A 72,089-nucleotide genomic window follows, 5' to 3' on the forward strand; every position below is an offset into this window, starting at 1 on the left:
AAGTAAAAATATATAACACACATATGCCAAAAGTCATGGGACAGGAACTAGTATCATGGAGGATCCCCTCTAGCCTGGCAAAGTGCGGCAACTTGATGGACACAAGATGTCTGGAGGGATTTTGAGCCATGTCTGCATAGCAACCCACAGCTCAGTGGCATTTGTAGGTGCAGGATCTCTGGTGTGAAGGGACCTCTCTACCACATCCCACAAATACTCGACTGGGGCAAATGTGCAGGCCACATCATTTGCCAGAACTCTCTAGAATGCTCCTCAAACCAATGCTAGACAACTTGGGCCTGATGGCCTGGAACATTATGCTGCTGGAATATCCCATCATTATTGGGGGGGCCTGAAGTACTTAAAAGGTTGCAAATGGTCATCAAGCAGTGAAATGTAGCAGTCACTGGTCAATGACGTGTTAGGGTGGACCAGTGGACCCAACCCATGCCATGAGAACACACCCTGCACCAGCCTGCACAGTGGCTCGTTGACAACTGGGGTCCATGACTTCATGGGGTCTGCACCACACACACACCCTACCATCAGCCTGAAACAATTGGTACCGTGACTCATCGGACCACGGCACATGTTGCCAGTCCTCTAGGGTCCAGTTAGCAACCTCACAAGCCCAGGGGAGGCACTGTGTTCGGTGTTGTGGTGTTAACAGAGGCACTCTGGTGGGTCTTCTTCCACCACATCCCATGGAAGCTAAAGAACGCTGCACTGACCTGCAGGATATGTGTGTGGGGCCTCCTGCTTTGAATGTGGATGTGATTTCTGCCAGTTGCCTGTTCGCACGGACAATTCGAGCCAGATTCCACTGGTCACCGTCATTAAGCACCCGTCCATTATTTTAGTTTAAGGACCCTAATGTCAGTACAATGTCATTTATATGTTATCTTGTGATTATTGGGATAAGCTCAAGTACTGCTTTATCCTGCTTTTGTGTTATTCAATGTGTGTGTGTTTGTTATGTTATAGGCAACATTCAAATAAAGTGTTCCCTTTTACTTTAAGGCCTCTTATGTCAATGCAGTATTATTTACTTCATAAACATGTCATCTTGTTAATAATTACACATGTTGTTCAAAAATAATCAAGTATTGCTTTTAAAATATTCTATTTGGTGGTTTTACATGTCTTATAACATATCTATATAGGTAGCCTTCAAACATAGTGTTCCTGAAAATAGAATTTAAAAGCAAACTTTTTTGGTGACTATGGTTCCCTTTTAAAGGACTAGGAGAGCAGAAAGGCAATATGGATGTGACTAAATAAGCGTAGTTAAAGTACCAGTGACACCAACTTAGCTACTTGAACTTTAACTCTTCTGTCCACTCACATTACCCTGCAAATGCCTCATAGCCATAATAACAGGGAGGACGTAGAGGCCAAGAAGGCCAACCAGACAGAAATAAAACAACCACACTGCACCAAGATTAGTATTGCAGAAGTGGGAAAGAACAAGTGCATGCTGGGAATTGGCACATAGTGTCCTATAATAGCATCAAACTTAAAAGTCTGATGACGAAAGCATGCTTCATCCATGTTACAGACATTTCTTCAGAACAGAGTAGAATGTATAGAGTGCCAGAACTGATTTCCTCTGTTTTTGAATGTTTGTCACACTAAATAGTTGTAGATCCTCTTAAAAAATGTAAAATACGACAATAAGAACAGGAGGAAAAACAAAACACTGTTTTTAATGATGTAATAACTGTTTGTGCCACCTCCAGCAGCAACAACTGCAACCACATTCTTCCTGTAGCAAGAGATCAGTCTGTGATATGGTGTAATTTTGGCCCTCTCTTCTTTGCAGGATTGCTTTTACTCAGTAGCACTGAAGGGGTTTTTGAGCACAGAGTACCCATTTAAGGTTCTGCCACTTTTTCCACTCCCAAACCTTAACTTTGTTTCTTCTAAGCCATTCAGAGGTGTACTTGCTCTTGTGCCGCAGATTGTTGTCTTTTTATATTACCCAACTGCACTTCAGATCATTAACTGAAGACTGGAATCACAATTATGACAGTTATGTCTACAGCAAGTCGCCCAGGCTCTGAAGCAACAAAGAATCCCCACACAATCACACTACCACCACCATGTTTCACTGTTGGTATGATGTTCTTATTGTGGAATATAATGTAAGAATTATACCAGATGTAACAGGACCTCTGTGTTCCCTTTTAACTAATCTGTCTACAAAACATTATTCCAAAAGGCTTCTGGGTCATCAAAGTGTTTTTGTAAAATTTGAGACAAGCCTTTATGTTCCTTTTAGTTAGCGGTAGATTTTTTCTAGCGACTCTCATGGATACCATTTTTGCCCAGTCTCTTTCTGTTGGTGGAATCATAAATACATTTATCTGTGTATATAATGTATTATGTTTAAATATCTTAATAAATGATAATGAATAATAATTCACTTATCAGACAGAGGCACATGAAGTTCTTTGCTTCGTATGATAACAAAAACAAGCTGTAATACCACAACACCCACCCCCCACCAACATGTCTTATTGTGTCCAAGAAGAGGAAGCAAGTTACAAGACAAAGTTCAACAGAGGCCAAACAGGAAATATGTTTGTGTGCACACTTGCAAGCGACAGAGGTGCAGTCAGATACACCAACTACTCAGCAACAGAATAGTTCTTATCTTGTGTAAATCATGTGTGCGTGTTGTATGACCACAGTGGGCTGCCCAGAGCTTCCATCGAGACTTATCTTAGCTAAAGCTCCCATTAGTAGTGCAGAGAGTTGTTAATGGCAAGTCAACAGAAAGATAGCCTCCCCTTCAAACAATGACCTAAGCAAGACTGTGGCCCTTCAGGACTGGCAAGTACACTTTATTAGGTACATCTACCTTTTCTCTACACTCACTGGCTGTTTAATCAGGTGCATCTACCATGTAGGTGCATTGAGGTTCTACATTTACAAGCCAATGTCCAAAAAAGCCCAGAAACACTTGCACAAGCTATGATTTTAAATGTTTTAGAACATGTGGATATTATTTAGATGGATACTGATTCCTCTGTACTCCACTGCTTGGAATCTGTTCTCTGTGTTTCTTATCAATCTCATTGTCCCGCACACATCACTGTGTACTTCATGATCAGGTTTCCTGGCCTTCATTAAGCCTAACTTTTCATAAATCATTACAGAACTATGCAATAAACTGTAAATGGTTTAAATGAGCATAAAGTATATTATGTAATTTTATAAGTGCTCAATATGAACCTCCTCCAGCTGTACAGACAACATCAACACCATAGTCAAATTCATCCCATACTCCATTGAGCATGTCGGGTGTCTCTGTACTCACGGTTCTTTCAGTGCGATTTCAGAGATTATTCAGTGTTGTGGAACCAACGACGAACGCTTTGAGCTGTTGGAGGTTCACTGCCAACGGAAATCATGCTGCACAGTTATGACAGATTCAGTGGATGATGTAAAGCACTTTCTCCATCTCCTCTCAGACTGAAGGGAGCCATCTTCCAGTGACAGTCAGAAACTCTATGATTCCTTCTTTCAATTGATATGTGATTGGTTCCTAGGCAACTCACAGTTGTAAAAATATGGCACTTTTAAATTGATTGAACCTTTTTGAATCGCCCTGTATATTGCTGTTGTCAGAAAAAACACTGTTTTGTATTCTGAACATGTGCCAATGTCTTTATTGTTATGTTTCATTTCATTTCATTTTCATGAGATCAAAATTCATGCTAAACACTGCAAAACAAAACCATCCACAAAATCATGTAATGTGACTTGGGGATCTTTTGTACATGACTGTAAATCATTTTACCTTTTTGATTTTGAAATCGTTTACCTTTTTTCCGTAGTAAATTTAAAGTAATTTAAAGTAAAACAAAATGCAGTAACCTTTAGAAGCTAAATATGTAAATAGAAAAAATGAGGTCTCAAAAATATGTTTTCTGCAAATTTACAAAATTAGAACCAAAATATTGCAAAATGGAGACGTATGCAGTAATTTGGCTGACTACAACAACCATTAACACAGTAAATGTTCATTAAAATCAAATCTGTGTGTGGGGTTAGGTAGCTATGTGTGAATATGGGTATGTGTGTGTGTTGGGGCTATGTGTGTTTGTGTGTGTGTGCGTGTGTGTGTCTGTGCATGTGTGTGTGTGTGTGTGTGTCTGCCCACATGTGTGTATGGGGGGAGTAAATGTGTGTGTTTGAGGGGGTAAATGCATGCTTGTGTGTACATATATGTGTATGTGTACATGGTTGTTTGTATTTCTGTGTTTGTGTGTGATAATATGTGTGCACGTGTGTTCATATGTGTGTGTATGTGTGCATGTGTGTGGAGGTAAATGTGTGCATATATATGTGTGTATGTTTGTGTGTATGTTTGTTTGTATGTGTGTGTGTGTGTGTATGTTTGTGTGTGTATGTTTGTATGTGTGTGTGTGTGTGTGTGTGTGTGTGTGTGTGTGTGTGTGTGTGTTAATTCAGTTTGATGCTGGCGTATTCAGTAGTTTCTTCAGTGTCTAACAGTACAGTTGCTGGTGTTGATCTTTTGCTGTGGACTACAGTAGAATACGTCACATCATCCTGCAGAAATAACACATAAACACATCAGGTAACACTTCAGCAGCATAATACTATTTAACATTATTTAATGAGCTTAATAAGCCTTAACACGCCATTAGTTAGAAACTAACCAGCTGCTTATTACTACATTATTAAGCAATAATTAGGGTGAAATTAGTATCTTTCAAAGCCCTTTAATTTGTGTATATCGCTGTTGTCGGAACAAAACCCTTTTATCTCTAAAATGGTAAATTTACAGGAGAAGGAAAAAAAACACTTTCATTTTAATGTAAGTCAATGGAACCAGAGTTTTCTCCAAGTCTTTTTGGACAGTCTTTTTTGGATTTTTTTTCTTTTGGAAATTATGTTAAAAACTGAAAAACAACCAAATGGAGATATGAGGTTTTCTTCTGACAACAGCGATATACTATTGAAGTAATATGCATCATACATTAAAGGTCAGTCTTGTCTTGTTTTCAGACTCTGATTTTGCTTGTTTTCTTGAGACCAGTGGAGTACAAGATCTCCTTTATTTTAATTTTATTGTCATTGTATTTTTTTTTTTCTGTAAAATACTGAGTAAACTAGAGTGCATTTAAACTTTACACTATATAATATATGGATAAAAATGATCTGTTTAATTCAGTCTGGTTGCTACTGGATAATTAACAGCCATTTAGATATTGGCTTGATAAGTTGCTTAACAGTTGTTCTCTTCATAAGGCTTAATAAAGGCATAATGGACACCAAATATGCAAAAGTTTATGATGTACAACATACAAATAAAGGTGCTTTAAAAAACGTTTATTTCATGAGCAGCTTCTACTGGCTTGTTGGGCATTAGAATGTCCCCATATACTGAGGTGTTAGGTACATGTAGGAAAGAGTAAACATACAATTGCAATATTACTCACGTTTTCTTCAACTTTTTTGCAGTTGTCTTCTTTATTTATAGCATCGTACAGCACTTCACAATTATTCTGCAAGAACACAAATTCAGCAAATTGTACAGATTATGAGCTACAATGAATATAAAGAGATTACAGTAATACCTACCTTGTAACTACACTAAGGACTCCCAAAGTCAGTCCTTGGGACCCCATGCTTTGCAGATTATTGTGTTTTCCCACCTCTTACATGAGGAACCATATACAACAGGTTTTCCACCATTGAGAATAAGCATTTAACCATGCATAGAACCCTGCATGCATTGAAATATGTGATTCTATATGTAACCGTTCTTAACAGTATACCATACAGGTGCACTTTTAAGGTTTAAATTCACTGACTGTAGCTCACCTGTTTTCTGAAGACCAGTCAAGTGCAAGACCTCCTGTATTTTATTTCTAGGTATGTTTTTACATTAACATAAATGCTCTGCAAAAAATCCCAGGCTTATTACATACTAAGGCTTATTATTCAGTAACTACAGGGACTTCAGTGAAAACTGGCTGAGCTATTCTTAGGATACAGAAGTGTGTAATAAAACTTTGGGTCCTCCAGTGGGCCCTGGTGAACTGAGGGGTTAATAGTGGATAGCAAATGTTGCTAAGCAGTGATTGGAGGGCAGGGCTTGGAATCAGTCAATTATGCTTTGATAATATAAGAAGTAAAAGTGATTCACAGGGCCTGTTTGCATATGCATAGCCTGCATTCCCAGACACTACACCACTGGATATATGCCTTCTCACTGAAAAAAGGCTGTCTTACAAGAGAGACGACATATCAGCACTAAAAGAGAGGTTATTCTTCTGATCTTACCTGTGTCTCCCGATCTCTTTTCCATTCCATTTTCTTCTCACAGCTCTCCATCTGCTTTTGTCTCTGAGCTGCAGAGTCAAACCACAGACACTTACACACAGGAACTGCACAGAGCTCAAAACACTGAGAGTGTAAGAAAGGTAAATAGAGTGTTTGTACATGTGTGTGTACCTTTGTATCTCCAGTATATGACCCCAATGAGGACCAACAACAGCAGTAAGCCCCCCACAGCAGCATAAATGAAGAACTTAGAATCCATGGCTGATGGACTGGATACATCTGTATTTGCAAGAAGAAAGAGGGTAAACGTTAATGTATCCCTGTGGGGAACTGGTTAGTACTCTTGAAAATATGTTTGATTGAGTTCGTGAAATGAATGCATGATAACCATGTTGCAAAGACATTGTTGAAGAAGAGTTGGTTGAAGTGACTGGACTGGTTCTGTCATTGACCACTGGAGTAATTGTAGTTTTAGCTGGGTCCACTGCAAGAGACAGATATGATGAGCAGATAATGTTACTCTCCTAAACATATTATACACTTTATACATTGCTGGGGGTGGGCTTTATACATACGAGAATGTTTTCTATGAATGGCATTTAACTGAAGTGGAGGAAAAAGGATAAGACAGCCGGCACCTTACATCACTAAAGGAAAAGAAGCCATTGTGTTACGTGCAATTTGCATATTGAATGTCCAGTCTCTGTGCAATACAATTAAATTAAACCTACTTAAATGGATTAATAATGACTTCAGTCTGCCTTTTTTTCTGTGAAAAACAGCTTTCCTCGAATACCCCTGGCACAGCAGTGGACTTGCCAAAATATCAGCTGTTCAGAGCCAATGGTGACATGGAACAAAACAAGAGAACCAAACAAGTGGGTTTGTGTACTGGTGTAAAAACTGGTTTACTGGTTGTACAAAGGTCACAATGTCAGGAAAGCAGGGGTTTGTGGACAGAATTTCACCTGGCACATTGAAACAGCGTGCTAGCCAGCTAGCCCCTGTTTTCAAATGATTGTTCAACCACCCTTACGCTTCAAGCACCTTTGTGCTTTAAGATCTCCAGTATCAAGGCAATTATGAACCCTGTTCTCAATCCACTTCAGTTTACCTTCAGAGTAAACTGCTCAAAATATGACTTTTCACATGTATACAAAATAAATATCTTTTGAAAATAACATGTCCTAAATGTACCTATTTTAAGTGAGTGGAGCGCTACAATTTATTTTTAGGTTCAATGGTATTTTTCCAACATTCTGTAAGTAATGTTGGCAACCTAAATATTCTGTAACATAAATATTCAAATAAAAACATTGTCCCTTCAATAACAGTACCTTATATAGAACCTCTTAGTACAAAGCCAATTCCAAAACAGTTGGTACAGGTAAAATGCAAATAAAAACAGAAAGCAGTGAACTGTTAACTGTCTTTTATAGGTAAAGGAGAGAATTAATATTTTACCATATCAACTTTATTGATTTTTGTAAATATATGCTAATCCTATGCCTGAAACCCATTCTAGATTATTCTATCAAATAAAAACTGTAGAAGGCCCTGAGATGCATCTTCATAATGTGTCATAAATAGTGTTCAACCAACCACAGACGATTATGATTAAGGGGTTTGATGTGACAGGATGTAAGCATATTCATTTGGGCATTCCAAGAAAACAAAATCATTAACCCTTGCATGTGTCAAACAACAGGAACACAGGGTTGACAAAGGGGCATTCCATTTAGAAAAAACTAGAAAAAAGATCAAATAGATTTAAACCAGAAACTACATTCAACACAAGAAAAATCACAACACAACAAGTAAACATGACTTCACCAAACAACTAATAAACCAACAGCCATTTGTAAGAACACAAGACTAAAGGACTAACAAGAAACAGGTGAACATAATGATGGCAGGGCAGAACTAGGCACCCAAGGTTCCCAAATGGAATTCTATGATGGGGACTCTATGACAATGAAATTTACCCTAGTGTAAATGTTATAGAACTGTAAACCCCATTTCTGGAAAGTTGAGAAATTTTGTAATATGTAATAAAAACAAGAATATGTGACTTGTTAATTCTCTAACCTTTATTTAACTGACAAAAGTATATATATATATATATATATATATATATATATATATATATATAAAAAAAAAGATTTCCAATGTTTTTATTGACCAACATAAATTTATTTCGTAAACATAAACAAATATAAATTTCATGCCTGCAACACACTCAAAAATGGGACAGAGATATGTTCATCACTGTGTTACATCACCTTTCCTTTTAATTACACTTTTTAATCATTTGGGAACTGAGGATACTAATTATTGGAGTTGGAGCAAGTGTAATTCTTGCCCATTCTTGTTTGATACAAGACTTCAGCTTCTCAACACTAAGTGACCATCGTTGTCTGATTCTTCTTTTCATGATGTGCCATATATTTTCAATTGGACATAGATCTGGACTGCAGGCAGGCCAGTCAAGCGCATGTACTCTATTTCTATGAAGCCACTCTGTTGTAGCACATGCAGAATTAGGCCTAGCATTCTCTTGCGGAAATAGCAAAGGATTCTCAGGAAAAGTTGTCAACTTTATGGAGGCATATGTCTCTCTAAAATCCCAAAATACATCTCCACATCAATTGTACCATCACACATATGCAAGTCACCCATGCTGTGGGGGCTGATGCAGCTCCATACCATGACAGATGTTGCATCTTTCACTGGTAACAGTTTAGATGGTCCCTTTTGTCTTTGGCACAGAGAACTCATTGTTCGTTTTTCCCAAAACCAACATAAAATGTGGACTCATCTGAGTCTTTTTGAGATGAGCCTGGGCCCAAAGAACCGGCATTTCTTCATAGAATTGAGGTATGGCTTTCTCCTTATATACACAATAATATATATATAATAACTCACTTTCACAATAGTTTCAAATTGTATTTCTTGATGCAGCAACAGACTGTGTTAAATGACAACAGTTTTCCGAAGTACTCCTGAGCCCATGTGGCTATATTTCAAACAGCGGCATGACAATGTCTCACTAATTGTAGAATATTTCAAAATTGTGTAATTTGAACATACTGAATATACTGTACCTGTACCACTGTTATTTTGTCTCTGTCCCAACTTTTAAGTGTGTTGCACACATCAAATTTAAAGTTTGTTTATATTTACAAAATACAATCAAGTTGGTCAGCCAGAATATTGAAAGTTCTCTCTTTGTACTTTTGTCAGTCAAATAAATGTTCAAGGGAATTAACAGAATCACAAATTCTCATTTTTATTGCATTTTACAAATTGTCTCAACTTTTCTGAAAAAGAGGTTTGTGCATACAGTACCAGTCAAAACTTTGGACCTTCTCATTCAATGTTTTTTTCTTTATTTTTATTATTTTCTAATTTATAGATTAGTATTGAAGACATCAAAACTATGAAGGAACACAGTTTCTTATACAGTTCTTGTACAGAACTATAGAACTGTGTACCAACCCTACCTCCGCACAACACAACTGATAGTGTCAAACACATAAAGAAGACAAGCAATTTCACAAATTAACTCTTGACAAGGCACAGCTGTTAATTAAAAGAATTAACACTTGTTAATTAAAACCATTCCAGGTGACTTCCCCATTAAGTTGATTGAGAGAATGCCAAGAGTGTGCAAAGCTGTCATCAGAGCAAAAGGTGGCTACTTTGAAGAATCTAAAGCATAAAATATATTCTGTTTAATGCTTTTATTTACTATATAATTCCATATGTGTTTTTTGTTCCTTCACAGTTTTCGTGTCTTTAATATTAACCTACAATGTAGAAAATAATAAAAATAAAGAAAAAAAAATGAATGAGAGTGTCCAAACTTTTGACTGGTGCCGTATATACACAAATACAGCAACAATTTTAAGCACAGCCTTACCTGACATGAAGCCTAGGGGCCCCACATAATTTAGGGCCTCTTATTGGCCATTTTCTTTTAAAAGTGAGATTTATTTATCCCCCCTCCACTACCTGGGCCTACCCAGATTGATTACAGGCCTATCCAATCAAATAAGTAAAGAATATTAAGACGATTGTTTTTAAGATGATAAAATTTGATTTGTTTTCTGTGAGCACTGTGAATGTATTATGGCAAATCAAATTATAATGCTCTTCACCAAACTCTGCTGTCTTTTCTCAGCCCACCAATCACTGCACAGCAACTGTTGGTTTCCACCATTGCCTCAATCTTCCAGTTTGTTATAAGTATGCCACTTTGACTTTGAAGCTCCAGTTGTGGTGAAGATGTTAATGAGGATGTTTAAAAGTGATATTTCGTCCAGTAGAGTAATCCATTTTCTACTCATTCAAAGCCAAAAAAAAATCCCGTTTTCTATGAATTTTGTGATGCTCTTTTACTGCAAGGCTGAAATGGAGATGTCAAAGCAAACATCTGATGTCACTTCAATGCATCAAAGGTAAGACATGAATGAACCATAAACATATTTATGCCCACTGTATGCATGTTTTTGCATGCAATGATTAGTTTAAAGGGTTTTTTTTAATTGTGTGCTGTTTTTCCTCAACTATCTGATTTTATCTCAGTCATGTTGTTTTCTATGGGTCCACCAGCTGTGGCAATATGCTTTAGGTTTCTCCCAGTGTTGAAGCAAACAGGTTGATGTTAGTGGGTATTTGTAAAGCATCTGTGTGTCCAGAAAATCTGTTTGTCAGAATCACAGTCTCTCCAGTGCTAATAAAGCTAGTTAGCATGCTAGTGTTGGTCTGGTTACTAAAAACACCATCCAAACTTGCTCAAACTCGTTTGTCATGTTGTCAGACTTTCATCCCACAACTCTGCAACTAAATGTCCTTCTAGCCACTTGGCTTTGAAGTCATTTAGCCCTTTCAAGTACTACAAATAGTTTATGGTTTTTCCTCCTAAACCTTTTTCTTCTTAACCCTGTCTCTCTCTTTCTGAACCCGCGAACTCCTGAACCCAGGAACAGTTTCAAGAATATGGTCTCATATTTAAACTGAACATTCTCCCCTAAAATAAGTAAAATTCAAAATTCATATAATAGATTAATATGTTTACTTGGATATATTCCAACTTACTTTCCAACTTGTACGTGTATGGTTTTAATGGAATAAAACTTTTGGGCATCAGTTTTGTTGGCTGCAGCAGTTATGTGTGCATGTTTACTGAAAACAAAGGATTTGAGTTATTGAATGCTGTGTAACTAGATCCACAGGGTCCAAGTGCACCTGTAGGTTAAAGGCCGACAAGTAGGTTAAAGCACCTCTGCATATATACTCTACGTACACAAAACTACACACACACACACACACACACACACACACACACACACACACACACACACACTTTTTGGTGATGTAAGGCTAACAAAATCTTGTACAGTTGATTCACCACACGCATTGCGCTATGAATAAAAATCTGTGTTTTACCTTCAACAGTTAGTCCAATGTATATGGATCCACTTTTCATAGCATCACACCTGTAATCTCCTCCATCCTCTTCAGTCAGGTGTGATATGAGTAGAGAGAGATTTCCTGGAGAGTGACCATTAACCAGCTGAACTCTGTCTCTGTACTGACCACTCTCACTGGATATTTCTTGCCATGTACCTCTTTTGCTGTTCTTCTTCCAGGTGAATTTCTTAGGTCTTGTGTTTAGGTCAGTGCAGTAGCAGGGCAGCAGTACTGATCCTCTTGTATGTGCTTTGATAGTCAGCATTTCTGTTGTGGTTTCTAGAGTGCAGCCTGCAGAAACACATATAGGTATAAACACTTCACTGCAAACACTATGCATCTGAGAAACTGGCTTTTATTTTTATTTTTAATATGGTTTTGTGGTATGAATGTAACAAGTCATCCACAAGCATTAACTGTTGCCTTTTAAATAGGTCTAGTAAATAATGAATGAAAGACCAAATCAGTCAAATAAGTAATAAAAGGATGTTGAATTCGTTAGATACATTCTAAATTGCAATTACTAAAAATAAGCAGTTTGAAAAAGTTACAGAAGATTTAAAACAGCTGAATGAATTCACTGTTAAACATTTACTGCATAAATAAAGATGCACTAACATAAACTTAATACGTCTGCAATTTAAAACTGTATATTACTCTTGACCTCGCATGAAGTTTCAGCTTAAGTAACTAAGCAGCATAACTATTTCATCAGTATTTCATGTAATTATTTCATCAGTTTGTCATCATTCTAAATTATTCTTGAATCATTAGATTCATTTCAGTACCACTACAAAGGCAGAGAAATAATGCATTAATAATGTGTATCATCACTGTCCAAAAAAACTTGTTTTACAGCATAAGGCAAAGACATTCTTATGTTTTAATGCAAAATTATGTACTTTTCTTTTTAGACAGCAATAATATCTAAAAAGCTTTAAAGATTTACCTTTAACAGTGAGTATGATGTAGATATATCCCCTGTATCCACCACTACACTGATACGTTCTCTCATCCTCTTCAGTCAGGTGTGATATGAGTAGAGAGAGATTTCCTGGAGAGTGACCATTAACCAGCTGAACTCTGTTTCTGTACTGACCACTCTCACTGGATATCTCTTCCCATTTGTCTTTGTTTTTGTGCTTTTTCATCCAGGTCACTCTCTCAGGTGTGGTGTGTAGGTCAGTGCAGGAGCAGGGCAGCAGTACTGACCCTCCTGTGTATGCAATAATGTGTTTTGTCTTTCCATGGTCTTTCAATATGCAGCCTGCAGAAACAGACTAGTTAATGGCCTTCACTCTCAAAACCCTCTGAATATGTGGAAGTGTTTTACTCATATTGTTTTGTTTTCACTTGAATAACATATGCTCTAAAAGAAATAGGCTTTTACTTGAAATGCATTGTTAGAATAACTTATACTTGATCAGCATAAGCCCAGTTTCTAAAAATCATTTGACATTTACATCAGACATTCGAAATGACTGTCTCATGTCAGTTTGAGCAACAAAAAAGTTCTATGAGTGAAGATAATCAGTCGCCAGAATGATTACTTGCAATAGATTACATCAGTAAGAGATGTATTGGTTTACTCACCTTCTGCAACATGGAGCACAAGCAGCAGATAAAAACTGTTCTGCATTCTTCCTGAATCACAGAACTTCCTCACTACATACAGTAACAGCACTGCAGCAACCACTACAACAACCACTCTACTTACTGATCTGCCAGCTACACATATACTACACCACCACAATACTTCTGCAGAAATCTGTTCAAACCTACAGTCTCCCAGACACAAATAGCATAAAAAACTAATCCTCTGACTCTCTAAGCAGGACTTCGTCTGCATTCAAACACTTTCATGTTAAAGAGGAAGTGTGTTAACACTATGTCAGCTTTCTCTCTCTGTCACTCACCCACATCAACCATCGTGATGCAGCAGCAGCTGTGTCTTCTTCCTCTTTCTTCTCTTGCAACACACTATGCATAATCTCACATGTAGTTATTTGTTGCTAAAGACACACCCTTTTTCTCTTTCTCTCTACACTTTCACTCTCACTGTCCACTTTATTAGAAACTACTTCCTTTTTTAGCACCTCCTGATTTTGCCAAGTCGCAGCTGTCCTGAGGGCAACAACTGTGATGAAGCCCTCAGGCCAACAAAGCACATCAGCCAATCAAAATCTCTTAGCGTCTGTGACATCATCAGTGTGAGCCTGTTTTCTTTTCAAAAGAAATCTGAAAGAAGGAGCAGAGCTAAATCAGGAGCTGCAAGCAGAGCTAACCAACCTGCTGAAGTTTAGAATCTTAAGGTAGGTACACTTATATCAGACTCCTGCTTATTTTCTTCTACTAAATTGGTAGTTAGGCACAGATATGTGTAGGTTTTTTATTGTTTTTGGATAATTTTTACCACGAAAGATAGCAAATGTAAGCTAGCCAGCTAAGTGAGCAGTTAGCCTGTCTTACAATGAAAATTATCAAATGTTGTCTACTTAGAACAAAAGTTAACATGCTCCACAAACGCAGAGCAACGTAATACTATCTGTAAATTTCTAAATTATATGTAAATTTGTTAAGGTATCTATCTTAATGTAGCTAATCTATGTAATGTGTTTGGTATTGAGAGTTAAGTGTTTTCCATCACAAAAAAACAGAGATTATTTTCTCATTTGGGCCTTTGTGGTTCATTATTGCAAGAAATATTATTTCTATGATGTGAGAAAGCAAAACTGAAACAATTAGGCTATAATAGCATATTAATAGGTTGTTAATTAATATCTCCTGGCACATAGACTTTGTGATGCCATGTGTCTAAACAAAGTTTCCAGGGCGTTTGGATAAAAATCAGCCCCAAAATATAACAGATTTTTTTTCCGTACTTGGATGAATTTATTTTGTATTTGTCTGTGCATATTTTTATGTCCCTACCTTGGATGTTTTTTATGTCAAAAAGCTCTATTTTTCTCTCTTTTGAATTGAGAACCAAGTTGCATTCAAACTTCCAGTAGCATCCAGAAGTAGTCCAGGCACGTTTTTGTGGTTAGACTAAATAAATAAATAAATAAATAAATAAATAAATAAATAAATAAAAGACTTGCATATAGTTTGTTGGCCTTTGGTGTCATCTGATTGTAGTTTTGGTAACTTGTTGACCCCAAAATCCTACACTTAGAATCCTTTGAGAAACTGTCCTCCTCATTGTGTGTGCAAGTATACATGTCTGCACTGCCCCAGTGACAGTTTAGTTCTATTTCTCTGAGAGTGTATATTTACTCTTACAGGACAAAACTGATGCATATTTTTTACAAACTACAGTGTAAATTCAGTACAGGCCATCACAGCTATGACAACTGTGTACTGTACCTCGTGTTGAAGAGAGGCAGAGGCGTCATTTTCCTACCAGCATTTGGTTGGTGCTCCTCCCCTGATCATGGTCAGCTGGTGCTCATTCAGGGAGAAGCATGAAAACTGACTCTCTCTGGCATCATAGAAGAACAAGGACTCTGGCCTCCCAGCCACACTTACAGAGAAATTCAAAGTCAAGACAAGTCAAAGTTTATTTATATAGTGCTTTTTACAACAGGTGTTGTCACAAAGCAGCTTTACAGAAAAATCCAGTTCAAGTTCAAGCCCCCATGAGCATCGCCAGTGGCGACAGTGGCAAGGAAAAACTCCCTAAGAAGGAAGAAACCTTGAGAGGAGCCAAGACTCAAAAGGGAAACCCATCCTCCTCTGGTCGATACCAGATAGCAAAAAGCATTAGTATAAAATATTAGTGTCCAAAAGGGGGAAAAACAGGTAGAGCAATGGTTAATTAGATAGTTTGGGAAAGAAAGAGAGCAACAGAGCGAGAAACACTCTAAAAAGCACTGAAATGAATAGGAATTCAAATAGATGTATGTGTAAATAAGGCACTCTTGGTCACTCACGCTGGTGTTTGTGTCTTTGAGGCTTCTTTAGGTTACCCGTCAGTGTAGCTCAGCCCCCACCACCAACTCCACCCCCACCCCCCCCTCCCAATGACCACAGTGACACTTGCTTCTATCATAGCTAACACAAAATATTACTATATTATTGTAACTACAAATCAGTATAACACTGCTGAGAAATGGCTACATGTCCATATATAAAGTATTTTATACTGCATCATGGAGTGCCAGGCAGTATGGAGGACTGCAAGAAAAAAAAAGAGCTACTAGTGAAGCATATGTGCAATAGCTCTCCAGGAATACCAGCAGGACTGGAGACTGTTGAAGGATATAGTGGTAAATGATAGTTCAAGGTAAATAAAGAGAAAGCAAGTTAAGACATAAAATAAAAAGCTAAAGACAGACGGCTCTAAATTAAGAACACATCAGAAAGATGAAGTGTAGCTCTGAAGTGTATGACTTCTGTTTATTATGCTGCTTCTTGTGTCTACTTGAGTGTGCTGTGAAATGCTGCACCAAAAGAGGAAACAGTAAGGGTTCACATGACTCAGAGTCCACCATTTCACTGTGTGTGAAAGCTGCTGATAAAATCTCTAAAAGTCAGAAGAGTTCCGGTCTAGCTGATTTAAACACAGCTCCTGTGAGCTGCACGGACATTAGAGTGGGTTAGACTCCAGTGAAGAGCTGCTGAGAGAGCTGTGTACTCAGTGTGGTATACAGGGCTAGTGTAGTGCTGGGTGTGGAGCTGTCAGTGTGCTGTGTGTTGTTTTACTAGTGAGAATGTTGCTGACTTTCTATCTTCTCTTCATTGGGCTTCATGTCTCTGAAGGTGAGTGACTTTTTTTTATTTTGTTTCTGAGTTACAGACGTCATGCAAATCTACATTTATGTGCCGGTCAAAAATTACAATTACAATGAGTTGCATTTTTTGACAGTAGAAATGTAACACAGACAAACACAGGATTATATTGACATATCATACATACATGTAACATGTATGTTGCAGTGAGAAAAAGTACAAAATGGTAACTTTACGGGAGAAAGAAAAAAATAATCTTTATTTTTATTGTTAGTCAATGTAATGAGATTTTTTCCATATATTTCCATTCATTCAGAGATTTTTGCATTATGTAAAGGACGACAACAATACGCATATGTAACTGTTCTGTTTTTCTTTTCTTTAGTTATAAAAATAACTTTGTTTTTTGTTTTTCATTAAAAAGTGTATAAGAAATACAAGTGTAAAATAGAGTATATAATTAATCTGATCTTACTGATGTGTGTTTCTGCAGGCTGCATTCTGGAGAACAGAGAAGAACTACTGAGTATCACAGATCAAACAGGAGGGTCAGTACTGCTTCCCTGCTACTGCACTGACCTACACACCACACCTGAGACATTCAGCTGGAACAAAGGCAACAGAAAAACAAACGCATGGGAAAAAATATCCAGTGGGAGTGGTCAGTACAGAGACAGAGTTCAGCTGGTTAATGGTCACTCTCCAGGAAATCTCTCTCTACTCATATCACACCTGACTGAAGAGGATGAAGGAGTTTACTACTGTGCTGTTAATGATGCACATTTATACATCAGACTCACTTTAACAGGTAAAACACTATCTCAGTTTATATTTACTGCATTTATATTTATATTTATTATTATATATTTTTATATTTACTGCATTTCACATCTTAAAAATCAAGTTGATCCAACTCTATGTTTTTAAACATTCCACCCCCTCATCACTGTTCACCTACAGTCATAAGCAGAAGTTTGTGCACCCTGGTCAAATAATATGTTTTGTTTATTGTTGATTTTTTTAGTGAAAGTAAGTAACACATCCTCTACAGCGAGCACAACTCTGCACATTTTACTGCACAATTACTATTTATTTGCTAAAAGGAACATACTGTGGGGAAAATGGGCCTGTGCAAAACTTACGGCATGTTTTATATTTTATGTTAAATCTCAAACATGCAAAAGCTAAAATATATGTAATAAACAAAAACTAATTAGGTTAAATGCATTTATGATGCTGTTATAGAAATATTTGTAAACATAAAAAAAAACAACTCTCCCACAAACATATAATATACACAAATTCATTTGCAGTATTACTGAGTGCTTTATTTCTAGCAAATTATTAAAGATCATCATATTAATATTAATTATAACAGAAAATGATAAAATATTATTAAAAGGATTTTACCGCAGTCTTTAATGTACACACTAGTCTAACTACTTCAAACACACAATTGTCCCAAAAGCCTGATGGTAAGCAAAAAACATTGCAGCTGAACCTGAGATGTTACTGTAATTGTATTTTTTGAGAAGTTGACTGACAAAAGACCTGAATGACTTTGACAAGGGCCAAATCCTTTATTCTTCCAATATGTTGAACAAAAATATGCAGAGAATGCCATATTTAACCCTTGTGTGGTGTTGATGTTTTTGTTACTCATTGGTCTGGTGGCCCCACTGCATTATTGTTTTTTTTTTTGTTTAATCACAACCATAACAATTTTGGTAAAAATAACAGATGTTTAAAATATCACAATTGTCCAGCGTAGGGTTCTCAATTAGCAGCTGTAGCCAGTCAGCAGCCTGTCCATTTTGTCCATCCTCACACACACATACATACACACACACACACACACACACACAAACACACACACACTAACATAAAGGCCATGTAGGAGGAGAACAGAGTGAAGGACACAGCAACTCCACACTGTTACTCTCTGTGGGTTCAGCCCAACACTACATGTGTGATATAAATGTGTAGGGGGTGAACAGAGTGAAGACATTTAAAATGTGTTCTTTTATATGATCTTTACAGAAAATGAGCAAAGGCCAAGAAATCTGAGGTTAAAATAACAATAAATCGCAACATTTTTTCTTTTGGTAAACACTAAAAATGAGGCCCACAGACCTGAACACCACACAAGGGTTACGTTTATTCTGTGTAGAAAATGTGTTCTTTTATTACTTTTTATATAATTATTTATTTATTTGTATATTTATTTAATCACTGCTGTGATGAACAGTCTTACTCAAATTTTTTCAAATTTTTTGTGGTTTTGTGTGCTTGTGTGCACCTTCATGTGCTTTCAGCTAAAAGTCCAATTGTGTCCCTTTTCTCAAAATGTACAAACACACTGTGCAAAACGCCACTAAACATATATGAAGTACAGTGAGCCAAAACATTATGACCACTCAGGGATGAACTGAATAATGTTGATTATCTCATAGCCCACGTTGCATTTTAAGTCAAGGTCAGGGCCGTATTAGACTGTAAAGGAATAGTCAGATCTCATAGTCAATTTGTTGGATGTGGGAAAAAAGACAGACGTGAAAACCTGAGTGACTCTTACAAGGGTCAAATCATTATGGCCAGATCACAGGATTAGCAAGGCTTGTGTGGTTCTCCCAGTCAGTAGTGTTCAGTACCGTCCAACAGCAGTCCAAGGAGGGACAATCCATGAATCTGCAACAGGCTGGTGTGTGGCCAAGGTTTAGCAATGTGCAATGGGCAACAAAGACACCCTGCTGCATTTAGGGCTGCGTAACTTTAGACTAGTTAGAGACCCAATGCTAAGCGCTGTCCACCATTGAAACTACAATGAGAACTGAAGCTTGACTGGACTTTGAAGCAATAAAAGAATGTCACCTGTTCCAGTGAGTGTGATATTGTTTTACATCATGTGGATGGCTGGGTGTGTGTGTGTGAGGTTTACCTGGGGAAGCGATGGCACCAGGATGCACTGTAGGAAGAAAACAAGCTAGTGGAGGGAGTGTGATGCTCTGGGCAATGTTCTGCTGGGAAACCCATACATTCCATCCAAGTCCAGACATTCATGTGAACTTCAATTTGACACATGCCACCTACCTAAACAGTGTTGAGGTTCAGGTACACGTAATCATGACAATGGTATTTCCTCAAGGCCTCTTTCAGCAGGATAATGTGTCCTGCCACACTGAACACATTGTTTGGGAATGGTTTGAAGAGCATGACTAAGAGTTCAAGATGTTGTCCTGTCCTTCAAATTCCCCAGATCTCAATATTACCGAACATCTGATCTGCTGCTAACATCTTGGTGCTAGATATCACAGGATGTCTTGTAGTGTCCATGGCTTGGTGGGTTGGAACTGTTTGTTGCACACAGAGGACCAACAGCATATAAGGCAGTGGTCATAAAGTTTGGGCTCATTGGTGTATTTCACTCAGCTCATTGGGTTGATGACACTGATTAGAGAATATACAAGGGAAGAAAGTCATAATTAAGAAAAATGTCTGTCCCATAAAGATACATTTGATATGTACACACTTGATTTGTGGTTTAGTCAACAAAGCTGCTGTCAATATCATCAAACATATCTTTAATAAATTCAAAAAAAGTTAATTATTAAAATTTTGGGAGATAATTTGTGTATTGTCAACATGCCATTTGTAAATGTTTGAAATTAAAGGAATTTTCCAGACTTGAATATTTATTAGCTTGTTATTCTTTCAAAATTCATGAAACTTAATGGACTCTAAACCAGCTGGACACAGTTTTGTTAGGTATTTACTACACGTCTCTGCTGTTTAGCTTTTTTCTCCTTCTATAGTCACATTTAACTGATGTCTAAAACTGAACATTTATACATTTAATAAACACTGTTTTGGTCAATGAAAATTATTTGCAATAAAAGGTTCATGTTCTGTGTATCTACAGTGAGCTGTTTACTGACGTGCTGTTCCTGCATTGACTGTCAAACTCTTCTCTCTCTGCAGGGGGCCCATCTAAACCAATAAGGTCTACTACAGTGGTCAATGTACACAGCAGACCACACACTTCAACCACATATTCATCTCAACAGCCCAATAGTAAGTACAGCACACTGTCTGCAGCTGAATGCACAATGTTACAGCTTTGTCATGTTTTTGTGGTGATTATGTGCTCCGAAAGTTCTTCAAAATTGACCCTGTGAATGAACCCTTAAAGAACCATCTTTTTCAAGAGTGTTATATCAATGTTCAGCATTACATTTTCATAATTTCATCATCAATGCTGTTTAAGGATCACTCTTGAATGTCGAAAAACCTTAGCAAATGTCTCTATTGGTTCAACGTTGATTTTTCAACACTGACCATGAATCAAAGCTTTTGACCGTAATTCAACACTGAAACATTAAAACAAATAAATTTAACACTTTATTCTTATATTCTTACATTTTGACACTGAAAAGTAATAAATATAAATAATTTACCCTAAAAGTTTGACTTTCAGCCTACATAACTCAAGACACAGAATAACAAGAACAATTTGAATGTACACATATCTTTAACATTCTTCAAGGGTTTTGACATGGGTTGACCAGGGTTTTAACATTATTCAAGGGTTATGAACAGTGTGTAAGGCAGGGGAGTCCAGTCTTATCCTCAAAAAGCCTGTGTGACTGCAGGTTTTAACACCAAACAAGCAGGAGCTCACCTGATTCCACTACTTTAATCAATCGCTCTTATTCTTCAACAGTTGATCACGTGTACTACTGTTTTTGATGGAAAGGAAACCACAACTACACCAGCCCTTTGTGGATAATAATAGGTTAATCAAGTACATTTGTCTGTGAATTATTTGGCTGAAATGCCATTGCTGGTTCAGTGTTTGACTGCCTAGACATTATTAGCAAGTTCTATACATCAGTTCTTTTTGGCGCTGCCAAGATAAGAATCATGGCCTGATTAGTTTGAATGTGCAGTTAATTGAGAAATAGCACTGTTTCTGGATCAGTTTTACTTCCTTTTAACCTCCTAAAAGGCCAGGCCCTGCTAGTAGGCCTAATGTTTTATCACACACTTTTATAACCTAAGAATAGCTCAACCAGTTTGCATTACAGTCCCTGTAGTTACTGAATAACAAACATTAGCATGTAATAAGTCTGGGATTTTAAAGGGTTAAACCATGTTCATTTCAGAGTGGACAGGAGAATCTCCAATAGGGTCAGCACTATGATAGTAAAAGCTCATATAGAGCAACATATGGATGTTTAACATGAACAGTATCTGAGTTAAAGTGTTTTTAAAAGATGCATCACTACAGAAGAAGCAAATGTTCTCACAGCTTAAAATAACACATCTTCACACCATCATGTCAGCCGTGTGAGCGAGGATGTAAATTACAATGTGTGCATGAGCAAACTTTGTCTCTGCTGCATGAACATCAGGGCAGAGTCCATTGTAGTACTGCAGGTTCTGAAACTGGGACATGTGCATGATTTCTCCTGTTTCTCACACTCTCACTGTGGAGCAGCGTTCATAAGTGGTAGATGTGTATGCTGAAAAGTTGCTGCGTTATTGTGGAATTTTGTGAACTGTTGAAATGAGGCACCACAAAAAAATGGAGACATTCGGTTGGTCATTTTTTGTATGTTTTTGAGGGAGTTTTGGAGTTTTTCCACTACAGTCACCTATTCCACGTTTAATCAAAGTCCCTCCTGGAAAGACCCACACCACTGGACAGTTATTTTGAGTCCTATGAGACCAGACTCCTGTCTGTTTGAATGTGCATGATGTCAACCTGAAACTAAAAGCCACATTTCAAAAACATCTGGTCAAATTTGACTATAAATAACTGAAATAACTCAAAAAAGCTTGTTCTGGCTACTGTGCATTCATCTAAAGAGTGAGGGAGGGCTTTTCTCACTTGTGACTCTACCAAGCCACTTTTTATAAAAGGGCAGGACTTTCTGTGTGTGTGGAAACCCATTTCTTTTGAATACGTATGCTTTTTGCTGCATGTACACTGATGTGTGGATCAGTCACACTATATTGCCAAGTATTCACTCACCCATCCAAATAATTGAATTCAGGTGTTCCAATCACTTCCATGGCCACAGGTGTATAAAACCAAGCACCTAGGCATGCAGACTGCTTCTACAAACATTAGTGAAAGAATGGGTCACTCTCAGGAGCTCAGTGAATTCCAGCGTGGTACTGTGATAGGATGCCACCTGTGCAACAAGTCCAGTCGTGAAATTTCCTCACTACTAAATATTCCACAGTCAACTGTCAGTGGTATTATAACAAAGTGGAAGTGATTGGGAATGACAGCAACTCAGCCACTAAGTGGTAGGCCACGTAAAATGACAGAGCGGGGTCTGCGGATGCTGAGGCGCATCGTGCGCAGAGGTCGCCAACTTTCTGCAGTCAATCACTACAGACCTCCAAACTTCATGTGGCCTTCAGATTAGCTCAAGAACAGCATAGAGAGCTTCATGGAATGGGTTTCCATGGCTGAGCAGCTGCATCCAAGCCTTACATCACCAAGCGCAATGCAAAGCGTCGAATGCAGTGGTGTAAAGCGCCGCCACTGGACTTTAGAGCAGTGGTGACGTGTTCTCTGGAGTGACGAATCACGCTTCTCCGTCTGGAAATCCGATAGACAAGTCTGGGTTTGGCGGTTGCCAGGAGAACGGTACTTGTCTGACTGCATTGTGCCAAGCGTAAAGTTTGGTGGAGGGGAGATTATGGTGTGGTTGGTATAGTGTAGTGGGTAACACCTCTGCCTTCTACACTGTAGACTGGGGTTCAAACCCCACCTTGGAAAACACCCTACACTATACCAATAAGAGTCCTTGGGCAAGACTCCTAACACTACCTTCGCCTACCTGTGTAAAAATGATCAAATTGAAGTCGCTCTGGATAAGAGCGTCTGCCAAAAATGCCATAAATGTAAATGTAAATGTGTGGGGTTGTTTTTCAGGAGTTGGGCTCGGCCCCTTAGTTCCAGTGAAAGGAACTCTTAACGCTTCAGCAGATCAAGAGATTCTGGACAATTTCATGCTCCCAACTTTGTGGGAACAGTTTGGGGACGACCCCTTCCTGTTCCAACATGACTGCGCACCAGTGCACAAAGCAAGGTCCATAAAGACATGGATGAGCGAGTTTGGTGTGGAAGAACTTGACTGGCCTGCACAGAGTCCTGACCTCAACCCAATAGAACACGTATAGGATGAATTAGAGCAGAGACTGCGAGCCAGGCCTTCTCGTCCAACATCAGTGTCTGACCTCACAAATGCGCTTCTGGAAGAATGGTCAAAAATTCCCATAAACACACTCCTAAACCTTGTGGAAAGCCTTCCCAGAAGAGTTGAAGCTGTTATAGCTGCAAAGGGTGGGCCAACATCATATTAAACCCTATGGATTGAGAATGGGATCTCACTCAAGTTCATATGTGCGTGAAGGCAGACGAGCGAATACTTTTGGCAATATAGTGTATGTTATGTTGAAAGAGACCTGCAGTTTTCATCTCCATGTCAGTTAGTATGGCCACCAATTGCCTTTGACACATTTTGGAAAGACCACAACTGGTTGCCCTCTCTTAGAAATAAAGGTACTAAACTGTCTCTGGGGTGGTACCCTCAAAAGAACATCATCAGTACCCTCAGTTAGGCAATATAACTGAACCATATTTACATTGCACTTGTATATTTTAAGTTGTATTGACTCCAAACACCCTGTTTTGTCTGCAGCTTTTTTATTTTAGTGTTGTGTTTTTTAACATTAGGTTTTGGGAAGGTACAAATACATACTTTACCCTGAAATGGAACATGTGCATGATGTCTCCTGTTTCTCATACTCTCATTGTACAGCAGCATTCACAAGTGGTAGATGCACAAGCTGCAAGAAACTGTAGCTGCATCATTGTGGGTTTTTATGAACTGTTAAATGATGCACCACAAAAAAGGAAACAGCACATTTTCTCAAAGGCAAGAGCAAACAAACATACTGTAGCAGGCACTGTGTACTACGTAAGGTACACAGCTGTACTTTAAACCAATGTAGTACCTTTGAGGGGACATACAGTCATGGCTGAAATTGTTGGCACCCCTAAGATCTTTCCAGAAAATGAAGTACTTCTCTCAGAAAATTATTGCAATTACACATGTTTTGTTATACACATGTTTATTTCCTTTGTGTGTATTGGAACAACACAGAAAAACTGAGAAAAAAAGCCAAAAATGATATAATTTCACGCAAAACTCAAAAAATGGGCCGGACAAAATTATTGGCACACTCAACTTAATATTTTGCACATCCTTTGGAAAAAATAACTGAGATCAATCGCTTCCTATAACCATCAACAAGCTTCTTACACCTCTCAACTGGAATTTTGGACCACTCTTCTTTTGCAAACTGCTCCAGGTCTCTCATATTTGAAGGGTGCCTTCTCCCAACAGCAATTTTAAGATCTCTCCACAGGTGTTCAAGGGGATTTAGATCTGGACTCATTGCTGGCCACTTCAGAACTCTCCAGCACTTTGTTTCCATCCATTTTTGGGTGCTTTTTGAAGTATTTTTGGTGTCATTGTCCTGCTGGAAGACCCATGACCTAGGATGCAAACCCAGCTTTTTTTCTGGGCCCTACATTGTGACCCAAAATCCTTTGGTAATATTCAGATTTCATGATGCCATGCACACAGTCAAGGCCCCCAGTGCCAGAGGCAGCCAAACAACCCCAAAACATCTTTGAACCGCCACCATATTTGACCGTAGGTACTGTGTTCTTTTCTTTGTAGGCCTCATTCCGTTTTCGGTAAACAGTAGAATGATGTGCTTTACCAAAAAGCTCTGTCTTGGTCTCATCTGTCCACAAGATGTTTTCCCAGAAGGATTTTGGCTTAGTCATGTACATTTTGGCAAACTGCAGTCTAGCTTTCTTATGTCTCTGTGTCAGCAGTGGGGTCCTCCTGGGTCTCCTGCCATAGCATTTCATTTCATTCAAATATCGATGGGATAGTTCACGCTGACACTGATGCACCCTGAGCCTGCAGGACAGCTTGAATTTCTTTGGAACTTGATTGGGGCTGCTAATCCACCATCCGGACTATCCTGCGTTGCAACCTTTCATCAATTTTTCTCTTCCGTCCACCCGTCCAGGGAGATTAGCTACAGTGCCATGGGTTGTAAACTTCTTGATTATATTGCGCACCATGGACAAAGGAACATCAAGATCTCTGGAGATGGACTTGTAACCTTGAGATTGTTGATGTTTTTCCACAGTTTTGGTTCTCAAGTCCTCAGACAGTTCTCTTCTCTTTCTGTTCTCCATGCTTAGTGTGGCACACACAGACACACAATGCAAAGACTGAGTCAACTTCTCTCCTTTTTATCTGGTTTCAGGTGTGATTTTTATATTGCCCACACCTGTTACTTGCCTGAGCATCACATGCTTGAAACATGCTTGAAACAAAGTTATTTACCCACAATTTTGAATAGGTGCCAGTAATTATTCTCTGTTATTTTTATGTTGTTGCAATACACACAAAGGTAATAAACATGTGTATAACAAAACATGTGTAATTGCAATAATTTTCTGGGAGAAATACTTAATTTTCTGGAAACATTTCAGGGGTGCCAACAATTTTGGCCATGACTGTATACAATGTTTTTATCTTGGTGAACAAAAAAGGTACCTGCACAGAACCTTTATTTCTGACAGTCTGCATACCAGAAAGAAATCTTCTATGTTCATGGAAAACATCTTATAGAGATCTGTATTTCTATGGTGACTGTTTGATATCATACGAGAATACATAAGCACCCTACATTGAAAATGAAAAGAATAAGTGTGGCCTGAAAAGACCATTCAAAACTTCTTATCTTCAGCAGTGTTGGCCTCTACGAGGTGTGAAAATGATGCACCACAAACCAGGAAACAGCTACTTTTCTCATGGCCCAGGGGCCAAAAAGGCGCTGTGACATCAGCTGGGTTTTTGTAGTTCTGGTTTTGTCAGTTATTTTGAGCACAGAGCTTCTTCGCTGATTGGACGTGGGGTCAAGTAAAGAGATCTGCAGTATTTGTATGTCTGTAGTTTTGTTGTTGTTGTTGTTGTTGTTGTTGTTGTTGTGTTTTTTTTATTTATTTTTTTTTCAGACTACAGCCTGTGTCCCATGCAACTACTAAGACTTAAATATGTCAAGGCAAATATTGCATGAGGATTTTATGTGTAGTGTTTTCATGCGAGAACACGTGTCCTTAATTTAAAATAGCAAATGAAATGCCCTTTAGCAACAGCATGGGGGTCTTGAATTGTGAAATGCACCACATATGAGGAAACAGCTAGTTTTCTAATGGCCTAAGGATTAAGTAGGCACTGTCACACCAACCGGGTTTATGTGGTTGTGGATGAATCAGCAAATTTTCTCATAACCTAGGGGAAACAGTGTGATGACAGCTGGGTTTTTGGTGTGTAACTTTGGTGAAGTTGTTGTCACATTTGACTAAAGTTGAGGTTGAAATTTGTATGAAAATGTGGCTTTATACAAATTGACTGGGACCATTACAAGTGACTACAACACCATTAAGGAAAGTGCTTTTGGTCAGTTTGCATTGTCTTTCTGTGCATCACATAATTGGAATTCACTTCTGATGGTACCCAGTGCCAAGCGTCAGTTAGAGAGGTATAAATGCTCCCCTGCATTGTGCTGTGGAACACTGGAACTCCACTCTCTGGAGTGATGTAGCACCATCCAATACATTTGGGATGAGTATCTGACTGCACTAATGCTCTTTTGGCTGAATGCAATTAGATCCTTACAACAATGTTCCAACATCTAAGCCTTCCCAGAAGAGTGGACTGTTACTTCAGCAAAGAGGGGACAAAATCTGTTCCCGATTTAAACACTTGAAACCTGTTGTCAGATGACTCCAACCAGAGTTTAATAAAATCTTCATGATGGTTCTTTGTGCTCCTGGGATGCTGGGAGGGTTTCCAGGTGGTAAATAGCTGCTGATGTGTGTTATTCTATTGTATAAGTGTTATTTTATTGTACATCTGCCATCTGATGTTGGCATTTATTTGAGCAGACCTCGTGGGGAAAACAATAAATGGTGTTAGTGTTTAACAGTCCATTCTTTATGTAATTTTAACTCATAGGTTGTTCTCATCCCTTAATTGAGAGTGGCGTAGTCGGATATTTTGGGCTTATAAGGGGACTAGCGCCACCGCTTGCGCCCACATTTAGAACATGCTTTGTCTTGCTTGCAGTCCATTGTAGTACTACAGGTTCTGAAATGGGACAGGTGCATGTGCATGATTTCTCCTGTTTCACACACTCACATTGTAGAGCAGTGTTTTCACAACTGGTAGATGTAGTAGATGTGTATGTTGCAAAAAATGTTGCGGTTTATTTGAACTGTTAAATGGGACACCACAAAAAAGGAAACAGCAAGTTTTCTCATGGCCAAAAGGCACTGTGACAGTTTGGTCAATAGTCAAATTTGACAACAATTGACTCAAATTACTCAAAAAAGTTAGTTCTTGCTACTGTGCATGCATCTCCACAGTAAGAGAGAGAGAGCTTTTCCCACTTCTTGTTTTATCAACAACATGATTTGCTGTTTTTTATAAAGGGCAGGACTTTCCCTGTAAATAGATACCATTTTGAGCAATACAAGCTTTTCCATTCATTTTTCAAATAATGAATTTTCTCCTCCCTCTTTATAATGTATCTGCTCTTAGCCTTTAATGTTTATATTTATATATGTATGTCATTTGTCAGATGCTCTTATCCAGAGACACTTTTATCATTTCTTATCATAATTCTATCATTTTACACAGGCATAGTTATTGGTATAGTGTAGAGTTCTTACCCAGGCAGAGATTGGACCCCAATCAGGGGTGTTACTCACTACACTATACCAACCACACATTTGATGAGGAATATTCTACTTTCTTATGTAATACACAAATATGTGGGCTGTTTAAAACTATTGGCCCGAAAAACCTTAGCATTTAAGAAATGCTAAACATTGTCAGTGAGGGTAATGAGTCCCCACAAACCACAAAAACAGTACACAATGATGTCAAATTTTAAATGATGCTGTTGCTGTTAAACGATGCACCACAAAAAGGAAACAGCAAGTTTTCTCACAGCCAAGAGTATCAAAGTCACCATGTACTCATTTAATGTACACAGTTGAACCTTTAAACCACTATCATGTATGAAATATATGTACAACTTACATTGAAAATGAAAAGAACAGCAGTGGCCTGAAAAGGTCATTAAGAATTTTTCAGCTTCAGCAGTGTTGCTTTCTATGAGGTGTGAAATGGTGGGATTTGTGCGTCGTCCCCCACTCACTCGTGGCTCTCTCCCCGCCATCCTCGCCAGGGTTTGTCACCGCTCTGTGTTCAGGTACGGGTGCCTGCCACAGTTTCCCATTTCTTTAACATACAAAAGCCACTAAACACATAATAAAGAAAGAATATATTTCTCAGTTTGAGGCACTTGTGATGCTTTTGGAGAAACTCAGTAAAGTAAAAATCAAGAAAACTGTCTGTCCCACAAAGATATGATACAAATGCATTCACCCATGGTATTATTGAGTGCTATATTCACAGCTAATTATTCAAAATCACATTACACAAAATAATAATCAATTATATCATTAATATTACTGTTTTATGTTATAATATTAAAATTATTATAATAAACTTGAAAAAATAATGTACTCATGAGTCCTTAAAATAAGATTTTCCAGATGTGGATATTAATTAGCTTATTATTTCTTTAGTTGAGTAGTTAATTTACATTTGCAAATACTTGAGGATTATGGGAGAAAAGGGATTATCTTTGTATGTGCATATTAATATTAACAAATGCTGAAACTATTAACATTCTGTCTAAACAAACACAGAACAGTCATAACATTAAATCCACCTCCTTGTTTCTACACTCTTCCACTGTATCAGCTCCACTTACCATATAGCACAGGAGCACTTTTTAGTTCTAATTACAAACTGTAGTCCATCTGTTTCTCTGCATATTTTGTTAGCCCCCTTTTACCCTGTTCTTCAGTGGTCAGGACCCCCATGGACCCTCACAGAGCAGGTACTATTTGGGTGGTGGATCATTCTCAGCACTGCAGTAACACTGACATGGTGGTGGTGTGTTAGTGTGTGTTGTGCTGGTCTGAGTGGATCAGACACAGCAGTGCTGCTGGAGTTTTTAAACACCTCAGTGTCACTGCTGGACTGAGAATAGTCCACCAACCAAAAATATCCAGGCAACAACGTCCTGTGAGCAGCGTCGTGTGACCACTGATGAAGGACTAGAGGATGACCAGCACAAACTGTGCAGGAACAGATGAGCTACTTTCTCTGGCTTTACATTGACAAAGTGGACCAACAAGGTAGGAGAGTCTAATAGAGTGGACAGTGAGTGGGTGTTTAAAAACTTCAGCACTGCTGTGTCTGATCCATTCATACCAGCACAACACACACTAACACACCACCACCATGTCAGTGTTACCGCAGTGCTGAGAATGATCCACCACCCAAATAGTACCTGCTCTGTGAGGGTCCTATGGGGGTCCTGACCATTAATCAATGGGGTAAAGGTGGGATAATAAAGTATGCAGAGAAACAGATGGACTACAGTCTGTAACTGTAGAACTACAAAGTGCTCCTATCTGCTAAGTGGAGCTGATAAAATGGACAATAAGTGCAGAAACATGGTGCTTTTAATCTTTTGGCTGATCAGTGCATGTTTAGATCGAATGACTGGTAACTTTATATTAAAGGTTGCAAATTAATTAATATTAATCAAATTGATTGAATTATAAGTGCTGTTAATGTGCTTTGTTATTATGTACTTATTAAAAATACAGTGTTAAAGTTGCTGTTAATCTACAGCCAACTACCTACTGATGTTCTGTTCCTGCACTGACTATCAAACTCTTCTCTCTCTACAGAGGGTCCACCTAAAACTACAACACCTACTGCAGTGGACAATGTCCACACCAGTACAACCACTTCAACCACACAGTCTTTTAAAACGACTGATAGTAAGTACAGCCCACTGACTGCAGCTGAACTTAACATTTTACTGCTTTCTTATTTTTTGTGATTTTGTAGTTTTTCAGCTTCTGCACATTTTAATGCACAATTACTTTGTATTTGTGGAAATGTACATGTTGAGGAATTAAACATAAAATGTGACCTGCGCAAAAGTTATGGCAGATTTTGTATTTAAGATTTTATTTCCTTCCAATATATTGAATTAAAATGTGCAGAAAAGATTTTAGTGAGTAAAAGATGTGTTCACTTATTTTTACTTTACAAATCAAAAGAAAACGTCATTTGACCAGGGGTGTTTGAACTTTTGTGTATGACTTTATGTATTATTAGCACTGTTTATTATCTTCTTCTCTGCGTGAGCTGCACCCTACCATTCTTTTCACTTGTTCATTCTTAAACATTGAACAATGTTGTTTTTATGTATATATTTTATCTTTGCTGTTATGAACCATCTGTCCAAATTTCACACTTGTGCTTTTGTGCGCTTGTGTGCACATTCATGCTCTCTAATAAACATCCAGTGGTGATCCAATTGTGGTTTTTCTTCAGAATAATCAAATTCGTTGCTAATTCTAATTGTTCAGTTGTTGTATTCCGTAATAAATGCACCCTTTATTGCTTCAGTTCAGTTCAGTGGTGATGCTGGTTTGTAAATATCTGAGAAGAAAGTTAACATCACCAAATTGTTATCAACTCTCAGGAAGTTCTCACTGTTTACAGTTAAATCATGAAAATTACTTTCAATATTATAAATATTAGAAACTGATGCTCATACGAATGATGGACACAGGTCTCCTTGTACTAAAATGACAGATAATTCAGTTCAGAGTTCTGTCAACTTGTCATTTGTAAATATTAGAAACAAAAAATGTACAGACTAATTAGCTTATTATTTCTTTAAGTGTGTACTTAAATTTACATTTACAATTACCTGAGGTGTGTGTGAGAGGGGCTTATCTTTTTTTGTGCATATTAATATCAACAAAAGCTGAAACTATTAACATTCTGTCTAAACATACACAGATCAGTCATAACATTAAATCCACCTTGTTTTTATACTCTTTTCCACTGTATCAGCTCTTCTTATCATATAGGTGCACTTTTTAGCTCTAATTACAGACTGTAGTCCATCTGTTTCTCTGCATACTTTGTTAGCCCCCTTTTACCCTGTTCTTCAGTGGTCAGGACCCCCACAGAACAGGTACTATTTGGGTGGTGGATCATTCTCCGCACTGCAGTAACACTGACGTGGTGGTGGTGTGTTAGTGTGTGTTGTGCTGGTCCGAGTAGATCAGACACAGCAGTGCTGCTGGAGTTTTTAAACACTGTGTCCACTCACTGTCCACTCTATTAGACACAAGTACCTTGTTGGTCCACCCTGTAGATGTAAAGCCAGAGACAGTAGCTCATCTGTTCCTGCACAGTTTGTGTTGGTCTTTGTCTTGTCCTTCATCAGTGGTCACACGACGCTGCCCACAGGACACTGTTGACTGGATATTTTTGGTTGGTGGACTATTCTCAGTCCAGCAGTGACACTGAGGTGTTTAAAAACTCCAGCAGCACTGCTGTGTCTGATCCACTCAGACCAGCGCAACACACACTAACACACCACCACCACATCAGTGTTACTGCAGTGCTGAGAATGATCCACCACCCAAATAATACCTGCTCTGTGGTGGTCCTGTGGGAGTCCTGACCATTGATAAATGGGGTAAAAGTGGGATAACAAGGTATACAGAGAAACAGATGGACTACAGTCCAAGTGCACATATCTGCTAAGTGAAGCTGATGAAATGGACAATAAGTGCAGAAACATGGTGCTTTTAATCTTTTGGCTGATCAGTGCATGTTTAGATAGAATGACTGGTAACTTTACATTAAGGGTCGCACATTAATTGATATTAGTTAATCAAATTAACTGAATTATAAGCTTTGTTAATGTGCTTTGTTATTATGTACTTATTAAAAATACAGTGTTAAAGTTGCAGTTAATCTACAGCCAACTACCTACAGAGGGTCCACCTAAAACTTCACCATCTACTGCAGTGGACAATGTACCCACCAGTCCAACCACTTCAACCACACATTCCTCTCAAATTAATAGTAAGTACAGCACACTGACTACAGCTGAACTTATTTTGCTGCTTTCTTATATTTGTGGTTGAAGTTTTTCAGCTTCTGCACATTTTAATGCACAATTACTTCTTATTTGTGGGAATTAACATGTTGAGGAATTAAACAATAGTCAAAGTACATTTACTTTAGTTCAGTTCAGTGGTGATGCTGGTTTGTAAATATCTGAGAAGAAAGTTAACATCACCAAATTGTTAGCAACTCTCAGCAAGTGCTCACAGTTTACAGTTAAATAATCAAAATTACTTTCAGCATCATAAATATTAGAAACTGTTGCTCATACAAATGATGGACACAGGTCTCCTTGTTTAAAATGACAGATAATTCAGTTCAGAGTTTTGCCAACTTGTCATTTGTAAATATTAGAAACAAATATTTACAGACTAATTAGCTTATTATTTCTTTAATTCACTTAGAATTAAATTAACAAACACTTGGGGAGTGGAGGAACGGGCTTATTTCTGATGTGCACGTTAATATCAACTAATGCTGGAGCTTACATTACATTACATTATGCTTTCTCTTTATAGTATGTATACACAGAAAGTGACCCAGGAGACACAATATGACCACAGCTGAGTTTTTGACATGAGACCTTCACAATGTTTTTACATTCAAGTCACTAAAGTTCAATTTTCATTTTTTCCTCCTTATATGATTAATATATAACTTTAATTATATCAACTAGGCCCAATAAAAACTAATGACAATGAAAATAAGAATCATTATCAGCACTTCTGATGACCCCTAATGCATATTATCAGCTGGAGGGGTATGAAGTCCCCCAGCTTTGGGCTGTGGAACATTGGAACTACAAACATTAGAGTAATGGATCACCATTCAAAATTATGTCCAGATTTAAAAGGTGAGGAAATCAGTTCAAAACCCTTAGCGAGTGGCTGAAACTTTAGTAAATTGAGCAGAATATGTAATTTCAAAAATCTTTACCCACTTTTAGAGAAATCCTCACACATTTTTTGCAGCTTTTTATCTTGTTCCAGTCAGTCGCTGTCTATGGTGCTGAAACTGCATCCTCCAGCTCAGCTTCAGCACCAGTGTTGTGGACAGTGATCTGCACATGCCAGGTAGAAACAATCTAGCTGCTCTGCATCTCACTGGAAAAAGAAGCTCGCTGTGAGGTTAATGGAACATGACACCTCATTATTTTTCTCTCTGAGTACACTGCATTAACCTGTGCTGACTACTACACTTGTTAACATGACAAAACATGTTTAATTGAGTGTTGGCAGCACCTGGATTATGCAAATTGTTGCACAGCACATCTACAACTGACATAAAATGTCATTAGAGGAGGGTTGTGTCCTTAAGTGTTTTGTAGCTATATTGGTAGGTGTTTAAAAACACACTGATGTAAAAATCTAATAAATGCTGTCCAGATTGTGTCCACATTTTTTGAAGAGCATATGTAAATGTACAAATGTGATTATTTAAATACTTAGTGCTGTGAGATAAAATGACTAAAATTACCCACTTCTTGTTGCAGAATCTCCACAGTCTCTGCCCTTCGTCCCCTTTGCCTTGGTGACTGTGATCTTCCTCCACATTATAGTAGCTGTGGTTTATCACACCAAGAGAAACAAAGGTACAAACTACACAGTCAAACTGTTATAGTATGTTTCTTGTGTTTGTTTATTTGTCAAGTATTTTGTTTCTATCAGATTCTGCCAGAGTTCACTACAGCACTGCTGATGGAGATGGAGTGGTCAGTCTGGAGTAGTGCAGCCCTGCAGCACTGGCATGGATTTATCATTTAACAGACAAAACATCTTAAAATCACAAGAGGAAGAATTTCTCTAATGATGTTGTTCATAAAGTGGCAAAATATATATCTTATTTTTTTAAGCTGAACTGCTAATGATACAGTTGTAATATTGTATATTAAATGTGACATAATATGATGTATTATTATACATGTAATAGCATAATATATTATTTTGACCTGTTATGTGGCCAGGGCCTGAGAGGAGGCCCAAGGTTTCATTACAGACTTTTATAAGCTAACACAACCTGTTTGCACTGAAGTCCCTGTAGATATTAAACAAAATGCCTGAGGATATAATAAGCCTGGGATTTCAGGGGTTAATATAACAGTATTGTTATAATTATTATTATTATTATTATTATTATTATTACATTTCTGCTTCATTTATTTATATTTTTGCTCTGTAAAATTCCACTGTCACCCATGCTGGCATCAAAATTACTTTGCTAAAACCAAACTAGCTTTCCAGCGTGAGACATCAGTGAAACTTCCATTTCCATACAGAAGCTCTTCACATCTTTTGTTTGGCTCTAAGTTAATGAATATGTATTATATGCATGTGTTTTGTAATGTAAGTAAGTTAGCACAATATGTCTGTCACTTTACATGATTTCTCTTTGGGCAGCATTTGATTAGTGTGATTGTGTTGTTTGTGTGTATAATTTGATGTTTATATGCTGACTGAGGTTTTGCACCATGTTGACTGAGGCAGCAGCTGAGAAGGACTTTCTCACATGGCTTAGAAGTTTCTTTTGCTGGACGCAGGCTGACCCTGAGCTTCCTACATCGCTAAGGAATCTTTCCACCCAAAGGCTACAAGGTCTCTGGGTGATTGAGCTATGCTACACCACAGCTATGAAATCACTGGGGCTGGCTCAATCCAGGACCACTCCAGATCCTCCAGCCTCCCAGGCCTTTTTTATTATTATTTTTTAATTTGTTTTTTTTTTTTATTTACAATGGTGTTTAGGTTTGGGACAGGGATGGCCATGTAAAAAGTTTCATTCTGTGGTTATTTACTTATTTGTATGTGGATATGGATGCATGTAGTTCATCACTGTCCTTCTAGAAAGAATCAGTCTTCACCCTGATTTAGTTTTTTGCAGAGGCAGCAGATTTTATTTTTTTTTTTTAATTAATATCTCCTGGCACTTCATAGACTTCATGATGCCATGTGTCTACACAAAGTTTCCAGGGCGTTTGGAGAAAAATCAGCCCCAAAATATAACAGATTTTTTTTTTTTTTCCCATACTTGGATGAATTTATTTTCTGTTTGTCTGCGCACATTTTTATGTCCCTACCTTGGATGTTTTTATGTCAAAAAGCTCTATTTTTCTCTCTTTTGAATTGGGAACCAATTTGCATTCAAACTTCCAGAAGCATCAGACAAAGTCCAGGCACGTTTTTTTGTGGTTAGACAAAAATAAATAAATAAAACAATAAATAAATTAATTAATTAATTAATAAATAAAAGACTTGCATATAGTTTGTTGGCCTTGTGGTGTCATCTGGTTGTTGGTTTGGTGACTTGTTGACCCCAAAATCCTACACTTATAATCCTTTGATACACTGTCCTCCTCATTGTGTGTGCAAATATCCATGTGTAACGGGTTTTGCAATTTTTAATATTATTATTGTTGGAACCTTATGTGAGGGTGTGAGGTAACCCGGATTTATTTGAAGTCTACAGACCAGGGCAAGAGAGAGAAACGCTCGCACCAAGGATGCTTCAGAAAAGGGAATTTATTTGCTAAATATCAAACTACTTTTGGACTACATTCAATGATAAACAATAGAAAATAAAACCAGAAAACAAAACAAAACAAAGTGATAGTAATGAAAGACAAAATAGCCTGAGTAAGTTAGAGTGATTCACGGCTAAATGGTATGAGGCAGTGTGGTTTGTGGAGTCGCTTGGGAGAGCCTCTAGAGAATTAACCTAAACCTGGACGGGAAGAACTATATCGCTGGATGTACCTATATAAGTTCTCTTATTAAATAAATTGGCGTCAGGGCCCTGACTGCAAATTGATGGACCAGCTTATGTGGGAGTCGGGGGCTGACTTCAGGAGGGGTCGTCTCAGCACAGACTCGATCAAAGGCTGGAGCTCACGCGGTGGTTCCTCTCCTCGCTGGCCGTGGATGCTGCATCTCCGTGCGGGCACGCACCTTCCCGTCAGTGATTGGGCGGAGGCGTCTCGTGGCCGTCTGACGGTGGAGCTTGGGCGGCCTTTCGAGGGTCGATCTGTTCACAGATCAGTGCGTGGCTCTGGGTGCGATGCTGGGTCTCCGTGGTGTCTGAACCGCTCCCACTCCGCTGGCGAGGTTCAGGTTGCAATCAGCGTTCTGAGGCTGGTGATACTAATTTAACTAACTACCTCTCTTTAGCAGAGTCGAAAGTTATGGATATATCCTCCCTGGCCCGACAAGAAATATCCACCTTCCTTCTCTGAGGGTTCAAACTTGAGGTGTGTAGATGAACAGGCAAACAAACAAAGGTTTCAGATCTGAAAATTTAGCGTCCTAATACTTCTGACCTGTCTTTCTGACCTAGGCCGGCACAAACTTAGAAACTTGTTGCGAACGCAGGAACTCTCTAAATTTTGCGGTGCACTCTGGTTTTGCTCGGCTGGAGGCCCTTCCCTTTGGAGGTGGTGCCAGAGTGCTGATAGGTTGACTAGCTTGTTTCCCCCTCTGATTGGTTGTGCATAATTTGAGGAATGCCTTCCCCAAAATCACTGCCTCCTTTGTTTCAGCTAGTTTAAACAAAGAAAAAGAACATTTCTGTATCATCCAATTGGTTTAACTTTCAAAATCAAGGAATGAACAATTAGGATATTCAGGCATGTTTCTAAGACAGAGTTTAACCCTTGTTACCTGATACACAACACATGTCAAAGAACACAGGTACTACTTGCCTATCAACTCTGAAATTGACCCAGTGCATGAAAAAAATAAAATCAACAATAAAAGGAAAGGAACAAAGGAAGAAAGAAAAGAAAACCACATTCAGGATACATCTTGGTCAATGGTCTAAACTCATAGCAATTAAATGGTTGGGTCTGACTGTTATCAAAGTTATACTCTACATATTTCTAGCACTTAACGATAAAAAAAAAAAAAAGTAATATTTAGGTATTACCCAACAACAAGATTAATACCACAAGTAGTATTACTTACAGATCATAGCAACTGTGATAATCAAGCAAACAAAGCACGAATCATCAAGCAGAATTGAGCAGACAAAGCATGAAGTTTTCTTGCTTTTTATAGGCACAAGTCCTTACGGTGGTGATGCGGTAATTTGCGGTTTCACCCCTTGGGGGTGCTGTGGGTCCATGCTTGAGATCCCTAGGGAATTTAGAAAGTTGTAATTTTGCTGTCCAAAGTCGTACAAATTCCGTTTTGGTATGTCTAGTTTAGTTAAAAAGAGTTCTAACAACTGGTTGTAGTTTGGAGGGGACAAACACTTTAGAAACATACTTTCTGTTACTTAAGATAAAAAGTTGTCCACAGGATTTTGGAGAGCCGTGCAGCTGCATTCCAGTGAAGCGTCCTGTTTTTCTCCAGGTCAAAGGAGAGGGGTGCAGCCTCTTGAGCCTGGGGTTGGGGGTATTAAGCTGACAGCTTTATGCCACAATCCCAGACCTGATGGAGCCAAAAGGCCCTTAACTTTTGGGTAAACACTCTGCTTGAGGTAGAGTTTCAGCCAGTGTTCGCTACACATGTGTGTACTTCCCAGTGACAGTTTAGTTCTATTTTTCTGAGAGTGTATATTTACTCTTACAGGACAAAACTGATGCATATTTTTACAAAATACAATGTATATTCAGTACAGGCCATCACAGCTATGACAACTGTATACTGTACCTCGTGTTGAAGAGAGGAAGTGTTGTCATTTTCCTACCAGCATTTGTTGGGTGCTCCCCCCCCCCCAATCATGGTCAGCTGGTGCTCATTCAGGGAGGTGCATGAAAACTGACTCTCTCTGGCATCATAGAAGAACAAGGACTCTGGCCTCCCAGCCACACTTACAGAGAAAGACAAAGTCAAGACAAGTCAAAGTTTATTTAAATAGTGCTTTTTACAACAGGTGTTGTCACAAAGCAGCTTTACAGAAAAATCCGGGTTCAAACTGAGTGACACCAATGGCGACAGTGGCAAGGAAAAACTCCCTAAGTGCAAGAGGAAAAAACCTTGAGAGGAACAAAGACTCAAAAGGGAAACCCATCCTCCTCTGGTCGATACCAGATAGCAAAAAGCATTAGTATAAAATATTAGAATACAAAAGGGGAGAAAAAAACAGGTGGATCAATGGTTAATTAGATAGTGTGAGAAAGAAAGAGAGCAACAGAGCGAGAAACACTCTAAAAAGCACTGAAATGAATAGGAATTCAAATAAATGTTTGTTTATTATGAGACGTATGTGTAAATAAGGCACTCTCGGTCACTCACACTGGTGTTTGTGTGATTGGGGCTTCTTCAGGTAACCCGCCAGTGTAGCTCAGCCCCCACCACCAACGCCACCGCCCCTCCCGACCACAGTAACATTTGATTCTATCATAGCTAACACAAAATATTACTATATTAGTATAACTACAAATCAGTATAACACTGCTGAGAAATGGCTACATGTCCATATATAAAGTATTTTATACTGCATCATGGAGTGCCAGGCAGTATGGAGGACTGCAAGAAAAAAAAAGAGCTACTAGTGAAGCATATGTGCAATAGCTCTCCAGGAATACCAGCAGGACTGGAGACTGTTGAGGGATATAGTGGTAAATGATAGTTCAAGGTAAATAAAGAGAAAGCAAGTTAAGACATAAAATAAAAAGCTAAAGACTCTAAATTAAGAACATATCAGAGAGACAAAGTGACATAAACAACTTCTCTTTATTTGGCTGTTTCTCATGTCCACTTGTGTGTGCTGCAGAAAGATGTATCAAAAGAGGAAACAGTAAGGGTTCTCATGACTCAGAGACCACTATGTCACTTTGTGTGGTGTGTGATTCTGAAGAAGCTGCTGATAAAATCTCTAAAAGACAGAAAAGTTCTGGTCTAGCTGATTTAAACACAGCTCCTGTGAGCTGCACGGACATTAGAGTGGGTTAGACTCCAGTGAAGAGCTGCTGAGAGAGCTGTGTACTCAGTGTGGTATACAGGGCTAGTGTAGCGCTGGGTGTGGAGCTGTCAGTGTGCTGTGAACTCAGTGTTGTTTTACTAGTGAGGATGTTGCTGACTTTTTATCTTCTCTTCATTGGGCTTCATGTCTCTGAAGGTGAGTGACTTTTTTTTATTTTGTTTCTGAGTCACTGACATCATGCAAATCTACATTTATGTGCCAGTCAAAAACCTACAATTAGCATAAGTTGCATTTTTTGACACTTGATATGTGATATATACAGGATTATACTGACATGTCATGCATTAATGACAACAATACGCATATGTAACTGTTCTGTTGTTCTTTTCTTTAGTTATAAAAAAAAAATATATTTTTTATTTTTTATTTTTGTTAAAATTGTACAAGAAATATGTATTAAAAACAGTATATAATTAATCTTATCTTACTGATATGTGTTTCTGCAGGCTGCACTCTGGTGAACAAAGAACAACTACCAAGTATCACAGCACATACAGGAGGGTCAGTACTGCTGCCCTGCTACTGCACTGACCTACACACCACACCTGAGGAATTCAGCTGGAAGAAAGACCACACAAAAACTCATGCACGGGAAGTGATATCCAGTAAGAGTGGTCAGTACAGAGACAGAGTTCAGCTGTTTAATGGTCACTCTCCAGGTAATCTGTCTCTACTCATATCACACCTGACTGAAGAGGATGGAGGAGATTACATGTGTGCTGTTAAAGGTGCACATTTAATCATCAGACTCACTTTAAAAGGTAAAACACTGTCTCAGTTTATATTCTTACTGCATTTCAAATCTTAAAAATAAAATTAGTAGTGTAGTGATCCAACTCTATGTTTTTAAACATTCCATCCCTCATCACTGTTCACCTACAGTCATAAGCAGAGGTTTGTGCACCCTGGTCAAATAATATGCTTTGTTGATTGTTGATTTTTAGTGAAAATAAGTAACACATCCTCTACAGAGAACACAGCTCTTATTTGCTAAAAGGAACATACTGTGGGGAAAAGGGGCCTGTGCAAAAGTTATGGCACGTTTTATATTTTATGTTAAATCTCAAACATGCAAAAGCTAAAATATATGTAATAAACAAGAACTATATTCCTTAGGTTAAATGCTTTCATGATGCTGTTATAGAAATATTTGTAAACATCAAAGAAACCAACAAACATATCATACACACAAACACATTAGCAGTATTACTGAGTGCTTTATTTCCAGCAAATTATTCAAAATAATCATATTAATATTAATTAATACCCAAAATTATACAGGGAGTTTCAGTTGAAAGAGGCCCCGAATATTCTGTAATAACTGTTTCTAGGACAAAGCAATCTGAACAAAACAACTTGCAATGTGCTCCTCAGTATATGAAGTTTCGAACAAGCCGGGATGCCCCGGCATCGGAGCGATGAGGTAGGCGCTGGACAGCCGTTGCAACTTTTAACCTCTGTCTGCAATTTCCGGGTGCACACCCCCATACCCCTTCATGTGTCTAGCAGAAAATGGAGATCACTTCCAACATCGCATGTAATGCAATCGATTACACATACGTCAAGGTATGTATTTTTTGGTTCAGATTGCTTCATCCTAACGGGAGTTACAACAGAATATTCGGGGCTGTATAATATGATTAAAAGTATTAAGGTGTTAATTGTACACTCCAGTCTAACTACTTCAAACACACAATTGTCCCAAAAGCCTGATGGTAAGCAAAACACACTGACTGCAGCTAAACATGAGATGCACTATTTTTGAGAAATCATGAAGACCTAAGTGACTTTCACATCCAAATCATATATTCTTCCAATATGTTGAACAAAAATGTGCAGAAAATGCCATATTTAACCCTTGTGTGGTGTTCATGTGTTTGTTACTCAGTGGTCTGGTGTCCCAACTGCACTATTATTTTTTTTTAATCATAATCATAACCATAACAATTTACATAAAGGCCATGTAGGAGGAGAACAGAGTGAAGGACACAGCACCTCCACACTTTTACTCCTTGCAGGTTCACCCCAACACCACATGTGTGATATAAATGTCTGGGGGGTGAACAGAGTGAAGGCACTGAAAATGTGTTATTTTATATGTTCTTCACAGAAAATGAGCAAAGACCAAGGAGATTAAAATAATAATAAATCACATAATTTTTTTTCTTTTTTTAAACATTGAAAATGGGTCCCACAGACCCCAAAACCTCACAAGGGTTATGTTTGTTCTGTGTAGAAAATGTGTTCTTTTATTACTTTTTTATATAATTATTTATTTATTTGTTTATTTATTTAATCACTGCTGTGATGAATGGTCTGTCTCAATTGTTTTCCCATTTTTTGTGGTTTTCTCTGCCTGTGTGCGCCTTCATGTGCTTTCTGCTAAACATCCAACTGTGTCCCTTTTCTCAAAATGTAAAAACACACTGTGCAAAACACCAGTAAACATATATGAAGTACAATGAGCCAAAACATTATGACCACTCATAATAATGTTGAACTGAATAATATGAACTGAATAATGTTGATTATCTCATAGCAACGGCGCATGTCAAGTCAAGGTCAGGGCTGTATTAGATGGTGAATGAATAGTCAGTTCTCATAGTCGATTTGTTGGATGTGGGAGAAAAAGACAGGCGTGAAGACCTGAGTGACTCTGACAAGGGCCAAATATTATATCTCCACAACAGCAAGGCTTGTGTGGTTCTCCCGGTCAGTAGTGTTCAGTACCTTCCGACAGCAGTCCAAGGAGGGACAATCCATGAATCAGCAACAGGTTGGTGTGTGGCCAAGGTTTAGTGATGTGCAAAGGGCAACAAAGTCTATCCTCTCAGCCACCTGCTGCATAGAAGGCTGCATAACTTCAGACTAGTCAGAGACACCATGCCAAGTGCTGTCCACCACTGAAACTACAATGAGAGCTAAAACTGGACTTTGAAGCAATAGAAGAGGTCACCTGTTCCAATGAGTGTGATTTTGTTTTACATCATGTGGACAGCTGGGTGTGTGTGTGAAGTTTACCTGGGGAAGCGATGGCACCAGGATGCACTGTAGGAAGAAAACAAGCTAGTGGAGGGAGTGTGATGCTCTGGGCAATGTTCTGCTGGGAAACCCATACATTCCATCCAAGTCCAGACATTCATGTGGGCATAAATTTGGCCAATGCCACCTACTTAAACAGTGTTGCAGACCAGGTACACGTCGGTCATCATGACAATGGTATTTCCTCAAGGCCTCTTTCAGCAGGACAGTGTGTCCTGCCACACTGAACACATTGTTTGGGAATGATTTGAAGATCATGACTAAGAGTTCAAGATTTTGTCCTGTCCTTCAAATCCTCAGATCTCAATGTTACCAAACATCTGATCTGCTGCTAACATCTTGGTGCTAGATATCACAGGATGTCTTGTAGTGTCCATGGCTTGGTGGGTTGGAACTGTTTTGTTGGCACACAGAGGACCAACATCATATGAGGCAGGTGGTCATAATGTTTGGGCTCATTGGTGTAAATTCACACAGCTCAGTGTGTTGATGACACTGATTAGAGAATATAAGAATATACAGGGGAAGAAAGTGATCATTAAGAAAAATGTCTGTCCCAAAAAGATACATTTGATATGTACAAATTTGGTTTGTGGTTTAATCAACAAAGTTGCTATCAATATCATCAAACATATCTTTAATAAATTCAAAAAAAGTTACTCATTAAAATTCTGCACTCAACGTTCCCTTTATTAAAATGGTAGATAATTCCATCTGTGTATTGTCAACATGCCACTTGTAAATGTTTGAAAGTAAAGGAATTTTCCAGACTTGAATATTTATTAGCTTGTTATTCTTTCAATATTCATGAAACTAAATGGACTCTAAACTGGCTGGACACGGTTTTGTTAGGTATTTACTACACATGTCTCTGCTGTTTAGCTTTTTTTCTCCTTCTGTAGTCACATTTAATTGATGTCTAAAAATGAACATTTGTACATTTAATAAACACTGTTCTGGTCGATGAAAATGATTTGCAATGAAATGTTCATGTTACCATGTATCTACTGTGAGCTGTTGACTGACATGCTGTTCCTACATTAACTGTCAAACTCTTCTCTCTCTACAGGGGGCCCACCTAAACCTACGAGATCTACTGCAGGGGTAAATGAACACACCAGACCACACACTTCAACCACATATTCATCTCAAAGGCCCAGTAGTAAGTACAGCACACTGACTGCAGCTGAAAGCACAATGTTACAGCTTTGTCATGTTTTGTGGTGATTGTTTATGTTCTCTGAAAGTTCTTCAGAATATTACAACCTTTCTGAATATTCAGTTGTGTTGCTGTTATTCTACTTCTCTCTCTTCTATTCTACTATCTCTCTTTCTCTCTCTCTCTCTCTCTCTCTCTCTCTCTCTAAACTATGCAAACTTTCTAATTTCTTTCTAGACCCAGACAATTCCATGCTTTTCTTCCTCTTATTTCCTGTTCTTCTTCTTCTGCTGGGACTTGGAGGAGTCATCTACTGGAGATACAGAGGTACACATACACACCCACACACACCCACACACACACACACACACACACACACACACACACACACACACACCCTAGTACACACTATTTTGAGATATGGGCAGTATCAGTGTCTCACTCTGTCTGGTTTCATTCCTCAGGACGGAGTCGAGGGCAGATGGAGAGCAGAGAGCAAATAAGGACGAAGACAGAGCAGCAAACACAGGTGAGTTCATACATCCCAACATATCGCATTACATCCCTTCCTATCTCATCACATTCCATCATATTCCATCATATTTCATCAACATTTCACCACTTCCAGTAATATTCTATCATATTCCTTCATATCTAATCATATCCAGTGACAATTCATCATAGCCCATCTTACCTAATCTACATCCCATCATAATCCGTCATATTCCTTCGCAAAAAGAAAACTGAGTTTATTTGATTAGAAAACTCATTCAATTTCTAAGGGGCCCATTTTTGATTGTCTTGTGCTCACTTTGCTAGTATTTGTTTTACATCATTGACTGTCTTTGATGGTTAAAACTCATTTGAGATAAACCCTGCTGAGTTTTCAGCGCTCTCCTTTGTAGGAGTTATTGCATTTTTAATCTAGTTATGAATATGATTATTATTGCTTAAACTTAAGAGGAAGTCAGAGTAACTTGGATTTAGTTTAAAGTCTACAGACCAATGCAAGGAGAGAGACAGACACTCATGCCAAGGATGCTTCAATCAAAAGTAAACTTTATTGGCTAAATATGACAGTACAATTGGATGACTGGGTTAATAAACAAAAGAAAAGAAATAAACAAAACAATGGAAATGGCTCAGGTAACGTAACTTGTTTCACAGTTTAAAAGGGTATGAAGAGGTGGCTGAGGGCGCTCCTTGGGAAAGCAACTCGAAATTTAAGGACCAAAAGAGTCTATAGGTTAACTTAGCCTAACTAGCATATCTAAAAGAGAATTCTTATCGAGTAAAATAGCGTCAAAATTTGACTGCACAAATGAAAGATAGCCTTACTTTGGAGTCGGGAACCCGGACTACTGATCCTCTGAGAAGGGTCGCTTGAGAACCGACTGGAGCTCACACGCTGGCGTTCCGTCGCTGGACTGGGAGGCTCGGTGGGGCTTCGCACAGGCGATGCACCGCGGTCGATGACCAGCTCAAGGCGGCTCGACCACCCGATGATCGAGCTTGGAGCCTGGGCGGTCGCTCGGTGTTGTGATGGTTGAGGTGTAGCCCAGGAAGGGATTCCGGATCCTGGCTTGCTTCTTAAGGCTGTAGCTTACAGCGAGGCGGCCCTTCGGGTCAATCTGCCTGCAGATTGAGGTGTGGCTCGAAGGGAATCTCAGGCTTGCCATCATGAGTTGTCTTGACTCAAGGTGGCTATGGTGGATACAGTCAAAATTCGAGACTACTAACCTAAACAACTACTTATCTTCGTCAGAGCTGAAACTTGAAGAAATTCCTTACTTGGCCACGTAAAGAAATCTTCCCTTTCCTCTCTAAGGCTGGGTTACTTACAGGTACAAACAAAGACACTACACAGACGACACGAACTTTCAGATCTGATCTAAGCGTTCTAAATTCTAATCAGTCTAACCGTGGTTGGTGCAGACTTGGCAATTTCTACTTCTCTGGAACACGAGCTCGAACTGACTGGAACTGAACTGCGTGCCGGTTTTGCCCAACTGTTGGCCCTTCCCTCCAGGGGTGGAGCACAGGTATTGATAGGTTCTCTCACCTAACGGGTAATTAGCTATTCCTAATTCTTGGTCCTGATTGGTGGGGGTTTCTCTGTGCGCCCTACCAGGGATCTCCCTTCTTTGTTTCTTCTAGGTTTAAAAATTTAATTTGATTAAACAAAACAGTTTTCAGATCAATTAGGTTACTAAAATCCATAACCTACAAACCTAACATTTAGGTATCTACGTGTAGTTTCTACCCACATTATCTGAGAACAACTATGGCAAAGGCAGAAACAATCCTATAGGTAATCCTTGGGTGTCTTTTCATTGCAGGAACTTTCAACACAGTACAATCATTACTTCAAATGACTAAATCAAGTAAACGAGAAGAGTAAAAAAATAGAAGGCTAAATAAAACAAGTGAAAAGAAAACCTAGGTGCATAGTGGTCTAAAATCACTACTTTAAATGGTTTATTTCGGTAACTTTCAGACATTTATCCCACACATTCCTAACGTCTGGTAAAAGAAAGGATGAATACACACTAAGAAACTGAGTATATAAATACAAGCATCATCACTTGTAAATTAGATAAGGTTGATTGTCAAACATGCATATCAATGAGTTTTCCTGGGGTCCTTTGTGAGTAACAGTCCTTACGGTGGTGATGTGGTAATTCTCGTTTTCACCCCTTGGGGGTGCTGTGGGTCCATGCTTGAGATCCTCAGGGAATTTAGGAAATTTAAATTTTCAGTCCAGATTGTCGTATCAGTTCTGTTCTTGGTATGTCTAGTTTAGTTGAAAAGAGTTCTAACGAATGGTTACAGTTTGGATTGGATGTATATATTAGAAATGTACTTTCTGTTACTTAGAGTTGTCCACAGGATTTTGGAGAGCTATGCAGCTGCATTCCAGTGAAGGGTCCTGTTGCCCCCTAGGTCGAGGGAGAAGGGTGCAGGCTCTTGATTCAGCCGTAAATCTGACTGAGCTTGGGGTTGGGGGTGTTTTTATCTGTATATCCTATTCCTACTGAGGAAGAAGCTGCTCCTGGTAGTTTAAGTCAAACTCTGAAGTGGTTTTAAAGGGTCAGTGTTGTGTATTAATTATCATTTGTGATCCTCTACAGGATGAAGTGATGTACTCTACTGTAGTCCACAGTAAAACACCCACAACAACAGTTGTTACTGAGACTGGAGAAAAGACAGAATACGCCACCATCAGAGTAAACTAATAACACCACTCACCCTGTCCAAAAAGAGGAAAAAAAATGCTTTTTTCATTACTTTATTTTTTCCTTTTTAAATTCACAATTACATAAATATGTTAAAAAATAAAGCTTCAGCTAAACATTATTTGATTTGTCAATTTCATCAACTTGTTTTTGAGTGAAGACAAATTATTCAACAAATCCATTTTATCTCATACCTGAACATCTTCTTTTCTCACATGTTGGTCAGACAGCTGTAAAATAAACCCTCTATTCTGATTGGTTCTTGTATCTCAAGAAAATTTGAGCCTAGCCTTTAGTATTTACCAGTAGCCCCACTTCATGTGTTGTTGTTTACCCTCCTAGCCACAGCTTAGCACCACATATCTTAGCCAAACCTCTGCTGTTGTTTTTATTTCATGCTATGCCTTTTTGTTTTATGCCTTAGATACTTTATCTCTTAAAACTTCTGCCCTCAATGTGCATCTCTAGCCCGGTCTGGTTCAGCGCAATGTTCAATTCAACCTGGTGAAATATGATGCATAAAAGTAGACTCATTAAGATTTATGGCCTAGTTATCTAAAAATAGCAAAAACTGAGAATTTAATCCCCCAACTTTCATAAGCAGGGCGATTGTGTTACTCATTGCGCCATCCTTTACAGCCTTTCCCCACTTCCATACATGGCTATAGGACCAAGAATTCATGCTTGACATCATAACAATAAAAAAGCGTTTCTGTTGCTAAATGGAATGCTTTTCATGGAGGTTCTGTATAGAACCACATACAACATATTCTCTATCAATCTGAAGAACCATTTCACCATGCAAAGAACCCTGAATGAACACTTAAAGAACCATTTTTTTAAGAGTGTTATATCAATGTTCAACATTACATTTTAGTAATTTTATCATCAGTGCTGTTTAAGGATCACTCTTCAATGTTGAAAAACCTTACCAAATATCCCTGTTGTTTCAGGTGCAATTTTTCAACACTGATCATGAATCAAAGCTTTTGACAATAATTCAACACTGAATTAATGACAACATTAAAACAAATAAATTTAACACTACATTCTTACATTTTGACACTGAAAAGCAGTAAAGATAAATATTTTAACATGACATTTTTTGACTTTTAGCCTACATAACCCAAAACAGAGAATAACAAGTAGGACAATTTCAATTTACAAGTCTTTAACATTCTTCAATTTGAATTTAAAACAGTATGAAGTTTGAGTGTGAAATACTCATACGTAGAAACACCTGCCATACAGGTGCACTTTTTTGTAGGTTTACTATTGTGGACTGTAGTCCATCTTTACCCTGTCCATCAATGAAGAAAAAAGAACCACTTACTAGTTGCCAGAGAACATACTGTAAAGGGTTAGACTATGAACAGTGTGTAAGGCAGGGGGGTCCAATCTTATCCTAAAAAGGTCAGGTTTTAATACCACACAAGCAGGATTCCACTTCCTTCAATTGCTCTTATTCCTTCAATGGTTCATCATGTGTTCTACTGTTTTGATGGAAAGAAAACCACAACTACACCGGCCGCTTTGTGGACAAGAGTGGGTAAAGCACAGTACATTTGCCTGTGAATAATTTGGATGAAATGCCATTTCTGGTTCAGTGTTTGACTGCCTGGACATTATTAGCAAGTTCTATGCATCAGTTCTTTTTATTGCCAAGATAAGAATAATGGCCTGATTAGTTTGAGTGTGCAGTTAATTGAGAAATAGCACTGTTTCTACATCAGTTTTTACTTCCTTTTAACCTCTTAAAAGGCCGGGGCCTGTTAGTAGGCCTAATGTTTTATTACAGGCTTCTATAACCTAAGAATAGCTCAACCAGTTTGCATTGCAGTCCCTGTAGTTACTGAACAACAAACATTAGCAGGTAATAAGCCTGGGAGTTTAAAGTGTTAAACCATGTTCATTTTAGAGTGGACAGGAGAATCTCCAATAGGGTCAGCACTATGACAGTAAAATCTCATACAGAGCAACATATGAGTGATAACATGGACAGTAGCTGAGTTAAAGTGTTTTTCAATGATGCATCACTACAGAAGAAGAAGAAGCAAATGTTCTCACAGCTTAAAATAGCAAATGTTCTCAGCGCATCTTCACACCATCACATCAGCCGTGTGAGCGGGGATGTAAATTGGGATTTGTGCATGAGCAAACTTTGTCTTTGCTGCATGAACATCAGGGTACAGTCCATTGAAGTACTGCAGGTTCTGAAACTGGGACATGATTTCTCCTGTTTCTCACACTCTCACTGTGGAGCAGCGTTCACAAGTGGTAGATGTGTATGTTGCAACGTTGCTGCATCACTGTGGGTTTTTGTGAACTGTTGAAATAAGGCACCACAAAAAGGGCAACAGCAAGTTTTCTCACAGCCAAGAGGCACTGAGAACATTAGGTTGGTCATTTTTTGCGTGTTTTTGAGTTTTAGACTACCACTACAGTCACTTATTCCACTTTTAATAAGATTCCCTACAGGAAAGACTGTCCATCTTGGCAATGCCACTGGGCAGTTTTTTTGAGTCCTATGAGACCCGACTCCTCTCTGAATGTGCATGATGTCAACCTGAATCTAAAAGCCACATTTCAAAAACATCTGGTCAAATTTGACTATAAACCAGTTGGTAACCCATTTCTTTTGAACACAGATTCTTTTTGCTGCATGGACACTGATGTGTGGACCAGTTATGTTATGTTGAAAGAGTTCTGCAGTGTGTATGTGTCTCCAGTAGTTGTACCAAGTGTGTTGTTATCAGAAAGTAATTTCATCTTACTTTTCATCTCCATGTCAGTTAGTACGACCACCAATTGCCTTTGAGACGTTTTGGACCGACCACAACTAGTTGCCCACTCTTAGACATAAAGGTACTAAACTGTTACTGGGGTGGTACCCCCAAAAGAACATCATCAGTACCCTCAGTCAGGGAACCAAACTGAACCATATTTCATTACACTTGTATTTTTAAGTTGTATTGACTCCAAACAACCTGTTTTGTCTCCAGCATTTTTATTTTATTGTTGTGTTTTTTAACATTAGGTTTTGGGAAGATACAAATACATACTTTTCCCTGAAATTGAACACATGCATGATGTTTCCTGTTTCTCAGACTCTCACCTTGAAGCAGCATTCACAAGTGGTAGATTCACATGCTGCAGGAAACTGTAGCTACACCATTGTGGGTTTTTATTAACTTTTAAATGATGCACCACAGAAAAGGAAACAGCTCGTTTTCTCATGGGCAAGAGCAAACAAACATACTATAACAGGCACTGTGTACTATGTAAGGTACACAGTTGAACCTTTAAACCACTGTAGTACCTTTGAGGGTCCATTTACAATGTTTTTATCTTGATGAACAAAAAATGTACCTGCACAGAACGTTTATTTCTGACAGTCTGCATACAACAGAGAAACCTTCCATATTCATGGAAAACATCTTACAGAGATCTGTATTTTTACAGTAATTTTTTGATATCATACGAGAATACATAAGCACTCTACATTGAAAATGAAAAGATTAAGAGTGGCAAGAAACAGCCATAAAAACTTCTTATCTTCAGCAGTGTTGGAGATGTGAAAATAATGCATCACAAACGAGGAAACAGCTTTTCTCACAGCCCAGGGGCCAAGAAGACACTGTGACATTAGCTGGGTTTTTGTAGTTGTGGGTTTGTCAGTTATTTTGACCACAGAGCTTCTTTGCTGATTCGACGTGGGGTCTGCAGCGTTTATATGTCTGTAGGATCTTTTTCAGCTAGGATTACAGCCTGTGTCCCACGTAACTACTAAGACTTAAATATGTCAAGGCAAATATTGCATGAGGATTTTATGTGTTTTCATGCAAAAACATGTGTCCTTAGTTTAAAGTAGAAAATGGCCTGAAATGCCCTTTAGCAACAGCATGGTGGTCTTCAATTGTGAAATGATGCACCACATTTGAGGAAACAGCTAGTTTTCTAATGGCCTAAGGATTAAGAAAGCACTGTCACACTACCTGGGTTTATGGTTTGGTGGTTGTGGTGGAATCAACAAATTTTCTCACAACCTAGTGGAAACAGTGTGACAACAGCTGGGTTTTTGGTCAAGTTGTTGTCACACTTCATGTCACTAAAGCTGTGTTTGAAATTTGTGTGAAAATGTAACTTTATACAAATTGACTGGGACCATTACAAGTGACTATAACACCATTAAGGAAAGTGCTTTTTGGTCAGTTTGCATTGTCTTTCTGTGCATCACATGATTGGAATTCACTTCTGATGGTACACAATGCCAAGTGTCAGCAAGAGACGTATAAATCCTCCCCTGTGTTGTGCTGTGGAACACTGGAACTGCACTCGCTGAAGTGATGTAGCACCATCCAATACCTTTGGGATGAGTTGAAGTGGCGTCTGTGATCCAACATCAGTACTCGACTGCACTAATGCTCTTTTGGCTGAATGCAATCAGATCCTTACAGCAATGTCCCAGTGTCTAAGGCCCAATCCCATTTCTTCTTTTTACCTCTACCCCTTGTTTTCGAGTGTCACTCTATGTCCTCCGAACTGAGATACAAGGGGTAGTGGTTGAACTCTTGCCCTACGAAATGGGACAAGCCCCCCTCAAAAAAAAGCATTGCTTCATTATCAGGCTACTAGCGCTGCTCTGTAGGTGACCCGGCCCGTCTTCAGTGATAGCAGAGGAGGGTAAAGTTCAGCAACCTCACTACTGGGCTTTAGTTACATTTAGGGCATCATATTCGAAGAGGGGGGATAATTATGCTTCAGGCATCAGAACTGCTGACTATCTAAGGTGGAACAGGAAAGTTAGCTAGCTAGCTAACAAGACATTAGCATGCTATTAGCGATTTCTATGCTTGTTATGAAGAAAAGTGCCATAATACATTGAAACAACATTATACTAAGACAATACAATCATTATCGTAATTTTTTATGGAGAAAATCCTCACATTTGTGGGTTTCTTTGGTCGCTCACACAGCCATCTTGCCGTTTTTGCTTTTTTTCTCATAATGCTCTACCCCTCTAGCTCGATTAAAAATTGGGACACCCTAACCCTAGACGTGAACGTGCAAAACAGAGGGCTAAGGGCTAAGTGGTAGGGGCAAGGGGTGAAATGGGATTGGGCCCAAGCCTTCCCAGAAGAGTGGACTGTTATTTCAGCAAGGGGGGACAAACTCCATATTTAGGTCTTCAATTTCAAATGCAATGTCGAGCAGGTGTCTACAAACCTTTGGACATATAAGGTTAGATTTGCATATAAGTGTATGTGCAGCACAACGTGTGCCTTTATGTTACTGCAATACACACAATACATAATGCAGCAACTTATCACTTAAATAGTGAATGTCTGAGTATAATATGTGACATCATGTGCCTGGGTTTATATTGGAAACAGCTATGAACACAACAGCTGGGCTACACAGAAACTTAGAAATAACCCTATAAAATGACCCTGTAGGTTGACCCAGAGTGTGCATAGAAAAATAATCCACACAAGCAGGTAATCAGACTCAGAGTTAGATGCAGAAAATTGCACTGATATTGCAGTTCCAGGCCAGCTAGACATTGTCCACGGTTCTGAAACTGCATTCTCCAGCTTTTTATCTCAGTGTCAGTTACTATGGCCTCCACTTGCCTTTAAATTGTTTTGGAAAGATCACAACTATTTGCCCACTCTTATAAAAAATAAAGGTACTGAACTGTCACTGGGGTGGTACCCTTAAGAGTACATCAACAGTTTTAACAAATACATACTTTTCCCTGAAATGGAACACATGCATGATTTCTCCTATTTCCCATACTCTCATTGTGGAGCAGCATTTATAAGTGGTAGATCCACATGCTGCAAGAAACTGTAGTTGCGTCATTGTGGGTTTTTATTAACTGCTAAATGATGCACCACAAAAAAAAAGGAAACAGCTCGTTTTCTCACGGGCAAGAGCAAACAAACATACTGTAACAGGCACTGTTTACTCTGTAAGGTACACAGTTGAACCTTTAAACCATTGTAGTACCTTTGAGGGCACATTTACATTGTTTGTACCTTGATGAATAAAAAATGTTCCTGCACAGTACCTTTCTCTAGCAGTCTGCATACAACAAAGAAAACCTTCCGTATTCATGGAAAGCATTTTACAGAGATCTATATATTTATGGTAAGTGTTTTAACATCATGCAAGAATATATATGCACCCTACATTGAAAGTGAAAAGAATAAGAGTGGCCTGAAAAGGCTGTTAAGATCTTCTTATCTTCAGCAGTGTTGGCCTCTACGAGGTGTGAATGATGCACCACAAACGAGAAAACAGTACGTTTTCTCACAGCTCAGGGACCAAGAAGGCACTGTGACGTCAGTTGGGTTTTGATAGTTGTGGTTTTGTCAGTTATTTTGAGTACAGAGCTTCTTTGCTGATTGGACGTGGGGTCAGGTAAAGAGTCCTGTAGCGTTTATATGTCTGTAGGATTTTTTTCACAGATTACAGCTAGTGTCCCATGCAACTGCAAAGACTTGAATATGTCAAGACAAATATTGCATGATGATTTTTTTGTGTAGCGATTTCATGCAAAAACACGTGTCCTTGATTTAAAGTAGCAAGTGATCTGAAAAGCCCTTCAGCAAAAGCATGGTGGTTTATGAATTGTGAAATGATGCACTGCATATGACGAAGTAGCTAGTTTTCTTATGGCCTAGGGGCAAAGAAGGCACTGTCACACCAGATTGGTTTACGGTGTAGTGGTTGTGGAGGAAATCAGCAAATTTTCTCACAACCCAGGGGACACAATGTGATGACAGCTGGGTTTTTGGTGTGTGACTTTAGTGTTGTTGTCACCCTCATGTACCTTGAGGGTGACAACAACTTTATATGAAAATGTACCCAATGAGACCCAACAGGCTGAGTTTGAGTAGAACAATAAACTAGCACAAGCAGGTAATCAGATGCAGAGTTAGATGCAGAAAATTGCATTGATATTGCAGTTCCAGGCCAGCTAGACATTGTCCATGGTTCTGAAACTGCATTCTCCAGCTCAGCTTCAGCACCAGTGTTGTGGACAGTGACCTCACATGGCAGGTAGAAACAAGCGAGCCCTTCCTTACATTGCTTAAAAAAAGAAGCTTACTGTGAGGTGAATGGGACTGCTTTCTGTGCCCTCTCTCAAACATTGAGAGAGAGGTTAACCTCTTTGGCTCCCTGATGGAACACAATCAACCATTTAACATCCCTCTAGAGAAAGCCTGCTCCTCTCAACACTTTGTTTTGTAAATAAAAATGCACTGCTGCAGTTGTGTTAATGCACTTTTGTGCTTACCCTGTACTAGCACTGCTCTCATAAACAAAAGCATTTATTAAATGTGAGCTCTTTTTGTTGATGAAGTGATTGTCCAATTTCTACTGTCCAGAGTAGGACCTACAGATAAGTGCTAAACACTGATTATAGGTATACCGTAGTTTCAGCATCAGTCCGGCCACAGATTTACAGCGAGTATGATATCTATTGCACAATAACTATTGGCCATAACTATTAAGATCTTCTCAGTTGCATTCTGATTGGCCATCTGACCGTCTGTGTGTGCACATCTTCATACTAAATTGAAGCCAGTAAGTTAGAGATTCTCAATCCTTTGATGTGGAATTTTACATCAACTTAGTTAGCACTGATGAAAAGTTACTCTCAAAAAATGGAATTAAGTAGGTAGACGTTTGTCGCGTGTCCATGTTACATGTGGTACAGTGAAACATTACATTATAAGGGAAAACCAGTTCCATTAGCTAATGATTATGTTTTGCTAGCCAGCTTGATTTGCTTGCGTTATCAATCGTACTCCAGTTAAAAGTTAAAACAGCATGGACTACAGGAGTTTGGGGTGGGTTTTACACTTGCTTGCATGATATATCACCAAAATCAAACACCAAAAGTTGTCCCCAGATATGTATTCTCAATCTGAGATCACATTAGGATCTGTGAGACTAATTACTGGGGACACTATGGTATCTTTGAGGAGTCCAAATTGCCCCCACATTTGTTTTTTTTTTACCCTACTGAAAAATTTTAACAAGATATTAGCTCTCCTTGTCATCATTTTTTTGTTTAAACAAACCACAATATGGAACATGACTCATTCTTAAAGAAAGCATTTCATTGGTGGGATTTCCAGTGCTGTGATGATGCACACATCCATGACAAGTCTAAGTTTACTGAGGGAAAATCTAGAGGAGGTTCCCAAGACCCTCTAGCTGAGTTAACTGTGCCTCAGTGAAATAAAACGTAACTATCATACACGCTGACCAAGGGCACTGCTGCATTCTGAGGGCAAAAGGACAGGGGTTTGAGGCCCTTTAGGGGTGTCTGTATCACGTGCCTGTGAACACCTGAACCCAGCTTTTATCTTTGCCTTCGTTCAGTGTGCAGATGTGCAGTGTGCTGTCTCAACAATTTCTGTCTATTTTTGCTCTTGTTCTCAAATACACCTCACTAACAGATCAACTACTGACCAACCCACTTGATCAACAGACCAACTACTGACTTACAAAGCTGATCCACAGACCAGCTACTGACCAACACTGATCAACAAAAATCTACTGACAAATGCACCTCACTAACAGACCAACTACTGACCTACACACCTGATCTACAGACAAGCTACTGACCAACACACCTGATTAACAGACCAACTACTGAATTACAAATCTGTTCAGCAGACCAACTACTGACCAATAAACACCTGATCAACAGACCAGCTACTGACCAACACACCTGATTGAAAAAAAAACAGCTATTAACATACAAACCTGATCAGCAAACCAAGTACTGACCTTTACACCTGCTTAATAATCTAGCTACTAACAAATACACCTGATCAACAGATCAACTAATGACGTATACACCTGATCAACACACCAGCTACTGACCTAATGACCTATACATCTGATCAACACACCTACTGACAAACACACCTGATCACCAGACCAAACACTGACCTATATATCTGATCAACAAACCAGCTACTGACAAACACGCTTACTATCTGGTTAAGACAAGATTTCTGTTGACATTTCTGTAAACACAGTATGTCTATATTAGTTAGCACCATCACAGTGAGTATGAATTGCAGAGATGTAATTGTCTCCTAGATTTACACACTGTTGTCACACATACACATATGCCTGATATGTAGTTTTAGATGCTAACAAGTAAAAAATGTATTTTTAGTTTGCTTTTCATAAATAAATCTGTACAAATAATACATTTGGTAAAGTAGATCCGTAATGTAAACATGGCACTGGTAAAATAAATTTGTTTTAATATGGTTCTCAGTCTTCTTGTCTTGCAGTTAGGTTTATATTTAAAAGCATATGGGAACAGCACATGTGGTTACTGCCAGTCAAAGCTATTTAAGAAGTTTGCAGTTACAGCGAAAATATGTAGTTCTCTTTTCCACAGGAAAGCACATGGTACACACACTGAAAGAGAACAAGAGAGAGAGAGTGAGAGAGAGAGAGAGAGAGAGCGAGAGAGAGAGAGCAAGAGAGAGATGGGTACTGACATACCTTGGACATTGACAGTAGGGCATTAAGGATACATAAATAAAAATAACGTTAGAAACTCTGGAGGGCTTTATAATTTAGGGCTCTTCGCCAAAAAGGGAAACTCAGTGAAGTGGTGGATTTTACATCTGATGGTTTGATGGAGTTCACCAGTGGTTTTCATTAGCATAGAGCAGAGGTCACTAATACTAGGCAGACCGTGGTCCAAGTCCGGACCCAGACATTGTCCTATGCGGAGCTAACGGTGGTGTACATTGACTTTCCCACATTGGGTAAAACACTGATGGCAGCACTAGTTTAAACTCTGACATTTGAAGCCTGTAATGTGCTTTATTATGTATGTTTTAGTGTTTCAGTAAATCCTTCAGTAAATACTTCAACTTGAAGCCTCACTCTTAACACACAAATACCGCTTATGAGCTCTTATAATTTGTTATGATCAGTACTTATAATGTATTATGTTAACAATTCATAAGGCATAATAAACATGGCTATAATGTATAATGCATTTTTATAAATATGTATAGCTATGTTTATAATGTCTTATGCATGCATTATAACATGTTATGAATGTGTTTATAGATGCTTACAAAGACAAGATTCATAGAAAGTGTTACCATGTATGCTAAAGTATTCAGCTGATACCTGTCATTGTTTAAACCAGAACACTTGTGAAAGAGGTCACTAAAGACTGCTAACTGAGTATAATGATTATAGACACTGTAGAAGACAGGCTGCATACAGCTACTGATTTGGTAAACCAAATACAGTATATACTAAATACACCACTCTCTCACTCTTTTTCTCTGTCGTCCCCTTTCTCTTCCTTTCTTCCTGTCTGTCTGTCTCTGTATATGGCTGTCTATTAGTCTGTCTATCACCCTCTATTTTTTCTCTTGTAGTCTCTCTCCCCTCTACTCACATCTTATCTATCACTCGCTTTTTCACACACACACACACACACACACACGCACACACGCACACACGCACACTTCCTTTGTGTTTGTAAGAGGGTGTATATATATATATATATGTAAACGCTATGTACATAGGAAGTATCTCTGCTTATGAGAGTGCTTGCTGCAGTTGAACTTTTGCAGGGAGTGTACTGTGACTGTGTTTTGACCTCAGCAAAAATGCATTTGCGTTTATATTTTTTATGTTTTCTCATCCTGCATCTTTACCCTGGAGGTGAGTAAACATACTGAAAAATGAAGCTTAAATGAAACTGGTAAATAATATATGTATAATAAGCCATTTTTGATGGGGTTGTTCAGTATGTTTTCATTGTTTCTAGGGAATATTTAAGGATGTGATTATGTTGTCAGTGAATGGTTCGGGTTGTGTACATGTAGGATTGTGAATGCACTGAATATTGTTATAATAAAGAGCCTTAGAGTAACAAAAGGCTTAAGGGAATCACTAGAATTGGTCAACTTTATTGTTTGTTAATTACCATATGAAAAACATAGAAGAGGCAGGAGTGTGTATGCTTAAAGTTTTCCGGGTAAGTGGGGGAGGTTTGTAGTCCATCAAAGTCTGGATGCCCTTCCACATGCGCTGGGGGTCGGAGTTGTGGAAGTTCTCTTCAACAGACAGTTTGTAAGTGTGTTTGGCTTTCCTAATGCCCTCTTCAGGACTGCCCTGGCTGAGCCGTGAGCCTCAGCATCACCAGATCCAAAAGCAGTGTTGCGTGCCTTCAGCAGTAGCCGAACCACAGCATTCATCCAAGGTTTCTAATTAGGAATGATTTTCGGCTGCTTGATAGAGATGAGATTGTCAATACATGAGTTGACTTAACTCATTACAGCTGAGGTGTATGTGTCCATGTCTGTGTGAGAGTCTGTAGTGTCTTCAGAGCAGAACATACTCCAATCACTGTTCTGAACTGATGCTGTAGAGAGGAGACAGCCCCCCCTCTGGCTACACTTTAACAGTCTTTGTAGATGTTTTCACACATTTGATGAGTGGCACATACTTGTGGAGAAGAAACAATGTGATCAGACTGACCCAGGTGGGGAAGGGGGACAGCCTTGTATGCATCTGGAATGTTTGTGTAGACATGGTCTAGAGTTTTGTCTCTTCTGGTCAGGCAGGAGACATTCTGGTGGAATTTCGGCAGCACACATTGCAAATTAGATTGAAGTCCCCAGGAACAATAAAAAGTCTATCTGGGTGTGCAGTTTGTTGTTTGCCAATTGCTGTACTTAGCTCTTCCATAGCTAGCTTAGCATTAGCGTCAGGAGGTATGTAGGCTGCAGTAATAATATCAGCTGTGTGCTCTCTCTGTAAATGGAAGGGACAAAACCTGATCATCAGATACTCTAAGTTAGCAGAGCACTGAGTTTCAGTTATGGTGGGGTCGTACACCATGATTTGTTTATATAAACACACAGACCTCTTCCTTTACTCCTACTAGAGTCCTCAGCTACTCTGTCCACTCTTAACACACTGCGTCCCTCCAGCTCCAGTGCGCTGTTCGGGAAATCCCTGTTCAACCACATCTCCATGAGAACAATGATGTTACACTCTCTGATCCATCTGTGTGTAGTAGTTCAGAGTCGCAGTTCATCCATTTTGTTCAAACATTGGCGAGAAAAATGCTGGGAACCGATGTCCAGTGTGGGTTAAGCCTTAGCTTAGCCCGTAGTCCACCTCGCCTTCCCCACCTGTGTTTACAGTCTTGGCGCCTACAATGGCTTCGCCCAGCTTGGGAAGCCGGCTGCGCAGTCCATGGCACTAAAAACTGCATTACTGCAGGCAACACCAACGTTCAGCATGAACTGCCGGCTATATGAGATGTTTGCCTTGCAGTATGGTGAAGGGAGCATCATGATTTGGGGCTGATTTGCTGTCTCTGGGCCTGAACCAGTGTCATCACTGTGGGAAAAAATAATTTCCAAGTTTATCAAGGTATTCTACAGGATCATGTAATGGTGGCTGTCCATCAGCTGAAGTACAGTACTAGTTGGGTAATGCAGCAGGATGATGACCCTAAAATCGAAGTAAATCAACTACCGAATGGCTTCAAAAAAATAAAATCCACCCTTGACAGCCTGTCCGTAAATATCACAAGCAGGAGTGGAGACAAAGCACAACCTTGGCGGAGTCCAACACTCACACTGAACGAGTATGACGAGTATATGGACACAACTTTCACTCCGGGAGTACAGAGATTGAATGGCCCTATATTCTCCAAGGGCCTCCCACAGGATATCTTGGGGAACACAGTTGTGAGCCTTCTCCAAGTCCATGAAACACATGTAGACTGCCCCCATGCCCCCGCAATAATCAGCATGAGGGTGAAAAGCTGGTTCACTGTTCCATGGCTGGGATGGAATCTGCATTGTTCCTCTGAAATCTGAGGTTCACCTATCAATTGGAGTCTCCTTTCCAGGACCTTGGCATAACCTATTCCAGGGAGGCTGAGCAGTGTGATATACTGGTAGTTGGCACACACCCTCCGGTCCACTTTCTTAAAAATACGGACTACCACACCAATCTGCCAGTCCAAGGGTACTGTTCCTGAGGTCCATGTGACATTACAGAGGCATGTCAGCCACGACAGCCCCACAACATCCAGAGCCATAAGCATTTCCAGATGAATCTCATCTACCCCCTGTGCCTTAACACTGAGGAGCTTGCCAACTTCCTCAGTGACTTCCACCAGGGAAATGGAGTCTGACATGCCAGAAGCCTCTGGCCATGACTCCTGTGAGGGAGGCATGTTTCTCAGGTTAATGAGTTCCTCAAAGTGCTCCTTCTACCAACCGACAATGTCCTCATTTGAAGTCAGAGTTTCTGTGCCCCGGCCAAGTACAGCTTGGGCAAAGCCACCCCAACTGCTCCTGAGTTGGCAGATAGTTGTTCAGATCCTCTTTGAAGCCAAATGAAAGTCTTTATTCATTGCCACACTGAACTCCTCCCATGTGCTGGATTTTGCTTCAGCCACCATTGATGCCTTTTTTGCCCATCAGTATCTGCTGAATCAGGAGTCCTTTGGGCCATTCAGTCCCTAAAGGCCTCCCTCAACACTGGTGCCCACTGGGGGTTCTTGGGGGACTGTCGTGACAGGCACCAACAACCTTTTGCCCATAGCTACTCCTGGAAGCTTCCATGATGGAGGTTTTGAACAGGGTCCATAGTACTCCATGCCCTCTACCTCCTCCAGAACATGGGAAAAGATCTCCCGGAGGTGGGAGTTAAAATCATTCTGAACAGGGGCCTCTGCCGGTCATTCCCAGCACACCCTCACTATTCGCTTGGGCCTACCAGGTCTGACCATCAGTCTTCCTTGCTGTCTGATCCAACTCACCACCAGATGGTGATTGGTTGACAGCTCAGCACCTCTCTTCCCCTGAGTGTCCAGAACCTATGGTCCCAAGTCAGATGAAATGACAAAACACATACACTTATGAATATCTTTGTGTTCGAAATCGGTGTTCGTTATGGACAATCTATGCCTAGAACAGAAGTCCAATAACATTTCACCACTTGAGTTTAGATCAAGCAGGCCGTTCTTCCCAATCACCCCCCTCCAGGTCTCCCAGTCATTGCCAACATAAGCATTGAAGTCTCCCAGCAAGACTATGTAGTCTGTAAGGTTAACCCCTTAAAATCTAAGGCGTATTACATACTAAGGCTTATTATTCAGTAACTTCAGGGACTTCAGATTATATACACATGTATTTACATAACCTGCACTACTGTAATCCATCTATAACAGTGAATACATCACCAGAAGTTGAATTGTTGTTGCATGTGTTGTTTATGTGTAACTACAAAGTTATTACCAATGTTTACTATAAAGTGGGACATACTTTTTTCCCAAGGTTTCACTTTAAACTAATGGTTTTATGAAGGATATTCTGTTTGTTTATTTCTATAGGTATTTCTCGACTCTGCGATAATGAATATCAGGACATGCATATTACTGCATATATAGGAGACTCAGCATTGCTGCCTTGCTCCTGTGGTGGCCTTTCAAGGAGACCTCAGAAATTCAGATGGTATAAAACAAGCGGACCATGGAAGACGGAAGAAGTAGACAACGAGTAGAGAAGAAGAAGACAAATTCAGCTGTTTAATGGTCACTCTTCAGGAAATTTCTCTCTTTTCATACCACACCTGACTGAAGAGGATGAGGGAGAGTACAGATGTAGATACTATGTATCTGACATGGTCTCACCTAGATCCGATGTAAAAGGTAACTCACAGGCATATTATTATGTCCCAGACATCGCTTTAGTGAGACAACCACCAATTTGTGTACTGCACTGTATCTACAATAACCATAAAGAAAAATGCATAGTTGCTTATCTCATGTTTAACTGCCTAGTGATTTGGTATTTAGTGGATGGAACTAAACTGTTTAATAGTGTTCTACTAGCCACTTTGTTGTAGATCTGTTTACAATGTAGGTATAAGCATTATGTATTTAGGAAGCTAATGCTAATGTATGCTAATGGACAGCATGTTAAACCAGGGATCTTCCAGGCCAAAGTGCTGTGGATATTAGTGTTTACCCACATTTAATGCTCTCAATTCAGTTAATAAAGGCCTTGATGAGCTGAATCCAGTGTATTTAATGAAGCAGTGTGCTGAAGTCTGCAGTGTTTTGGCACTTGACACGTGTGCTAAGGTTATTGATTGATTTTTCACACTTATCACAGAAACATATTTTTAGTTTTGATTAATTCTATTCATTTTGAGTGACTGTATACACTTGTATAAATTTGTGACTGCAAAAAAAGCTCATTCACGTCTGCTCAAGTCCTGTTAAGCTACTATAACTAGTAAGCAAGATACCCAATCTAACCCACTGGGACGCTTTGAACTCAAAAAAAGCTGGAAAATTGTTGATCATGATTATTATAAGGGTTGTTGCTGTGTCTTAAGCAGGTGGTGAATGAGCTAGAACTAGAACCTACTACTGTTGTTTCCTTTTGCGGTCAGTTCTTGTTTTTGAAAGTGCAGTAGGAGTAATAAAAGATGCACTTGATATAATGGTTTGCTCATTCTGAATTTTGTAAAAAAGCACATTAGCACAATGCCTCATTAGTGTGGAATAACTTTGATTTGGGTATGAAAATACAACCACTTTTACCTTGGTCCATTTTCTTTCCTATATTTGTATTTCATTTTAAACCTGTTTAATTGTATGTCTTGCATACAATTGACCTCCTTAGTACATACCAAGGTGGTCATTTCAAACCTACCCCCTGTAAATGATATAATGCTCTAAGAGGCCTAACCTCTCCCAATAACAATAAAAGAATAATCTGTTTTCATGAAACAATCTCATTTCGTGAAAGAATTCAAGCCCAACCTTCTATCTTACAGCTTATCAAGCAGCAGTGTCTTAACTTTATTGTTCTAACTCATATATTAAGATATGTCATTCTTTTTTTCATCTGTTTTTAAGTAACTGTCTGGCCGAAAATCATAACCACAAATGCCCTGACAACTTTAGACATTGGACCAGCAGGTATGTAATAAAATACTATTTATATATTTCAGGCTGAGAAATGTAATGTGTCTAAAAAAGTGACGTAATAAAAATGTATTCTAAGCACTTTGTCATATGATGGGATCACCAACTGACCCATCCATGCTCTGCCCAAATAGATATCGCATTTGTAAGCTAAGCATGGGTAGGTCTCGACTTTTTCCTCAAGTCATCAATGAGCTTTTTCTTTTCAACTGTCTCTCATGAGATGTTTTGTTACAATTGTATTACACACATGAAATTAACCCATCTTGTAGCAAATTACATTAACCAAACATTGTAGATGTGTGTAATTGTTTTGTAATGGGCTTCTGAATCCCCAACCTTCCATGTTGTAGCTAAGCAGTAGTATTTTCCGTTTATTGTTCTAAATCATATATTAACATATATATTTTTCTTTTTGTCGTCTGTTTTTTAAGTAACTGTCCAGCTGAAAATTATAACCACAAACGTCCCTACAACTTCAAACATTGGACAAGGTATGTAATAAAATACTATCTATATTCTTCAGTCTGAGAAATAAAATATGTGAAGTAAAGTGTTCTGTAGACCCAACAAATATGTTCGCTAAGCTCTTTGTCATATCATGGGGTCACCGATTGACCCATCGATGCTCTGTCCAAATAGATAGATCACCACTGCAAAGTTGCAGAAAGCTGGCAAAAATCCAGTTTAACCCAATAAGAAATTTAGAGCACTCCAATGGTAAGCATGGGTAAGCTTTCATCAAAATATCTAAATGCTGACATCATTATTAATGTTAAATTATATTTACTTTGTATGCATTTGAAAGGTCACACTCTTATGATAGATCAAATGTAGTTTTTTATTGTATAATTGAGCTGATGGTGGCATGGCATGGCACCAAAGTGGTCATTTCAAACTCACTCAAATCTTCAATTTGCTACAACAACATAGTCCAGTGCAGTTCGGCAGCACAGTATTTGAAAATGGAAGTAATATGTAATAAATCACAATAAAGCATGCTATAAACCTTTCATTAGGTTGAGTGGGATTTTTGCCAGCATTCAGTAAAGCTTGTCTAATCTCAGAACAGAAGAAAGCATTTATAAACTGAGCATGGGTGGGTCTCAACTTTTTCCTAAAGTCATCAATGAGCTTTTTTTTTTAAACTGTCTCTCATGAGATGTTACAATTTTATTACACACATGAAATTAATCCTTAAGTTATGGTGAAATTGGCTTTACTTTCTCATTCCTCATTAACTTCCTCAAAACACTTCTGGTGTTCTCAAAACAATGGACTGGCCACCCCAGAGACAAATTCTGACAAATTCCCCACACCACACAATGACCCAGCAGAGGCGGATGGCGCCACCACACTTTCCATCATGCCATCTTTCTCTCTTTTTCTTCTTCTTCTGGCTTCTTTTATGCTCCTCCAGAGTATCTGAAGGCAAGCTAGCGCCACCCTCAACTAGTGGATGAAGTGTGTAATTGACAGTGTACTGTCTAACTAAGTGCACCCTACCTATCCTAACACTGCATATTCAGTAAATGAAGGGTGGTCTCTGACTACTGTATATAAGGAAGCCCATTACACTTAACCATACTTTGGAGATGTGTGTACTGAAATGTTCGATGGGACATTCTCTTGGTGATGTGGTTGTTTAGGTGCTGACCCACACCCAAGCCAGTCTGTGACCTACTTCCCTTTGGCTGTTGTGGCCACTATCATATTCCACGTTGTGGTTGCTTTCGTGTTTCTTTTCAAGAAACCCAAAGGTAACATATAAACATATAAATTGCATTTTTTTTATCTTTCAATTTTTGTGTGATTGAATATTTTCTCATTGTTTTCTCAATCTTGTGCCCTTTGTTCTCTTACATCAGTGCTAGTTCTGGCCAATGTTCACTATAGTACTGCAGGTCCAGAAGAAACAGTGAGTGTGCAGTAGAGAAGAAGGCCAACAGACATCAATAGACCACCTTCCGATGTAGACACTTGTTTGGTAGACCATGTATTGATCTACACACTTTATCAACATAATAGACTAACTGATCAGGGTATCTGGCCAGTGGTTCACCAAATTGTAGTTTGAATATGCATGGAATTGTATACTTATATCACCTGTTGTTCCTGACCTTTGCCCTGTTTTAGCATTTCTAGCTTGCGCCACAAAAACACATTAAATGTAGTTTATAATGATAAACGTAAATTATGAAAGCTCATGTAAAAAAGTTGGTACTTTTGTCCTTCTGATTAAGACTTTTATATATTTTGCATTAACCTTTGATCATATGTTATAAATGTTGCACTTTATTTTGCTTTTAATAAAATCATATTTGTATGAAAACCTGAATTGTCAAGTTTTGAGGAAGTGAACAATCCTCCATCAGAATCCACTGCTGTAATAAAATACACAACCCAAATGAGGTGAGTCCACTTGGCCCCTGAGGGCCCTCATCTCCCAGTAGCCTATGCGGCCACCTGGAGATCTGCCTTTTCTCCAGACCGGAGCCAATATGGCAGAGATAAATCTGCTGCCACAGGTCTGTTTGAGTCAGGGAAATGAATGGCCCTCACTCGCATTTTCAGAGAAAACTAATTTCCTTCACCCCAGTAATAAACTGCATGCTACTTTGGCCTTGCTGGAAGCTTGCCTGTCAGAGCCGGGCCTGGCCACCTCATTTGTCCTGACAAATGGATTTATTCAATAACAGCCTGACTCTTTAACCTGGAGGTGTTGAGCGGCACAGTTCTTGATGCCCGCTATGCTAATATAGAGTAGCCCTGTCCGTTTGATTGCTTGCTCTGCTTGTTAATTCCCTGCCTCCTCACCTGGAGTGAAGCTTCAGCTCGATGCTCCAAAGACTTCACAATTACAGCGCATTAATCAAGCAGAGGAGATCGGCGTCTGGCCGAAGTCCAGCGGGAGCAGCCAGGAAAGACTGAGTCCCTTTTCCAGAACACATTGGGAAACTGATTTACTCAACACAATTCGAGATCACACAGTGACCCCTGCTGCTCAGGTTCAATATTGGACTCTAAGATTTCTTCAAACCAGATGAAGGCCAGACGGGCTTTTCCTGAAGATCAGGGACAATGAAAGGAAGTAGAGCATCCTGACAGACTTGTTCAATTTTGTGTGGATGATATTCTCATAAAGTGCTAAAGTGCTCAGTCTGTATGCTCTTATAAAAGAGGAACCAAAAAAAAGTGTTCTAAAAAACATTGTTACGTGTAAGCAGGTTTTTTGTGTTTGTATGTGTGTTTGTGTCTCTCTCTCTTGGTCTCTTCCTTCAGAGGTATCTGCTCTGCAAACAGTCATGTGAGGAGAACCGATCAGAGGCCTGGCTGGTGCAGTTGAGGAAGGAGCCTATCTTTTAAAAGAAGCCTTCAAGATGGCGGAAGAGAGAGTGGACTGATCATGTGTGCTGTTTTAGTTTGTCTTTTTAATCTCTTGTGTTGGGCCTGTGCTTTGTTTTAGGTATTTTATTGGTGCTTCTTTTAACTTAGTTTGCATGACTTTGTCTTCTATGTTAGAGGAAGTACTTTAGTGGTGGTATTTTACCTGCACACTTTTAACTTTGCTTTACAAGAGACTGTTTGTACCACCTGGGGTTTCAAACAGGCAAAAGGTGTGCGCCTATACATTCGCACCACGTAGATGTCTACTTTGTCTATCTCCCTAGGTCAGAGGGCGGGCACTGCCACACGTACTTGTGGTTACTGGCTAGGGAAGTTTAGAGTAGTTGGCTTTTGTTTCCTTTTTTCAGTTTAACTTACTACTTTTTGTTTCAGAGTAGGCGAGCATGGTTAGCTTTTGATTTGTTCTTTTCTTTGGTGCTGTCCAGTTTGATTCTTCCAGTGTGGTACTAGGTATCACAGCACTCCGGTTTTATTGAGGTTTATTTTAATTAAATTGGCTTCAAAAGCTCTTTATTGGTCTGTTCCTCACACTTCTTATCAATTCTCACCAGTTCAGTATTTTAGTGCCACATGTTACTGATCCCACAGCACCCTAGTTGTATTTTAGGTTACTGTTTTGTGCATGTTTTGTGTTTATTTACGTTGGATGTCATAGTTTAACTTTTTTTCCCAATGAAAATTGCAAAAAACACTCAGCTCATCTTTTGTGCTAGTGTGGTTTTATGGGCTAATTCACAAACACAGTATGTAGAAATATTTATTAAATGATATTTTCATTAGCAGATATTTGCCTGAGTCTGGGGGTCTACAACGCTATATGGTTCTGTCCAAAAACAAAATAAAAGTGCAAAACTCAAAAGTATCCAAAGGTGGAAGTGTGTCTTAAAGGGTTAATGGTAAAGGGCAAGATAACGAGATAGTTAGTTTATAGTTTACATGGCTGGTATGCTAGCGACCTAGCATAATAGCTAATCCAGAATCACTCCTATGAACCCCTTTTTCCACCTTTGTTAGCCACTTTACCAGTATCTTTAGATCAATGATCACCAGCTATGCTGGTCCTTAACATGAGTCTAGTTTCAACCGCAATCTGAAAAAAGTGTCGCACATTCATGTTGCATTAGACCTGCATATTTGATGATGTATGCAGCACTGTAAAGATTCGAAACACATAAAGCGGAAATGAATTGTCAATATGAAAGTGTCTCTGTGTTGTGGTTGTTTAGGTACTGTTCCACCTTTGAACCAATCTCTACTCTACTTCCTCCTGGCTGTTGAGGCGGCTTTCATGTTCTGCATGGTTGCTTTCATGTTGCTTTTCAATAAAACCCAATGTAGCGAGCGGCTGAATCAAGCTGCCTAACTATTGCGAGTAAATATTTTTTGACCTTTGACCTATTACATCAGTGAAAGGTAGTTCTAAGTAGATAAATTAAGGCTGTAACAGTATTTTTGGGTGGGTTTCTCAGAAAAGTAATAAGCCTAGTCCTGGACTGCACAGCATTCTGGATGGAGATTCTCCATTGAAAAGGTTCAGTTCAAGACCAGAATTAATCCCTGTATGCGAAACCAACCCTCTCTCATTTTATTTTGTTCAGTCTTTGTCTCCTTTTGCTCTTCACTCTATGCTGTAGCAGCTCTGGCAGAATCAGCTAGATGGTGAAGATGATACAGTATAAATGGATGCCTGATCCCTAATTAGGACTGTGCTATTACAGTGTGAACTATTTAGTTTGCTAAATTTGTGGCAAACATATCAATCAATGAATTTATTTGGACACTTTTTCATCATAAACCTGCATCACTATTTGCCAATTGCAAAATCAACCAGCATTAGAGTTTGAGTGAGGCTGAAATTGGGTTCTTTTTGTAGTCATAGACATAAAAAGCATTAAAGTTAATGGTGGTACTGCGGCCAGTTTTAACACTGGCTAATTAGCTAATGTTCCTCTGTCCATTGTGTGGTAATCATAGACTTGTACTGCACTTTAGTAAACATTCAGCTGATGTAGTGATCAGTGGTGTTTTACTGAAATTAAAGGTGCATCATTGGAAATTTAAATGTTCTCAAAATTACTCAGGAATTCCAATTCATGTTTTAGACTGAATCTTAGGGATCTATGTTCATCATAGAATATGTGTTCACAGTAGTGACCATCCAAACAAACACTATCACCAAAATAGATCCTTATTTGCATTTTAGGGCACTATTATGTAAGTCGGCCAAATCTTTGTCTTAGCATACAAATCATACAATGAAATTCCATAGTGATTTTGAGGACACTGCAATTTCCCAAAATGCATTTCCAAGAGTAGATCACTACATCAGCTGAATGTATACCAAAGTGTATTATGAGTCTCTTGTTACTAAGAAATGGAGGGAGGCTCATTAGCTAATGCTAATACTGAGCTACTAAAAACATATCTCAACACTGTGTTTGATCCACTCATAGAAGTACAACACACATTAACGCACCACCACCACGTCAGTGTCAGAGAATGGTCTGCCACCCATATTATAACTGCTCTGTGGTGGTCCTGTGTGGTGCTAACCATTGAGGAACAGAGTGAAAGGGGGCTAACAAGACATGCAGAGAAACAGGTTGACTACAGCCTGTAATTGTAGAACTACAAAGTGCTCCTGTATGGTAAATGGAGCTGATAGAGTAGACAGTGAGTGTAGATACAAGGAAGTGTTCCTAATAAAGTGCTCAGTGGTTGTGCTTGGTAGGGGATCAGCTCCTTGCTGTTCATGTTTTATTGTTTATCAGTACTTGCATGGTAACAGCTGATCTCAGATCACCTCATCAGCACCCTTATTTCATAAAGAAAGGTCAGAAGGTCAGAGCTGGAGTGATCAATCTGCTTCCAATTCTTATTATTTTTGGCAAAAATAACTGAAAGGGGTAAAAACCCCAGAAGTACAGTTCCTCTGCTTTATAAACACCAGAGTTAGAACATTTTTAACTCATGGATGTTGCAAGTGGAAGTTTTTACCAGCAATAAGCCTATTTAACATGCCAACTGCATGTTTTAGAGGATGTGTTCTCATTATTTGTAATTGTGGTACCAACTTAAACAGTTCCTTGTTGGTTCAATGTTCCACATTGAAACATATTAAAGAAAACTCTGCCTGCTCTTCTGATACATCAGCGCCTCCAGCTTTGTGCTGCCTGTATGTGTGAAGCCCACTCAAGATGGATGGGTCTCACTCTCTGCCTCTTATTCATCTCTCTGTCACGCAGTATTGATCCCATTATTGCAGTTGCAGCTATGAATAAATTACAAGACACTGACAAAGTGTTTGCTGCCAGGACAGATGGACGAGGAGATGGATGGATGCATGGCCCTCAGGCAGGGAGGTGTGCAGGAGAGTGCCATTTCAATTCTGCCAACACAACAGAGAGAGAGAGAGAGAGAGAGAGAGAGAGAGAGAGAGAGAGAGAGAGAGAGAGAGAGAGAGAAGAAATTTACATAAAGGTTTGTGGATTTTTTTTAATTAACTGAAAATGTCACAGCTCTGCCCATGAACTTTGGGTTTTGTTTCTTAACAAAACTCAATCTTAATTTTTTTATGCTTATCTGTGGACATATGCACAGGAAGCAAATACATAAAAATAAAAAATAAAAAATGTCTGAAAATTTGATAATGGTGGGGTATTCAGATTTTTTGCATGTGTTTAAACTCCTGTTTACAACTAAAATTGGATAGGCAAAGTACCACAAACCCATATAAGTTGTTTTTTCAACCTGAACCCTTGTATCTTTCTGTACATACACAGAGCAAAAGGCTGCATTACCCAGAGGCACACTTTGGCCTGATAGCTATCACAGTGGTGTGAAGGCAGAGACCAATGCTGGGCAGAGGGCTTAATCTGGCCATCAGCAAAGACACAGAAATAAACCACATGCAATGCCGACAGCCAACCACACTGCACTGAGATTAGCAAAGCAGAAGTGAGAAGAAAGCAATGCATGCTGGGAACATTGTTTCATAATAACATAAAACTAAGACTGGTAAAGATCAACATGCAAACAAAGTTATTCAGAGTGTTTTAATGTACAATAATATAATGTAGCAAAACTCATTGACTGTTTTTTTGCAGTGGTGATGGTAGTAGTAAGTGATTCTAACTACTATGACTACATTTAGATCTTAATAAATTACAATATAAGCATATTTGCAAATATATGCACACAGGCATTATTGCTGGCAAAGTTTTAAAACAGTCACTATCAGATCAGAATGTATTACAATTATCAGACTTGCACTGCACAGTTAGAGCATGTCAGTTGGCCTATATACAACACAGTTTCTCATCAGCTGACATCTATAAAAGTAAACCGAATGTGCATTTTTAAGGCTCATGGGGAGAATATCTTCCCAGCCACAACCTAAAGTAGCTTTAAAGAAGGTTATAAAAGGAATTTATTAATCAGACAGAGGCAGATCAAATCTACTGTGATAAAGAACAGCAAGCTGTAATCACCCAACACCCAACCCCCACGACTGTGGTTAAGACATGTAGTCACAGAGGAAAGAGGAAGAGGAAGCACATGGCCAAACTCAGTTTCAGACCAAAAAGGAAATAGGTTTGTGCGTGTGCAAGTGTGTTGCAAGCACAGATGAGGTCATGGAAACTAAAGAAGGAGTGGTCTTGTGACCACCCTTTACATGATACAGGTTCTTCTCGGCCTAGACTAGGACCTCATAAAGTTTTTGTTTGTTTGTTTGCTTGTTTTTTGTATGCTTAATTTAGATATTTTTGATAGCTACTTACATAGGGACTTTATAACACATTCATAAGCACTGAATAATATATTTAAAATTTTTACACTTGAGTGTTCATGAATGGCTTATGTTAGTACTGAAGATGACATAAGATGTAAATGAGACAGCATTGACTCAAAATCCTTAAAACTAAAATCATGGACAGTTACATTTATAACACTTTTATGAAGGATCATTCCCATGTAATCAAAGTAACAAGGCCTAATTAAAAACATCACCTATCAGTTCTACAGAAGATACCCACAAGTAAATTTTCCTGTATGTTTTCCTACATAACTTTGGTTTGAGGACATCTTTCATGGAAATATAGACAGTATGTGGTGGTTTTATGCCCATCACTTCAATTTAAAGGTTACTAACATAGGCACTTCATATTTCTAATTAAGAACAAACATATTGCGTTTAAATGTACTATTAAAAGTTAATAAGAGTTATGTTAAATCATTTTGCTGAACAATTTCAACAATTGTGCTGCTGCAGACATAGAAAACTGAGTTAGTGGGACATGAACTAGTATTGTGTAGGACCCACTCTAGCCTGGCGAAGTGCAGAAACTCGATGTGCTATCAATTCCGAAAGTGAGCAGAAGACGTCTGGAGGGATGATGAGCCATGTCGTCTGGATAGCCAAGCACACAGCAACGTGGTATTTGTAAGGGCAGGATATCTGGTGTGAATTGACCTCTCCACCACATCCCATAAATGCTCAATTGGGGCAAATGTACAGGCCACAACATTTGCCAGAACTCTCTAGAATGCTCCTCAAACCAATTTTGGAC

General features: G+C 38.9%; 1 protein-coding gene across 1 annotated transcript; it reads right to left on the reverse strand.

Moving 5' to 3' along the window:
* Positions 1-4,435: 4,435 nt before the first annotated feature.
* On the reverse strand, positions 4,436-13,684 carry LOC118803882 (cell surface A33 antigen-like). The gene is made up of 8 exons (XM_036564420.1): positions 13,387-13,684; positions 12,743-13,060; positions 11,770-12,084; positions 6,707-6,802; positions 6,490-6,597; positions 6,319-6,386; positions 5,472-5,537; positions 4,436-4,578 (listed from the first exon to the last, which is right to left on the reverse strand). Exons 1-8 carry the CDS (start codon positions 13,640-13,642, stop codon positions 4,471-4,473), a joined length of 1,335 nt encoding a protein of 444 aa, XP_036420313.1. The 5' UTR covers positions 13,643-13,684; the 3' UTR covers positions 4,436-4,470.
* Between the last annotated feature and the right edge of the window lie 58,405 nt (positions 13,685-72,089).

This window comes from Colossoma macropomum, unplaced genomic scaffold, assembly GCF_904425465.1.
Source record: "Colossoma macropomum unplaced genomic scaffold, Colossoma_macropomum, whole genome shotgun sequence".
Taxonomy (NCBI): domain Eukaryota; kingdom Metazoa; phylum Chordata; class Actinopteri; order Characiformes; family Serrasalmidae; genus Colossoma; species Colossoma macropomum.

What these genes read in the sequence shown, in the direction of transcription:
- LOC118803882 (XM_036564420.1), bottom strand. Translation starts at nt 13,642, where the DNA reads ATGCAGACGAAGTCCTGCTTAGAGAGTCAGAGGATTAGTTTTTTATGC. An exon ending in TGTGCTCCATGTTGCAGAAG is followed by an intron (nt 13,061 to 13,386) that starts GTGAGTAAACCA and finishes CTGTTTCTGCAG; the next exon opens with GCTGCATATTGAAAGACCAT. An exon ending in GCAAAAAAGTTGAAGAAAAC is followed by an intron (nt 4,579 to 5,471) that starts GTGAGTAATATT and finishes TTATTTCTGCAG; the next exon opens with GATGATGTGACGTATTCTAC.